General features: G+C 35.1%; 7 protein-coding genes and 1 long non-coding RNA gene across 25 annotated transcripts; 3 read left to right on the plus strand and 5 right to left on the minus strand.

Moving 5' to 3' along the window:
* Positions 1-5,740: 5,740 nt before the first annotated feature.
* LOC130591017 (uncharacterized) lies at positions 5,741-6,623 on the minus strand. The gene is made up of 2 exons (XR_008968891.1): positions 6,358-6,623; positions 5,741-6,278 (listed from the first exon to the last, which is right to left on the minus strand). It is a non-coding gene; the product is annotated as an uncharacterized LOC130591017 (long non-coding RNA).
* Positions 6,624-7,716: 1,093 nt separating this feature from the next.
* On the minus strand, positions 7,717-15,068 carry LOC104900903 (LRR receptor-like serine/threonine-protein kinase RGI5). Of its 14 annotated transcripts, none has more exons than XR_008969186.1 (8): positions 13,574-15,065; positions 13,066-13,142; positions 12,843-12,913; positions 11,848-11,976; positions 10,821-10,925; positions 9,437-9,498; positions 9,125-9,226; positions 7,717-7,979 (listed from the first exon to the last, which is right to left on the minus strand). XR_008969186.1 is itself a non-coding variant. In XM_057394514.1 (7 exons), the coding sequence occupies exons 1-6, from the start codon at positions 13,648-13,650 to the stop codon at positions 9,158-9,160; spliced, it is 528 nt and encodes a 175-aa protein (XP_057250497.1). In that variant the 5' UTR covers positions 13,651-15,068; the 3' UTR covers positions 7,717-7,979; positions 9,125-9,157. The 14 variants fall into 14 exon arrangements, 6 of the variants coding, with proteins under 6 accessions (XP_057250497.1, XP_057250496.1, XP_057250495.1 ...); XR_008969185.1 differs by having other exon boundaries at positions 7,717-7,995; XR_008969184.1 differs by having other exon boundaries at positions 7,717-8,002.
* A 4,383-nt stretch (positions 15,069-19,451) lies between these two features.
* LOC104890125 (G2/mitotic-specific cyclin S13-7) lies at positions 19,452-22,267 on the plus strand. Its single transcript, XM_010675500.4, has 8 exons — positions 19,452-19,859; positions 20,193-20,283; positions 20,390-20,447; positions 20,545-20,760; positions 20,877-21,251; positions 21,338-21,499; positions 21,590-21,771; positions 21,867-22,267. Exons 1-8 carry the CDS (start codon positions 19,811-19,813, stop codon positions 22,009-22,011), a joined length of 1,278 nt encoding a protein of 425 aa, XP_010673802.2. The 5' UTR covers positions 19,452-19,810; the 3' UTR covers positions 22,012-22,267.
* A 203-nt stretch (positions 22,268-22,470) lies between these two features.
* On the minus strand, positions 22,471-24,682 carry LOC104890124 (molybdopterin synthase catalytic subunit). 2 transcript variants are annotated; one of them, XM_010675498.4, is made up of 2 exons: positions 24,560-24,682; positions 22,471-23,352 (listed from the first exon to the last, which is right to left on the minus strand). In XM_010675498.4, exon 2 carries the CDS (start codon positions 23,229-23,231, stop codon positions 22,626-22,628), a length of 606 nt encoding a protein of 201 aa, XP_010673800.2. In that variant the 5' UTR covers positions 23,232-23,352; positions 24,560-24,682; the 3' UTR covers positions 22,471-22,625. The 2 variants fall into 2 exon arrangements, with proteins under 2 accessions (XP_010673800.2, XP_010673801.2); XM_010675499.4 differs by having other exon boundaries at positions 22,471-23,260; positions 24,560-24,680.
* Positions 24,683-26,210: 1,528 nt separating this feature from the next.
* On the minus strand, positions 26,211-34,817 carry LOC104890123 (hypothetical protein). 3 transcript variants are annotated; one of them, XM_048643670.2, is made up of 14 exons: positions 34,728-34,754; positions 34,535-34,592; positions 33,616-33,914; positions 33,215-33,343; positions 32,049-32,141; positions 31,483-31,623; positions 31,109-31,177; positions 30,097-30,180; positions 29,346-29,526; positions 28,618-28,734; positions 28,442-28,500; positions 28,006-28,140; positions 27,012-27,161; positions 26,211-26,694 (listed from the first exon to the last, which is right to left on the minus strand). In XM_048643670.2, exons 3-14 carry the CDS (start codon positions 33,892-33,894, stop codon positions 26,650-26,652), a joined length of 1,482 nt encoding a protein of 493 aa, XP_048499627.1. In that variant the 5' UTR covers positions 33,895-33,914; positions 34,535-34,592; positions 34,728-34,754; the 3' UTR covers positions 26,211-26,649. The 3 variants fall into 3 exon arrangements, with proteins under 3 accessions (XP_048499627.1, XP_010673799.2, XP_010673798.2); XM_010675497.3 differs by lacking the exon at positions 34,535-34,592 and having other exon boundaries at positions 34,724-34,817; XM_010675496.4 differs by lacking the exon at positions 34,728-34,754 and having other exon boundaries at positions 34,535-34,713.
* A 2,294-nt stretch (positions 34,818-37,111) lies between these two features.
* LOC104890122 (hypothetical protein) lies at positions 37,112-42,043 on the plus strand. 2 transcript variants are annotated; one of them, XM_010675494.4, is made up of 3 exons: positions 37,112-37,841; positions 40,474-40,637; positions 40,753-42,043. In XM_010675494.4, the coding sequence occupies exons 1-3, from the start codon at positions 37,238-37,240 to the stop codon at positions 41,836-41,838; spliced, it is 1,854 nt and encodes a 617-aa protein (XP_010673796.1). In that variant the 5' UTR covers positions 37,112-37,237; the 3' UTR covers positions 41,839-42,043. The 2 variants fall into 2 exon arrangements, with proteins under 2 accessions (XP_010673796.1, XP_010673797.1); XM_010675495.3 differs by having other exon boundaries at positions 37,660-37,830.
* Positions 42,044-42,898: 855 nt separating this feature from the next.
* On the minus strand, positions 42,899-46,387 carry LOC104890121 (pentatricopeptide repeat-containing protein At3g16610). Its single transcript, XM_010675492.3, has 2 exons — positions 43,713-46,387; positions 42,899-43,580 (listed from the first exon to the last, which is right to left on the minus strand). Exon 1 carries the CDS (start codon positions 46,225-46,227, stop codon positions 43,789-43,791), a length of 2,439 nt encoding a protein of 812 aa, XP_010673794.1. The 5' UTR covers positions 46,228-46,387; the 3' UTR covers positions 42,899-43,580; positions 43,713-43,788.
* A 9,557-nt stretch (positions 46,388-55,944) lies between these two features.
* On the plus strand, positions 55,945-59,591 carry LOC104890120 (tubulin beta-4 chain). Its single transcript, XM_010675491.4, has 4 exons — positions 55,945-56,088; positions 57,056-57,456; positions 57,566-57,835; positions 58,521-59,591. The coding sequence occupies exons 2-4, from the start codon at positions 57,063-57,065 to the stop codon at positions 59,195-59,197; spliced, it is 1,341 nt and encodes a 446-aa protein (XP_010673793.1). The 5' UTR covers positions 55,945-56,088; positions 57,056-57,062; the 3' UTR covers positions 59,198-59,591.
* The last annotated feature ends 3,763 nt before the right edge of the window (positions 59,592-63,354 follow it).

The raw sequence follows: 63,354 nt of genomic DNA on the forward strand, positions 1-63,354 counted from the left end.
TGTCAATTAGAGTCGAGTGCTCGATGATGAGGTGAAATTTGTACCTGAGAGCTGTAGTTGTTCTTTCTCTTGTCTTCCACCTTTGCCCTATGGTTGTTAGCGACTTTTTTTGCCAACATTTAACTTTACACACTTGTTTTTGCCCTTAGTGTCACAATGCATCTCTCATTTCTGTTGCTGCCTTAATTGAACATGATACATACTTGGTTGTATTGATGATGCTTGTGTCTCTTTGCTGGCTTTCTTGTCGTGTTAAGTTGTGTTGTCAATTAGAGTCGAGTGCTCGATGATGAGGTGAAATTTGTACCTGAGAGCTATTTTTTTATACCAAATGTTTTAGATATTTTATTCTTTTTTGCTGCCTTATTTCTCTCAAAAATCTGTCTTTGGTATTTATTTTTAATATTTTCTTTTATTTAGAAATTTTTGAGTTTATAATTTCAGGTACATCAAGTGCAAAATTGGACAAAGGTAAGGGTAAGGTGATTTATGAGAGGGGGGGTTGTAGGAGATCTCTAAGACAGAAATGTAGACGACTTAGTGAGGAAGGAAAAAAAGACCCTAAAGAAAATGTGTTTACAAAAGTGATAGTATGTGGTTTAGAGGCTGTCGTGGTGGGGTACATGCTGGTGGTGTTGGGGTGCAGGCTGGTGGTGGTGGTTTGGAGGCTGGTGGTGGTGGGGTACATGCTGGTGGTGGTGTCTTGGAGGCTGGTGGTGGTGTCTTGGAGGCTGGTGGTGGTGTTAGCAAGGATGATTTGGAGATTTATGTAGAGGGTGAAGATGGAGAATTCACCCGATACCAAGTTTTTGAAACATGGGAACAACTCTCATTGATGAAGGTCATGAGATACCAACTTTTTATACTAACTTTTTGAAATTTTTTGGAATTGAAGGGGAGTATTAGTGGCTGCCTTGGTAGGATATTGGAATTTTTTGTACAAACTTTTTGCTGCTTTGTTGGGCCATGTAAATGATGATCATTATGTAATTTTTTTGCTTATTAGTAATGGTAATCTAACTTGTTGGATGTAATGGATGTTTCCCCTTTTATATTAGGGTTGCTGATTTTGTAATGAGTTGGAAGCTTGGAATGATTAATGGCAGTTTTTGTTCAATTTTAATTTCATATATTTTTTTTATTTAATACTTTAAGTCTGATTTTATTTATTTTATTTCTAATATTTATTAAATACTAAGTAAAACAAATGTTTGATCGTTAGAGAGAGACGTCTTCACTATTTCTTTATTAGACATTAAAACATTAAGTAACAAGGACCGAACACGTTTAAACATTAAGTAAGTCTTATGGATAATATAAATGGGCTGAAAATGGCTAAAATATACATAATGCACGTTCAAACTTGTTCAAACACGTTCAAACACGTTCCAAATATAAATGGGCTGAAAATGTACATAATGATTAATTCAATTCAACTATTTACATAAATTAAAAAAGTTGGAGGTTAAGAATTAAGATACCTTATGGATTATGCCCTATGGTGTACGGAAGTCATGGCTTAAATGCATGTCTAACAACAGAAACTATGTGTTTCATCTCCGCCTAATCGAGAACTACTCCAAATATTAATGTACTTGTCGAAAAATCAAAAAATGTGTTCCATCGATTTTTGAAAAAATAAAGAAAGATAAAACTTGAAATAAATGGTAATCTTATACGTCTTCGGTCTTGCACCCCAAAAAAAATAAATGGTGTTGGGTCGGAATGGCATTGAGTCGGTTTAGTTGGGTCGGGTGCTAACAGGGTTGGGTCGAAACTGGGTCGGTGATAGCTGGGTTGGGTCACAACTGGGTCGGTGATAGCTGGGTTGGGTCACAACTGGGTCGGTGATAGCTGGGTTGGGTCAGAACTGGGTCGGTGATAGCTGGGTTGGGTCACAACTGGGTTGGGTGGTAACTGGGTTGGGTGATAACTGGGTTGGGTGATAACTGGGTGGGTTTAACTGGGTCATTGGCGGGTGAAGTTGGGTGCGGGTATTTTGGGTCGGAAACAGGTTGGGTCTGGGTCGTTATTCACGGGTGCAACTGGGTACGTGGTACAACTGGGTCGGCCCAACTCAGGTTGGGTTACTAATTCCACGGGTTAAACTGGGCACGGGTGAACACTGGGTCGGAATGGGTCGGCTTTCCAACCGACCACTCTCGGCTCGGAACAGGTTGGGTCTGGGTCGCATGCGGGTTCACCCATGGGTCGGCCCAGTTTTTGACACCTCTACCCCCCCCCCACACCTAGGCTCCGTTTGGTAGGGCGTAAAACGTTTTCCCGGAAAACTGTTTTCCTCTATTTTCAGTTTTACATTGTTTGGTTGGCAAAAGAGTGTAAAACCATTTTCCCTTGGGGTAAAATTACTCTCCCAAGGATGGAAAACCATTTTCCTTTCAAAATGAAGGGAAAACTATTTTCCTTCTCTCTCTTGTACACTCCTCTCACTACCTCTTTACTTTCCCTTTCATTTCATTATTTTTTTTACATCGAACCAAACAATGGAAAACTAATTTTGGAATTGTGTTTTCCAATGTAAATTGTTTTCCATGAAAATCATTTTACACTGAAAATATTTTACGCCCTACCAAACGGAGCCCTAGAGGCTACAATTGCAGTTGTATTGACCCCAAAAAGACACATGGTGTGGATCGAGGGACAAGCTTATATGTAGTTGTAGCTATAAGATTGGGAAAACATAGACAACCAAAATGTGTCGATGATCATATGATGGGATAAAAAAATGATGCTTTAACGTGGGTTTTGTTTTTGAGGATTTTATAGGCAAAGATTTGAGAAGATATGTAGGGGTTTCTAAAGCATAAACCAAATAAGGCGAACATTATTTATTGTGCTAATCATGTGTTTAGTTTTGCCATTTTGTAAGGATGTATGAGGATATGAGAATCGAAAAACTATACTATTTTGGACGTAAAATAATTTTAACGGATCTTTATCAAATTCACAACGATGATCACTTTTAAAGGTACTAGTTGTTGTACCGTGCGCTACGCGCACGCTACCCCAAAATATCGTAATGGCAAGGGTTAAATTGTTTTCCCAAAATCAAACACAAAAAAACATAGTTTTCCAAAATGGTTAAATTGTTAAACACAAAAACATAAATTTTAAGTAATACAAGTCAAACCTCGCTCTAGATAATATCGCCTTTTTTTTATAACGTAGTTCTACCTTTTTCGTAAGTGTATGTGTCTTCCTTATCTCCAGCTATTTGAAATTGGAAATTTGAGCGTCGACTCTTGAGAAATCGAAGGTTTAGGTTAATATTTATAATTCTACGATAAAAGGAAAAAGGTATTCTTTTCTCTTTCCCTTTCTCTATTACTCATCTTTATGATTTTTCAATTTTTTAAAAGTCAACTCCTACTCGTCCGCCTTCTTACTCCCTCCCCTCTTATCCTTTCTCCATCTTTCACTTTTTTTTTCTTGAAAACTTAAAAAAGATCTTTGAATTATTCTTGAACAACAATCGTCCTTGGCCGATGAAACTCGAAGAATCCACAAACTAAAAATACATCACGAAGTATATCACCTTCGTTCTATAATACTGGAACTTATGAATATGGCGCAAAAATCATTGGGAGAGCGTGAACTACACCCATATAATTATAATAGAATAAGGTCTTCTTTAGATAAACCTCGCCTAAAAAAAAATCGCACATATATTGTGAAACGTCCAAAAATATGTTACAATTGTTAAAAAATGAAGGCTGATATGATCAACACTATATGCATTACTAATTTTTCCTATAGAAATCCAACTGTTTGTTTTGTTAACATAAAAATGGAAAGTAGATGTTAACAAAGTAGAATTACCTAAAGTTCAATTAGAAATTTATAGACATGTGTGCACTTTTGGGAAATATTATATTTCTCACAAAATGGAGAAAGTTTATTTCATTTGGACTTCGCATGAATAATCATTCTTTATTCAACCAAATGAGGAAGAGCATAGGATTTGACATTAAAAGGAAAAATAGCAAATCATTGATAATATGCTCTCAAAATATCACTTAGTCACACAAGATATGTGTTTGCAGGTGTTTTTGTTCATGACCAAAACAGAGCAAACCACAGGCTCCCTTCCTCCCCACTCGACCAATTTAGACTCTGCACCAATCGACAACCCACTTGTAATCTTAAACCTTGTATTTGTTCTGAAATCATATATACTTGTGTTAGATAACATAATAAACTAACAATAGAGGCCATTTTTCAACCCAAAAGAAGCATAATAGTGAAGGGCGTTGATGCAAGAGTGCGAAGATATATTTGATGGTAGGATTTTATTTCGAAAATTGATCCAAAATTCAAATAGTTGCGCTCTAAATCTCATGATTCAAGTTAGCCATAGAGGAACTAATAGTCTAATAGATTGGCCTACGCAATCAAGGCATCAAGACTCACTTTTCTTTTTAGCAAGGATCGACCACTTCATGCAGCTTGCATATACTTTAGGCTTCAAGTAGTGTCTCCCTAGTGTTGCTGCAGTGACAAATCCAGTTATTATCAGCCGAATATTAAGAGTATAGATATATGACATTTGCGTTGACCTGTATTTCGTGTTGATGTTGTGTCGTACGACACTAATATTTGACAAAATTTGCCAAGACCTAGGAACAGAGTCCTTATTTACCAAAATCCCCAAATTTGATATAGAGTTAAAGTGATGTCCAATTCCTCTCACTAATAGCAGTTGCTTGCAATTTGAATTCCGATACAAATTATTGTCAGAAAAACAATCATTTGCATCTCAACTTATATGGCGTAAAAGCGATACTCAAATTAGTAGATATAATTAACATATTGAATATGAAGCTATTGTTCTTAGATTTTTTATACTTGCACGTGTAATTTTAATTTAATGTAGAAAAACACTTGATTACGTAGAATACCAAAGATATAGAATAAACAAAATACTTTTTATAAAAAACACCAAACAAAGAAAATTGATACCAAATAAGAATTTTCATTTAGTGAACCAAATTACATAGAAGCTCTATTGATTTAGAAGCATAAACTAAGCAAGACAAATTAGTAGGAAAAGCTACCACAACTTCGTATTTTTTCCCGAAAAAAAAGGGAAAGGCGATTACAATTTTTCACAACTTATTAGCTTCAATTATACGAAAATGAAGCATTTTTCTAAAACAGGAGTAAGTTTAATAGAATCCCTAATATCACATGACTGATTTGCTTGAACTATTGGAAAACGAAGCATTTTTCCAATTCAAAAGGATCAAAACTGATCATATTAAACTCTTGGAAAACAAAGCATTTTTCTATTACAAAAGAATCAAGCTTCACAAAGTACATGCTTTATCCCTAACAACAGTAACAACCACTTGCATATACTAACCATTTTTTGGCGCTTTAATCCACTATTAAGTGGAACACAGATAAAAGTGAAATTGTAGAACTTGATCCAATAACAAATGCACCCATCATATATAATCTATACTTGTGCTTTTAAAAGGGAGAGGGGTAGAAATCATGAAGGGTAATGGATATAGAGTACCACAAGATATTAAGGGGTCTGACATCTTCTCGAGGCTGGATTTTTTCTATAACTCGGGAAACACATACCCCATTGTCAAGCACCTACCTCAAAGTAGCATAGTTTCCGAACTTGTATATCGTGTCATTAAGTTCAAATTTGGGGAGACGCTAATGCATAAAAGGTTAATCACACACAAAAATGCAAGCACAAATGTGATTAAGGCCGTTTCAACATCGAAACAATTACGATTTCAGGTAACCTAAACCAGGAGGTTCCCTCATGTCTGTATATATACATGAAAATTTTACAGTAGCTTTTTTCAAAAAAACACCAATATGTTCCCTAGCTAGACACACTAATGACTTGTATCAGTTCCTTGCTTCCCCAGGAGCGTGCTTGTTTAATCTGGAAAGTTTCTTTGACTGTCCGGAAATTATTTCGGTAATGTTAGGTTCCTCCCCTAGCACTATCTCATATCCATCTCGGAAATTGTCCATTCCGTTGGCTAATAGCGGCTAGAACAACCCATCAGTTGTAGGCCCCCCTTCGCAAGCTGATGTATAGATAGATGGAAGAGTAGGTGATATTATAGAGTTGATTTCTATCAGATGAGGTGTAGCTTGCAACTTTATATAATTTACCAAACTCTGCAAATACGACTGGCTTCTTAAGGATGTTTAGTGAGTCCAAAATATGTTGATGCACCCACTACTGATGGAAGGAGAGTTGTGCTTCGCCAGTTGAATCAAATAGCCTGTAGGAAAAGGTTAGTGAAAAGCGTAGTTTTCGGGATTTTGATTGTTTTATTAAGATTTTGAAGAGAAGAAACTTACCATTGATCTGGGTAACAGTGGACAGTAGCAAAATCTATGGAAGGAACTTGATTATTAGTAATAAAGTTAGTTCCTGCTTGGATGTTGTTTGGATTGTATTGCTTCCTATCATCTCCATAGAAGCCTTCTAATTCGATTTCGAGAAGGTGATTTGCATCTATTAATTTTAAGTAGGGGGCCATTTCAGTGATTTGCATCTATTGATTTTAAGTAGGGGGGCATTTAAAATGACGTTTGTGTATCTAGCAGAGAGCAAATATCCTATTGTTAAAATATAATCTAGTAAACTGAGAGGTATATTGAATGAAATTATACTATCTACATCACAATTTGACAATAATTTTTAATTCGTGATCACGGGAGCTAGTCATATAAATGACTTAGTAAATTAATAGGTAAATTTATTTTTTTATAAAATTACACACATCTCAAAAAACAATATATAATTCAGCAATGAGAGATTCCAAAATGACCAAACACGAGACCAATGAAACAGGAGCAATATGTGCGGTCTTCCAGGTTAGTAAATCTAGTATAGTATTACTTCAAATTATTCGACGTCATGATGAGCTAGCGATTTACGTTTCATGAGAACTTTCGACAACAATTTTCAAGGTTTATTTTCATTAGATATGAGTGCTAAAGATTTTGATCGACTTCAATTTTATGAGAAAGATATTCAAACTCAAAATCATAGAAAATCATAGTTTTCTCAAATAGTTAAATTGTTAAATATGAAATAGAAAATTGGAGTGATACAAACCAAGGTCGATATAGAAAATACCGTCCTTTTCATAAAAGTAATTGTAGCTCTACCTTTTTTGTAATTGTACGTATCTTCCTAATCTTTTGTTTTTTGAAGTAGGAAATTTGGATAAAGACTCTTGAACAATCCAGAATTTAGGTTAAATAATGATTCTACAAATAAAAACGATTTAAACATAAACATTATTATTATCATTTAGCTTAAGTCATGATAAGTTTTATTATGCACTTATAAAGTTGTAATTATAAAGGAAAAAGTTTTTATGTCATAACTTTTGTATTTGTAGATAAAAACATATAGCTGATGACTTCATATTGCTTGCAATGAACATATTTTATCTTGAGGTCGTTATTCGTTTGATTATTGTTAGTTTGTAGAACTAAATATATCGGCATTTCATGTTGTTGGTAGTGCAAATCGTAATTTATTAAGCACAAATTTGTGAAATACTGATATGTATCAATCGTAGCTTTGAGAAATATTAGAGCTGGAACTTTGATTTCGCTACAACAGATTCTCCTATCCTCATACCCTTTATAATTTCATGTCTAACGTAACAGAGTAAAGAATAAGATTTTAACTTCACAAACCTCTTACTTGAAAAAATTGGACATTACATGAAATATAATATTGTTAGGCAAATACATCCTAATGTTATAAGGCATAATAAAAGGACATAATATAAGTTCTTAACACACTAAGACGATTACACGACCGTGAACACTACTACTAATATAAACTTTTTGATAAAAAAAAAAGAAGAAGCCTAAACCATTAAAAAAATCTCAGAAGCAGATTGTTTTAGATGATAAATTAGTGAGCTCAAATCCCCAAACTCCCTCTCAAATTTCTGCACCTGTAGAATAAAGGTTCTAAGAGCTGAAAAATAGTTAGAGAACAAAAGATCAAAAGTAGATTGTTTTAGATCATATCAGCATTCAGCAACACACAAAACACACAAGCAAAACCCTACAAAAATTAAGATCTAACCAAAGGAATGAAAATGAAGAAAATTTATTACTCTGAAACTATCTAAATTGGAGCTGCAAATTGAAACAGAAGGAATAAAAGTTTAGTTTGCGGGTGACAATAACAAATAAGCAACGCAAAATAAAAGGGAAAAAGAAAATGATATATTAAAGGAAAGAAAAAGACAAATGCTGATGAACAATAGAAACTGACCCAAATCATTACATAGTTCAAACATGATTATACCCAGAAAAATAACCACGAAACTTAAAAAGGAATCAAGACAAAAATTCAGTGCAATTAGGGAGGGGGGCGGGGATGCTTCATGTTATTTACCAATGCAATTGTTCCTCCAACCTTGCTTTCAGATAAATCATAAGGATACATTTCATCATTAAATAATTTGTTATATTAAAGACTGGTGTGGCAAATGTGATGACTATTCTAAACCTACGTATCCCAATCATCAACAAATGTACTTCCATTGTTATAGAGTTTCTTGTTATGTTAATCATTAAAACATGGCCTTTATCAATAAGTCAGTGTTAAATTGTAGTTAAATCTTGTAGCTTCTGAGATTCAATGTGCATGCTAAGGCCACAATACGAGAATTCATATATTGAAATGATAACCCATCAATGTCCTCTTAAGCTACCTACAAACCATAACACTCTACGTACCAAAAAGGTTTATTAGGTTTAAGATTATATCACTTTTCATCTCTTACATTGAAAAAGTGGCACCAGAAGAAAATTCCAAGTGCAAGAAGCCCATTTAAACACGTGTAGATATCCATATATCACAATATCATATCTAAGAAACTCGATTGTCTGTGAGGCTGTTCAAAATAAAGTAACAACAAATAGTACACATATAGGTGCTACTATAATGATAATAAGAGAAACTGACATTCCAATATCTGAATATTGTCATCCAAGTTGTATACATTTATACTTGCTTATAAAGTTATAATGTATTGAAATTTTAAAAAAGATCTTATGAAATATTCTACCAAGAAAGAAGGTTCAATACCTCATCCTCCCTGAATCTACCGACATCACATATTCATTCAAAGAGCTCTCCGTCAACAGCGTATTCCATGACCATTGCAAGATGAATAAGAGTCAGCCAAACCTGCAAGAGAAGTTCAGACCATGGTGTTACATGGGGAAAAAGAGTTTCTATTACAAATTAAAGGATACAAAAAAGGAAAATGAGTATCCATGTCCATCCTTGAGATAAGAGGTAGAAGAAAGCTAACAACTTTCAGAGTTACAAAGCTGTTTAAGTTGTACAAAGAAATTATAGTAAGAGATATAGGAAAATATACATGTTTTGTTTCACCTTCAGTCCCGTACAACTTCACATCTAGTCGTCACTTTCACATCTAGTAGTATAAGGTTTACCTAAGTACCAACACAACCAGTAGATCCAACAATACGTAAATTGAAGACAAAGAAATGAGAAAAACTATGAAAGACCAGATTTCTATGCGTAATATGTGCTTGATGAAAAAACAATATTATGTTATCTATTTCACTTTACATTCTTAACTATTGCATAATTCAAACACCCAAAACGTCCAATAAAAATTAGACGGTAAAACATCACAAACAAAACAAAACGAAGTAAAAGTCTGATGTACTAATGGGACGAAAAAACCTGAAAGAAAGATGTGGATACAGAAGAAAAGGGCTTGTGCGAAAGACAATTAAGGTTTTTGTAAAGAGTTCAAGAATAAGGAACTGAGGGAGGCTGCTTTTTCCTTAAATTCTTCGACATAATTTGCCAGAAATTATCAAAGATTTTTTATTCTTTTTATGTTTTTGTGTGTTCCTATTAGATCTGATCTTCTGTTTTCTCTGAATTTTACCTATTTTCTGTTTTTTCAGGTGTTGGAAATCGCATGAGTTGGGATCTTCGAGATTTTAATTTTGGTTTGCTGAAGTTAAGGTTTTAGATTTGTAGTCTTAACAGTTCCCTCTAAGTTCTGTTAGATGGAATCATGGAATATGAGGTGGTATTATTTACGCATGGTAATGTCATGCACTCATGCAGAGTATTGTGATAAAAAGGGAGAAGGTAAAAACTCCTTCAGAAATTGATGTTCACTTTGCTTATTGGGGACTGGGGAGTGACCCAATCACTGGAATGCTTAGAAAACTGTAACGGAACTCGTAAAATCACTTCGGTTAGTGGGGAGTGATTAAATGCTTCATAAATTGTAAAGAAACTTTCAGTCATAAAATCTCCGACTCTCTCTTTCTCTCTCTCCCTCCCTCCCTCGCACTCTCTCTTTCTCTCCCTCCCTCCCTCCCTCCCTCCCTCCCTCCCTGGTCAGTTTATAGCAACAGAGCAACATGATATCTACATACAACAATTGAGCTCACATAAATTTAGACTGGTGTATTATTCCACGACACAAAAAGGCCTCATTATATTAGCGTAACATTTGCTTTGGGTGAGCAAAAATTTCACAAACTTCAACTGCATTAATGTATTGACTGCATTGATGTATCGACTGCAATAATATCATATTACAGGATTTTTTTTAAAAGTTTTGTTTACTGTACAATTTCAAAATATAACTTTCCATAATTTTTACAAAAACATTAATGATATTAAGGTCAAAAGCATGCATCAATTGATGAAAACAGTACTGCACTTATTTGGAAAGAGAATAACAATAAGCTTTGAAGTGTCATTTGAAAGTACACTTATGATATACCTCCAAAACAGCAATTCCAAGAAGAGCCCACTTGGCAATGGACCAGTGCTCCTCTAGAAAATCACTAATCATATCAAAGTTTCCAGTTTTGTCAGTGGGGATTTCCTGAAAAGATAAAGACATTAGTTAGTTTAGATGGTAAAAATAGGATGCAACAGAAAAGTAATAAATTCATATGAGCACTTACATCGTTCCAGTTTTTGTCAAATGATACAAAGGCGGCACATCCAAGCTCCGACAAGATCAACAAAATTATGAATACAGCATACTCCGAATGGTTAAGGAAGACCATGTTTGTAATGCAAATTAGATGTGAGGGCAGTAAATTATATTTTCCCCTATAAATATGCATGCTGTTCTGCATAACCATTCGAGCTCATAATCACAGAGACCGCGTGAATTCAGCTGTATGTTAATTTCTACCCCCACAAAAGGGGGGAAAAAAGGAATCTTGAGCTAAGAAGTCTATAAAACATTAACACTTTAGCTACACATCTCCTGAAATGGACTTCATGTTCACTTATCAAGTTCCAATCACTGAAATCAGCTTAGAGTGAATCATTGATCAAGTTCATTTGTAAATGAAGTATGCACTTAAAGTTAAGATAGGATCGGTAATTAGCTTGACTGAAATGCACTTGAGATCTATAATTGCACCTACCTGTCTATATAATTCTATAGTACTTCCTCTGCCCATATATGAGTGTCCTAGTTGACTGCACAAGAGCTAAGAAGTCCTAAAGAGATCCAAGAAGAGGTTCCATGAAAGAGATGGAAGAAGTCGGAGTAGAGAAAAACTTAGACAACACAGAGATGATAACCATAGAGAGCATTGCAATAACTTCACAGATTATAGGACTTGTGAACTTCTAATATTAACTTATTGACAGAGCAGAGAGGTAGGACAATTGTCAAATGAAGACAGTAGATTCTCGAGCAAATCCCAAATCAGGACATTCCACGAATTTCCACCTCTCATTGGTACATCTAAGTTCCGACCATGAACATCATAATTTGGAAAGATTACCTGAATATCAAACATTGCATCCGGGTTGGCTGTGTAACCTGTTCTGTCTTTGATAAGGGAAACGACCTTTACTTTGTTGTTCCTTTTTACTGCCATCCATTCACTATGAAGATCTTTGTTATCTGCAAACTGCAATTAAGGGCCCAATATGTTAATGACGTAGAGTCAGTAACTTGGTATAAAATGCAGGTGTTTGCAACAGAAGAAAGCGAATGAAAGCAAAGGGCAAAACACTAATAGATACAAAAGCATAGTGTAAATATCTTCAGCTAGGTGAAGAGAGCTGACTAACTGACTATTACAGAGTTTGTCAGTTTTAGATTACAACGTATAGTTGTAATCCTTATGCAAGAGTGTCAATCTCTTGTTTAGAGTGAAGTAATAGACCAATTTAATAGATCGGAGGAAATAGAAAGACAAATGCATATGAATTGATTATAAATGATACCTTATTTCCACACTATTGTTTATGATACTCTATAAATAAATAAATTGATTAAAATGTTTCAATATCTTTTTCCCAAGGATCACTTCACAAATCCAGAGGATCGCCAATTGCTAGGACATGTCTGTGACCCTGCATGTAGATTTATATTAGGTAGATTCTTCAAATTTTCTATCAATTTCTTAGATTGAGATTGCAATAAACCAAACATCAGAACCCTAGGATTTTCTAACAAAGAGAAGCCCAAAATATACCAAAACGAATCAGGAAAAAACTTGTTAAAGGAAGTACAGGTAGCAGATCCCAACAAAATCCATCAACTCAGCAAAAAAAACTTTGAAAATGAACATGAAACAATTGAAATCTTACTGCTGAAGAGTTTCGGTCAATTCCTCATCTTCCGTGAAATCATAAACGCTCATATCTCTTGGTTTCATATTTAATCAAGAATTTTGGGAGAAGAATACAACTGGGTTTATTATGTGCAATACTTTTGGATGAAAGTGGTAGCTTATTATGAATTTTCGATATGTAGATTGAAGAATATTACCATGGCCTCATAATTTTCATCCAACAAAATATTGGAAGCTTTGATGTCACGATGGATAATTCTGGGGTGACCTGCAAGTAAATATAACATTCATAATATGCAATAAAGGTTGTTCCCAGTAGGAAATGAACTTTAGAATAAGCTTACAAATAATTAGAAAAATTTATTGCCGCGTAACAAAAAACAATATATAGGGAGATATAGAATGTTTATAAGAACGTACAATCTTCATGGAGATAACCAAGCCCTTTAGCTGATCCAAGTGCGATGCGAAGCCTAGTGGGAAAATCTAATTCACCTCTATTTCCACCACAAACAAAACATACAATCAAAAAATAACCACCAGGCAGCAGAAAGAAACTACACAGCAACCAATTACACAGAGCATCTAACTTTGACAGAAAATCATCACAAAATACAATCTTGCAACACAAACAATCCTTTAAAAGTAATACACAAAGTTTCTATGAGGTTAATTGATTGGAATTGAAAATGTAAACCTCAAAATCATGCACAAATGTCATATGGGTTTTCAAGATTGACAAAAGAAAGTTACTGAGAACAATTTAGAATCCAATTTAAAGCAAAAATCAAAGATATTATTCACAATTAAGATTTAAAAGGGGAAGAAAAAGGGGAAAATTTAGGAGCTTGAAAATAGGCAAGATCCAATTCCAAACTCGCCAATTTCACACTGAAAAAAACACTAAGCAGTAAAATTCAATCAATACCTCAAACGAAGATGAAGAAACCAAGAGGATCGGACGGCCAATCTTTGTTCATCAACCTGATTGTATTCTTTGAACATCCTATTGTAGAAACTGAGAAGAATCCATAGCAAAAATAGCTATTGCCAGATTTTCAGAACATCTTATTGTAACAAAGAAGTCAGCGATTGTAGAAACCGTAAAAACAAACAAATTTGATGTCGAATTGAGCATTAAAAAGGTGAAATAAGAATAATTTCGGTGACCTAGATCAAAACACAAACCATACAGTAAAATAAGAAAAGAGGAAGAGAGAGAAGATGAATAATTACCTTGTCGCCATCCATGGAAGCTGATGGAAGAACAGGAGATTGAGCATTAAAAAGGTAAAATAAGAATAATTTCGGTGACCTAGATCTAAACACAAACCATACAGTAATTTCGGTGACCTAGATCTAAAAAATCTGAAACCCTAATTGCACATCAACAGTAAAAGTACTCAATTTCAGATTGGTCGCCCCAAAATTTTCACTCAAAATTCAATCACAATTCACTCAAAAGGGTGAAATTCAATCAATACCTGCTTTGATGATCCAAGTTTTCACATAATTTTCCACTCGATTTCAGGAAAACATACAATAGATCTAAAAGATTCATAAATTTGATGAACCCAAAATCAAATCAAGAAGTGAACAAAAAATAATTGCAAAACGCACATCAAACTTAAACAAACCAGCTAGATAAGAGATCCATTTTTAGGTCATGAAACAATTGAAATCTTACTGCTGAAACAATTGAAAGAAACTGAAGAAGAAGCTGACATGAAATTGAAAGAAACTCAAGAAAAAAAACTTTCAAAATGAACATGAAACAATTGAAATCTTACTGCTGAAGAGTTTTGGTCAATTCGTCATCTTCCGTGAAATCATAAACGCTAATTCCAGACTCGCCAATTTGAGAGCGGAAAAAAATAAGCAGTGAAAATTAAATCGTTACCTCAACATTGCAGATGAAGAAATCAAGAGTAGCAGATGGTCGATCTTTGTTCATCTCCAAAATTACACAGTTATCTGCAAAGAATCAACAACGAAACCCTAAGTTCACAGGGCAACCATAAAATTACTCAATTTCAGATCAACTAAACCAAAAAAAACATCAAAGAAATCAATATAACATTAACAAAAGAATTAGCAATGAAAATTTGGGAGAAAAATTGATGCAGATCAAGAGAATCGTGAAGAAGATGAGAGAGGAGAGAGACGAAGTGAAGAAGAGGGAGATGAGATAAGGCGGTGCATCACGTGCCTGATGCGTGCCATGCAACTTAGACAGGTCATGTGAGCAGCACGTGACACCAAAAGGAATAGTGAATTTCACCATTTTGTGACTCAGAACACTATTCATTTGAATAGTGTTTGAACTCCAACTTTTAAAAGGTCTAAGATTTATAGGGCGTTCAAATTGAGTCATAACATAGTGTTGGAAATTAACAAGCGCTTGGTAAGTTTCAAGTTTGAATTTGAGAGGAATAGTCCACACATAATGCAAAGCATGGATGGTGGACTAGAGACCACCATGCTCTATGTGAACCTCTTCTGAAACGACTGCAGGTAACAAGTTAAACACACAAATGAAACCACCTTAAAACAAGGAAACAAACAAAAAGAACATGCACAAAGGAAAAAAAAAAAGAAAAGAAGAAGAGGAGAGAGAAGGAGAGTAGGAAGAATACAATATGGATTTTGAGAGCTTGACATGGGTTGATGACTTGATGTAAGTCGTTTGTTTGAGAATTACTACTATTCAAAAAATACAAATCTGATTTTCATTTTCACCTTTGAAAATTAGCAAGCTGAACGGAATTTAGTCCAGCCTTTTTGTTTTATTAAAGGGTTTCTCGTGTTTTGATAGGAAAAGTTTCAAAGTTTAGGATATAAAATAATATCATATGATAATATAATTATAAGATATTAAAAATGACATAATGTAATCATATAGCAATGTTATTTGCCCAACAAAAACAATGTCTGCAATATACAGAAACGATAATTGTAACCATATGTTTATGTTCTTTTATAATCAGTATAGTGTTCCATATGTGATATGTTGATGTTCTTTTCATGTTTATTTTTATTTTTGTGATTCTTAATTGTTAATTTTTTTTAGCAAGGCTTAGTACTTTACATAATTTTATGCACATGTTCTTTTATAATTAGTATAGTGTTCTTTGTTCGAAACCTTCATGTTCTTTTCATGTTTATTTTATTTTTGTGATTTTTAGTAATTATTTGTTTCTCAAGTCTTATATGTGCATGTTGTTTTAAAATTAGTATATTGCTCTTTGTTTTATATCTTTATGTTCTTATCATGTTTATTTTTTATTATTGTAATTTTTTTCAAGTTTTTTGTTTCTCAAGTCATATATACACGTTCATTTATAAGCAGTATGGGATTTTCAACGTAAAAAGGATAAGTGTAACTAATATTTGGGAACGGAGTTAGTAAAATTTAACATTCATATACTTTCTAAGTAAAAAAAAAACATATAATTCAAAATCAAATAACATGTATGATCTCTAAATGTAAAGAATATTGCTCATAAAAAAAATACATAATTGAAATTGAATATATGTCTAATCTCTATATATTCATAAAAGAACATCGGTAGTAATAAAAAATTCATTTCTTTCTAAAAAGAAAAGAACATGCTCTCTATATAAAATCAAACATGTATTTAAAAAAAAAAACGTAGTAGTGTAAAAATTTTCTCAAAAACAATAGATATTTTTATTTCCCTTCGTAAAAAAAAAAAAAAAGAAAAGATAATAAGTAGTATCTTTTTTAAAGGTTGAATGCAATCCACGTAAGGTAAATTAAAGGTGTTAAGAGATTGGCTAGCAACTTAACTGCCGCAATTCGTGGAAGCTTATGGAAACATGTTTTTTTTTTTTTTTAGGGGTGAACGCACGAAATTAATCAAACGACGTCGTGGTTGAACGGGTGCACAGAGAGCTACATGCTCTCTGGTGCACCTACAAATTTGCGCACATAATGAGTAAAATCATCAAAGAGAATTAAATAGTGTTTATATCCATCTCAACTCCTATTAGGAGAAGTCCACAAATCGGCATGAATAGTGTCAAAAACACAATATGTAGTACTATGAGAAGTGGCAAAAAGGAAGTATAACATGTTTCCTAATAGGGCCAAAATTACAAAATTTGGAGTCTCGCTCATTATATTCTATGCAATTGCTACTCCTAAGAAAGTTAAAAGGTTGATTTCCGGAATGACCAAGACGGTTGTGCCATGTGGTTTGAGGCAACATTTAACGACGATTGCAATGCAGTCGGGTGGTGGGCTATCGGTGATAGAATAAAGATCTCCCACACTATTGCATCTCATTACAATGTTCTCCGTTTTGAGACCATTCACTAAAAAAACAAAAGGATCAAATTCGAGAGACAATAAATTATCAGTGCTGAATTTTCGGACATAAATTAGGTTTTTAATTATTTGTGGAGCTAGAAGAACATCATGTAAGGCAAAGTTTGTTGAAATTTTGGATAAAAGCTCGAATATATTGTTCCCCTGCCAGTAGGTTTGATAATTAAATATACCGGCGGGGTTATCTCTTAAATTTAAAGATTTTTTTTTGGTTAAGGAGAGATCGATGGGTGGCGTTAGATTCTTGTTCTAGATGCTCTTCCCTTATCTTACATATATTGACACCTGTTTGTTCGTTTTATTCAAGCGTTGCCTACTCCTTGTCCGCAACGTGTGGTTTTTTCTTGGAACTCTTCCGCAAACCAACGAATTGCCTATACTAACAATAAATGGACCAATTATCCACTAATTCACCAATTTTGATCTTCCGCTGGTTGTTAATTTCCTCCTAGCCCATCACTTATTTTCTCTAGAACAAAAATTTAAAACTTATTTTATATTTCCACCAACACACCATTATTATTTTATACCAATGTTGGCTAGACTAGCCCCACCCACCTTCATTGTTGGATAGTCATTCAACCCATAATAATAGTAGAAGTCACCGCAAGGTATTTCTCGTGGGTGCAACAATGAGGTTTTCTATTATGTGTTCTACTATTCGAAGTTCTTTTAACGTGTTGTTCCTCCATCTTTACACAAATTTTATTTCCAGCGCCTTTTATTAAATAGTTCTTTCACATTTCCCAAAAACCAAATATTCTTTGATTATATTTCTTCTATCTTTTGCTGATTTTCCTTCGTTGTCTCCCCCCAAAAGAAGTATAACAATTAATTGAGAGGAAAGCTGGGAGAGGGAGATTATAATAAATCAAGAGCCGCTAAAGTGCAAACACTTTGCGGGAAAGAATGTAACCACACATGTTCAGAATTACATGGAACCTCCCAACGAGCTAACAGATGGGCTACAGTATTGCCCGCTCGTTTAACATGCGAAATAGAAAAACTATTAAACTCCCTAGCCATCCTGACAATATCATTAATAATACGGAAATGTGGACATAAACCATCCTCCTGCTTGTTCACGGCATTAATAACCATCAAAGCATCACCTTCTAACCAAAGCTGGCCATAGCCAAGCCTCCTTGCCACCTCCATTGCATAACGAGTTGCTGCGCTTTCGGCCAAAACCGCACTCCAAGCTGCCGCCACTCTCTTCACACCAGCCGCCACTATACCACCCTCGTGGTTTCGAAACACCACTCCCAAACCTATCTCACCATCCGGACCCAGATGAGCATCGAAGTTAACCTTAATACACCCAGCCACCGGAGAACTCCACCCCAACACCACAGCCCCAGCCAAACCACGCGGCATCAGCACCCCATTCACGTATGTGTCATAATCCAGCACCTGCTGCACAAACCTACTCGCTACCATCGGAGCGTTAACCCACTCTTCTTCGAGCACCCTCTTATTCCTACAAAACCACGCAGCCCACATGAGTGAGCACATGATGCGGACCTCCTCCTTCGACAGTTTACTCACTATCCATTCAAAGCGCTCAGTGAAAGAAGACGACGGAGCATCAATGAGGACCGACGTAAACTGGCTCACATCCCAAATTTCCTTCGCCTGGCTGCACTCAAACAATGAAGAGAGTATTTTCTATAAATAATATGAACTTTACTCTTAATTGTGTAAAATATTACGTGGAAAAATGTTGACTGAATCTATAATAAACAAAGTCTATTACTAGATTTGATTTGGCTTAAATGATATATATTAGGTAGGCTTAGATGATTTTATGAGGTGGTAGTAGCAAGATTTGAGTAGAAGAGATTTTAGGTGATCCCATTCAGGTAGAAGAGATTTTAGGTAATATGCAATCCGTAGATGTTGCACATGTCCGTATGACGAGGAAGGTGCGTACATGTAAATGGCTAACAAGTCAAATGTGCAAGAATAACAAGTCAAATGAACTTATGTACATCGCTAACAAGTCAAAAGAACACATGTACATGGCTAACAAGCCAAATGAATATATGTACATCTCTGTTAGTATATATTCATAGGCATTAGTTTTTATGTTCATAACTTAGTACTTAATGTTAATCGTGTGCACCTTCCTCACTATACAGACGTCTAATTATGACTTTAAACAATAAGTAAAGTTGTTAAGCTGAGAGCACCTAAAAATGTACTAATGAGATTTTTTACCACTGATTTGGAACATTAGGGTTTTTTTTTTTACTTTGCCCAAACCCCAAAAATCTATCCAAATATCTCAATATAGAAATAAATCTTCATTCCATAAAAGAAACACAAAAAACAAATAAATTTTGAAACGTAAATTTGAAAACAAAAAGTAGTAAATCACAAACGGTAACTTTTCTCTTCCTTCTCCTATAATCTTCAACTTTCCATCCATTAGATTCATCATCATATACATATTCATCACACAAACACATCCTACGGTGCTCATTCAAAACAAACAAAGTTGACCGTTAGGGAGCGTTTTCCCCCTTCCCCACAAAAAGCAGAACAACAACACCACCACCTTTTAATTTTCTGATCAATTCATCACTTCTCACAAAAAAACTCAAAATCTTTTCTCATCTTTTCAGCAAAATTAAAACCCAGAAAAACCCAGAAAATTTCAGTCAAAATTAATACACAGAAATTTACAGAAGAAAGAATTTAGCGGTGGCTTGGGAAAAGGAAGAAGAAGAAGAGACAGGCAATAGCCGTCTCCAAACGTTTTTTTCGACGCTTTTTTCAAGCATTGGAGGCGTTTTTAGTCAACCTCAAGAAATGGATTCTAGAGTTGTTCTTCCTCCACATGTACCCATCAAAGCTCCTGGTAATTTCTTCTTTTTTTTTTCTGATTGATTGTTTTTTTTATGAAATTCACTGAATAATCTTATCTGGGTATATGATGATTTCATGAAATGGTTAAGTTTTATGGTATAATTTCATCTTAGAACTTTTGGGTACCATTTTGTTTTTCTGTTTGTGCTTGATTAAAGATCCGATTTTTCCAGAAAATTCATCTTCTTGATGGGTTTATTTAATTCTAGAGACTTTGTTGTTTTAATTTTCTAATTTTGAAAAATAATTAATAAGTTTAGTAGTTGAAAGATTGAATCTTTTTTCATCACTTATGTGAAATTCGAAATTTTTGGTGAATTTTCAGAAGAACAGAAGCAGAAGAAAGAAGGGGGAAATCGTCGACCTCTGCAAGAGATTGGCAATATGGTTAATTTCAATAATGTCCCAATTATCAAGTAATTTCCCACATTTTTTTTACTGTATTTAGCTTTTTAGATTCAACTTTTCAATATTGCTTAAAATTATGATAATCTCAATCTTTTCAATATTCTATTGTTTTAGGAGCCTAGGAGCCTTGTCACTGGTAACTGATGGAGCAGCTGAGAAGAAAAAAGAAAAGGTGTTCTTTCTTTATACATTATGTATGTGTGTATTGAAAAAAGTATAAATGGTGTATTTTCTGAAATTGGGGTCATTTTCTGTATGATATTCTGCAGAATGAAGAAGAAGAACTGGTAAGGGAGCGCGTGGCGCGAGCTCAGAAGAAGGTTACATGTAACCCAAACCCTGAAACAGTGATCATAATAAGCTCAGATGAGGAAGAAAAAGCTGATGTTGAAAAGTACAACAAGAAGAAAAGGATTCTCAGTGGTAAAAGGAGTTCAAGAAAGAAGAAATACAGCCTCACTTTTGTCCTTACTGCTAGAAGCAAGGTGAGATCATCTGAAACAAAATAATTTTAGCAAAAGAGTCTTTGTTTTAATCAATCAATTGTTGAAATTTAGTGTTTTCAGTCAGTTTTTGTACTGAAATTAGTGCAATGTTATAGGCAGCTTGTGGGGTTGCAACTAGGCCTAGAGATGAGGTGGTGAATATTGATGCTGCAGATGGTGAAAATGAGTTAGCAGTGGCTGAATATGTGGAAGAAATCTACAAGTTTTACAAAATCGCAGAAGACGAGTATCGATTGTGTGATTATATGCCGTGGCAATCCCACATCAATGAGAAGATGAGGATGATTCTCATCGATTGGCTGGTCGAAGTTCATAACAAGTTTGAATTGCTGCCTGAAACACTTTACCTGACTATCGATCTTGTCGATAGGTATCTTTCGACTAAGGTTGTTTCGAGAAAGGAACTTCAGCTCATAGGCATTAGCTCAATGCTGCTAGCCTGCAAATATGAAGAGATTTGGGCACCTGAGGTAACATCTTTCGGCCCGTCTGCTTTTGGGTTATTTAACCTGTTATAGTGTAATATGGTTGTTGTTAATGATGAATTTGGTTGCAGGTGCAAGATTTCATGTCTATATCAGACAGTGCATATACCAATGAACAAATACTTGGCATGGAGAAAGAGATCTTGGGGAAGTTGGAGTGGAATCTTACAGTTGCTACTCCATATGTCTTCCTTGTTAGGTTCATCAAAGCTACTGTTCCTTCTGATAAAGAGGTAACTACGCAACTTTCACTGTTATATATGGATATTTTGCACCAAACACGGCCTTTTACTGAAGATTTGTGTCATTTTCTCTGGCTGCAGTTGGAAAACATGGCCTTTTACTTGGCAGAAAATGGTCTGATGCAGTATCAGATTGTGAAGTCATTTTGCCCATCGCTCATCGCCGCTGCTGCGGTGTATGCAGCTCTTTATAATATGGGCAGAACTCCTTTTTGGACGGAAACACTCCAACACTACACAGGCTACTCAGAAGAACAACTGAAGTAACTCTTTTTTAACTATCTTGAGTTTTCTCTTACAGTTTACATGTTTAGTGCCCTTATTTGACAATAAAGGTCCTGCTATTGCTTTCCTGTAGGGATTGTGCAAAGATGTTAATCAGATTCCAAATGTCCGTTAAAGAAACTAAACTCAAAGGAGTTCATCGCAAGTTCTCGAGTATCGACAGGGGTGCCGTTGCTCTGCTTCCACCTGCTATACATCTGAAAGGCCCATCAGATTGAGTATTCCAAGTATAAGAGCGTTCTAAAATAGTTTGTGGCGTATAAAACTCCTTTCGAGCTTTGGTGTTCTATTGTCGGATAGCTAGTTTATGTGGCGTATAAAAGATCATCGCACATCATGATCTGTAGCGTAGGGTTTGCAAATTAGTGGGGATTGCATCTAGATTCTGAATTTTTTTTGTCAATGTATCTAGATCATGAATGGTTTTAGACTATGTAAGACCTAATGCAGCTATAAAATGTGGTTTCTTTTGTATCTCTCGGACCTTTTTGCAATTTGCATCTATCGTGTTGGATCAATCCTCTGCTATAGAGAGATAAGCTACAAATAAGTTCAGATAGTCAAATTTAGGTGAAGAGAAATCTAGGCAAAACCATAACTTAATATCACTCATTCTGGGATATTAGTGATACAAATAAGTTTAGATAGTTAAATGAGGTGAAGAGAACAAATCAAAGTAACCAAAACCAAACTTATTGATTCCAAGAAATTTATTGATCAGATGAATAGTAGTACATGTTTACATCTAAATTTGCGTACCTTGGAGCATTAGCACCAGTAGCAAAACTTAGTGTTGATTTGGTTCAAGAAACAATTTCCAAGTAAAACGATTCTAGCGATGTACTTGTGTATTGTCATTGTTTGTCTTGTTTTCTCTTTCTTCATCCATCCTAACCTCGTTGCGTTCCTCCTCTCCATGCTCATTTACCACCTTCACTTTCCTTTGGCAACAACTTCTCTTCTCACCATTCTCCTTCCCGAGCTCGGACCTCCTCTCCAAGAACTCGGAATTCTCCTTCCAAACCTCTCCATTGGCATAAACCTCCTTCTTCCAAATCGGCACTGATGCTTTTAATTCGTCGATCAAGTACTTGCAAGCATCCAATGCATCAATCCGATGAACCGATGAGATGGCAATAAATATACTTGTTTCACCAACTGAAACAGGGCCCAAGCAGTGAGCCACAGCAATTAAATTGAGATTCCATATTTTTCGAGCTGAAGTACATATAGATCTAATGGAACGGATTGCCATAGGAACGTATGCTTCATATCTGAGCTCCACGACAGTTTTTCCATCAAAACTATCTCGTGTTGTGCCAGAAAAAGTAGCAATGGCACCACATTCTGGTGCACGAACAAAGTTGATGTACTTCACTATGTCAATCGGGTTATTCTCCTCTAGAATTTCAACAAGAGTCTTCTCCTCCTCAGCCATGTTAAAAGCTTGGCCTTCGTGCTTCTAACCTATGAAGAAATCAAAGCTCAATTTGTATCTCTAACAACAATCTAGGTTCTCGTAAAGTTTTCCATCTCCAACGGGTTCTTGAAAGATGATCCTAAAGATTTAGAAACAACGGGATTAGGGGTTGCAATTAAATTCCATGTAACAATAAAGGATTTCGTTCCATCATAATCTCCAGAACGACATGTAGCTGATTGCACATTAAAACTTCCAAATTTGCTCAAACAGATTTCTTTTACCAGAATTTCTTACAAATATACTTCCTCAGTTTTTAGTGATTACAATTACAATTACAACCATATAACCTCCATGCTCTTCAACATACAATTTCGACATTAATATCTCAAATTACTCATTAGTAAAAATTATTAAAATACGATATATGACCAATACACATCAAGAAAAATCTGACAGCACCTACACCAATAAGTAATAACATTTGTTTAATATACTATCAAAACTAGCCTATGAATGGTGTAAAATTCAAAGTGTTGCAACTAAAAAGAAACCACGAAAGTATATAATTTTTTTGTCCGGAATAAGTTGTCATATCATCCCAACTTCTATTGCGATTAACGATATGACATGATACTTTAGAAGGGACCTCTTTTTGAGTTTATCTTATAAGAGACCGCCTACTTTTAAATTAAAATGATACAATGGTAAGCTCAATATTAAAAAGAGAAATAGCCCAATAGTGACTAGTTTAATTTCTTTCGATGACTAGTTTAATCTATTTAGTAACTAGGTCTACTTTTATATTAAAATTAGACCGTCTCTTTTAATCATTTTTGTTTCTTTTTATCTCCTAGCTCGAAATATCAGTTATAAACCGAACCTATTTTAGGAAAGGTGACAACTTTTTCCGAACATCCTAGTAAATGGGAGAAGAACCAAAGGCATGATTGCTCTCACCTATAATCTCCTAATAAAAAATTGGACTCATAAACGAATATAACTTCTTAGTTTTATCGCCTAAGTAATCAAATTAAATCACATAAAAGAAGAGAAAAAAAAACATCTCATTTAATAAGACACTAATTAAACAAAGCAAGAATCTTATATAAATCAATAAGAATCTAATTCAATATAAAACATATAGAGTCAAACGAGTACGATAAATTGGATTAAAAAGATGATTAATTTCTAGAGGAAAACAAGATAATTAGAAGGATTAAAAGATTAATAAAGTTATCATATTCAATACTTAAGAATCAACTTATAAAATGGAACAAATTAGAGAAGAGAGAGAAAGTGAAAGATGAAAGTATGGAGAAAGAGATGAGGAGAGAGAAAGAGACCTGAATATGAGCTTGCTGTGTAGCTTGTGCACAAAACCTGTTGAAGAAAAGAAGAGGGAAGAAGATGCCAAACTAAATAAATAGATAAACACTTCATAAAAGATTCCTCCTTAAATACCCATAAAAAAAACACAAATAAACATCCTATAAAAAAAACACAAATAAACATAGTGGCTCATATGTATATATTTTTTTGACATGAATATTAAAAATAAAAATCCAAATATGTGAAATTAAAGATAGTATTTTTTTTTTAGATATCAATAATTTTGTATATGAAATTATTAAATTGTATTTAAAAAACTAACAATTATGTGGATGTCTAGCTTAAAAGTCTTGTGGGATGGTACTTGAGACTTGATAACGAATCTCGTCTAGATCATTGTGTCTAGTCACTTATTTACACCAAAAAAAAAATGATAATTATGTTAAGTTGGGGTCTGCTTTTTTCGACACAAAACAGCTGAATTGAAATGAACTGAACTGAATTGAAGTGAAATGAATTAAATTATAACTAAAGTTAGAGTTGAACTGAACTGATGGCAACTGAACTGAACTGAATTGAACTAAATTGAAAATAAGGTAGGGAGAACAAGCCCTTGATCGGTTTTTTATAAATCAATGCTTATACTTGGACTATATTTTGTTCAATGATATATATATTTTATGAAATGTATTTTTGAAAAGATATCACAACTATAAATTAATTTTTCTTTATATAGTTCTGTTTAATAAAAGTTAGGGAAAAAGGAAATAATATAAATATTTTTTCTTTCTCGTAAGAATATATAATTGGAAGAATTTTTTTTGTAAAGAAAAATGTTTTTCATCATTAAAAGAACATTTTTACACATCTGTAAAACGTTTATCACTTTTTTTTAATAACCCACATTCTGCAATCCAATCAATGTAAATAAGATAAGGAAAATTTTTCGTAAACAACCTTTTAAATACAAGTTTTTGCGAGAAACAACCTTTCGATTTTTTTGGCATTGTTCGACGTTGACCAAGCATTTTTCAATGTTGACTCGTTAAAACCAAACATATAGAGGACACGTAAACTGCATCTCTTATGTTTCAACTATGTTTTTCTCCATTTTTCGACATCGATCAAATATTTTTCGACATTTAATTCATCAGTATATGAAGGGAAATGGGGTTAAAACATAAGCAATGTTGATTACATGCCTTGCATAGTTTGGTTTTAGTGAATCGAAGGGGTAAAATACTTGGTCAATGCCCAAAAAATGGCTCAAAGTTGTTCCTCGCAAAAAAAATTATTTTTAAGATCTTATTTTGCCAGATCTTTTATAAAAGGTTGTTTCTCGCAAAAACTCGTATTTAAATAATTGTTTTTGACTAATTTTTGATAAGATGATGAATTTTCCAGACAGATGACTTCCTTTCCACCAAACTCTCTTAATTCTTAATTTTACCAAATTTTAATTAACTTAATGACAACAAATTGAATTTTGCATTACTAGTTTTATAGCCAATCAAACCCATTTTAAGAATGCAATGATATTTCAAAAAGTTGTTGCTTACATTCACAATAGTGATCCACAAACTTGACAAAAGAACACATCTTTTTGCTATTGAGTCAGAAATCACTCAATAGAAACTCCCAATTGTCCAAAAATTGCACAAAAAATGACCAAATATAGTAGATGAACTTTTTTTTTTTCTTTTTCTATAAGCAAATCAACAAAACCATTCCCAAATGACCAAATAAATCAATAATCAATAAGAGGCTATCGCCTTGCCTTAATGATTTTACAGGGGAGAACTAGTGTCACAAATACAAAGAACATAAAAAAGACATGCTAGTAAAAATACAACTCATGGGATGGTGGGATGCCCATAATATGAGCCAGAAAAAAAAAAGAGGCAACCAAAAAAAAGAGGATGCCATTGTGGTTAGGGAGAAAAAGTGAAGGATAGGTGGACGATTGCACACTAGATAATCGTCCGTCACACGACATTGTCGAAGCGAAGCCTCTGCTAAAACCCTCCTATTAGTACAAGCTTAATATACAAGATACATTCCTGAGCTTTGATAATTACATGTAGCCGAAAGGTGAGGCCGAAGTTTATGACGCTAGGGGTGTTCTGTCACCAGGACCAGCAAGCATAATCTGCCAATGAAGGAGAAATGTTTTAGAATTTGTCGGGTGTAAAATCACTAGCATACCTTTACAACTTACTTTGCAGGCTTCGATAAATGGTTTTAATGGCAATGAAATGGTTATTTTCATCTCAATGTTCTCGATAATGCTTGTTCATCCTCAAAAACCTCTTTTAACTTCATATATTTCCATTACATGTGCATTAGCATGAAAATTACTTTACAAACTTAAATAAAATTTCACCATTACCACCATTTATTAACAGCTCCCAAACGGGTTGTTAGTTTTATAGCAGAATGCATCAAATTTTGGAAGCTTGAACTTACATTACAGTCGAACGCGAACCTCCTCGCCAACATGATAGCTGCATTTCTATCCCTTTCTGACTCAAATGCTATAACGAAGCTCAAGTCCGGCCTTACTTGCCAGAATAAAGCTTGCACTGCAGCATTTCCACCACCTCTAACCCCACAAAGCTGAAGATAAATAATTGAAAAACACAATTAACCTTGTGGAAGTGTTTTTTTCTGATAGGAAAAAGGACATAAAAGCTTGTTTCTTCTGCATTTAGAAACCAAGAGGACTACTGCACCAGCTCATTAAAAATATAGCATTACATGATCCCTTACAACACTAGATGTCTCTGACAGCCACCATCTCCAATCCAATTACTCTCTCTGTTTCATTAACGACAGAAACTTGACTTCACATTTATGGTTGTCCCAATTACTTTTTATCCGGTCCTTGACAAGTTCCTTACGATTCTCTCTCCCCCTCTCTAATGCCATACTCGTGCTTTCTCTCTTTAACCACCATTCTTAATCTCCATGTCAAACCCGATTACACAATTTAAAGACAGGACAGAGAGACTATAACTTTAAATTGTCTCTCGATAATGCACATTTCATCTGGGATTTGTATAAGCTAAACAATTTGTTGCAGTGTAGATGCACGAATCTCTTCTGGTAAGAGATTAATCATTAAGTATCACACACAGGAATCAACAACATTAACCCAATGCCACTAGAGAAGCAATTGCTCCTTGGGGAGAAGAAAGGGTGGAGGGCTAAATATGTGCAGCCTTACAACTATAACAGAGAAGCTGCTTCAAAGTTTCTTTGATCTAAGATTTAAATATGCAATAGCTGAAGCTAATAATTGGACACGTACCCGTGTCATGCTAATCCAAGTAACATTGTAAAGATGGGTAAACAATTTGATAAACTACGATAAAGGTAGGTAGTCCATAATAATGGAAAAGTCCATCAAAGAACATCTAAGGTACATTTAATACATAAGTTGACAGTTTGTAAAGTGCACCTGCATTGCTGAAGAATAATACTCTTTGGCAACTGTTGTTTTCCCCTTACAAAGCTTCATCCTCATCTTTCCAACATGGAGAGCATGAATAGATTGCGATGGTTGATCGGCACCATTTATCTGAGTAATGACTACCTGTGAAGTCAACAACATAATATTTAAATCAAATGGCAAACTCAAAACCCAGCCCATTGGCAAGTCACAGAAAGTACTTGCTTGTCCTTGAACTTTATAAGTCTACAGCTCTATGCTGGTGGATATGAATGCAAATTGCAAAGGCATATTTTAGTCAATATTCAGCCTATACAATTTTTCTTAGACCAGATTGATATATTTATATTTCACAGGAACATTGAAATATAAAGAACAAATGAGGCCAAAAATTAAGTTAGACGCAACTCAATATATCAATTTTGTGCTCATGGAAGTCACTTACGTTGAATTCAGTATCATGTCTACGCACAAGAGCCTCAACATAGCTTCCCAAACCTGGTGCTGATTAGCAGAAATGCATTCACTTTTAGAATAGAACTTGATTAAGAAAACAAAACATTGACATGCATCAGCAAGTCACCAAAACAACTACGCCAAAGTTTTAGAACATGAACAAACCAGGATCAATAGGACCAGTGGTGGACACTGTAACTTTTCCACCATCAAAGGTGATTTCTGCCTGCAATAGTCGCCCAACATCAAACGGCTCTGGAGCATAAACTTGTTTATTTGCCCCTGAGATAGCATTTAACAATAAAAGCAGCATTTAAGGAAGGAAAGATGTGAACAATCTTCTCCAAATATCACTTCTTGATTTCTTAATCACCCATCAATTCTTGTGAGTTGAAAACACACCCAGTCCCCAAAAAGCCTCAAGAAATATTTCAAAAGGAAAACATACACACATGGTAAAAATATAAAAGAGGGTCAGGGGAACGGAGATCAAATGATTGCCAGCATCTCAGATAGGGTCGACATAACTTCCAAAATCATATAGTTATATATGCACCCACACATTCCACAGCATAATAAATGGAGAATGGAGTCAATCGAAGGAATCATATAAAAGAAGAGTGTTATCATTGAGCAAGTATTTTCTAAAATGAGAAACAAGTTATCTCTAAGATATGCAAAAGGGTCCAATCTCATGATAAAATATTAAATACTTCTTTATTAAGAAACTAGAAAAAAAAAAAGGAAATGAATAAAAATAAAAGTTTGAAAAAGCTGCATAGTTTCTAGTATTTCAACAAATTATAAAAGCATAAAAGAAGACTGAACCCACTTCACAGTATTCCCAAGAATAATCTATCATTGCTCCTGTAGAATATGTTAACAATTGATACCTGAAATAGGCTCCCTTTTGTCACTGTCAGATGTTACCCGATACCACTGAATTAGGCACTCCGAGAGCTCTGCAGCCTTATCAGAACGTTTTTGGGCCCGCAAAAAAGCACCTAATAGCTCTTGCCCGTCCAATTCATACAAATGCAACATTTCCTCCTCGATCTTTTTCTTCATTATCAGCTACAAGGTATAGAAATTTTGAAATATTATAAGTCGATAATGAAGAAACAAACGCGGCAACCCAACATAAACTAGGCAAATCCCGAGAAATTCAATTGCGGCACAGCAGGTTGAAAATAAAAATAGACAGTCTGGAGAAGAGGCAGATAGATTTGTCTTAGGGACAATTCAAGCATTGTGAATTCTGTTTTATACTTTTCTTCCCAACCTGAATATTTCCATTCAGAGGTATTCCCTATATCGCCTATGATTAAAGATTCCAAATTATAGAAACTTAAACAAGTTGTGACCCCTCTAATAATAAGATCAGCAACAATATAAATCAAAGGGTGATAGCTATACACAAGAAACTTTCATGAGAAAAGTCAAAGCCATAAGCTCTAGCATGTCTTGTGTGAATTCAGCCAGCAGCTCAATGCCTCAATCTATTTAGCATTATAAGAGTAATCTACACTTCTACAGCAGCTGGCTTGACAGCATCAGAATAACAATTGTCTCTTACATGCACACAACATGTTGAAAAGGACAGAAGGAAAACAAGAGAATAAAAAGTTAAGAACACTATAATACCTCCTTCTGAAGTTGAATAGAATGCTTAGACTTCTCCACGAGCTGAGTCCTTAATGCTCGAAGTTCATATTCCATGTCCATTACCTGAAATGGTGATGATTGACAGAGTTAAAACAGAAGGATACAACAGGATTCATCAGAAATCAAAAGCATCCTTCACCGCCAGAGACATATAGCCAAGTGTTCAACCCATGGACAGTTATGCATGGAGGCCCTGAAATTAAAGAAATGTACAGAATCCTGCTATCCCCTTCCAAGAACCACACTTCTTTCAAGGACTTATTGATCATTACTCACGGAATACAAACGGAAGGAAAGGGAATGGGATGCCATATGGTGACCCATGATTGGTACAATAGCTATGAGAAGGGTAAAGTGCCATGCGGCAACTAGTCACGGTCTAATAAGCTGTCACATGTTATAAAAAAATTATCAAAACACTATACAATACAAGGTGATAAAAAGAAAGTTTAACATCATTAACGATGCACTGTCTACAACTTGATAAAATTACCCATATCTATTACTTCCTCCATTCCACTTTATAAGTACAAAATCAACAATGAATGCAAATTAAAACAAGGCCCAACAAACATACTAGTCAAGAATGCCTTTTTGGTGAGAAAAGGGATCCTCAATACATGGGGGGAGGGATCATTAGACTTTGAGCTGGTATCTTGTTCAACTTATTTTGACTTAAGTTCATATGAATTCGAACAAGTTCAACTCACAACTATACTAAGTTAAACTAGGTCCAATTCAATTGAATAACGCACCCTTTAAAGGAGTATAGTACAATATCATGCATCAACTTGGCTTGTGGATGTAGGTTGTAACCCATAACTTTGTTGCATTATTTTAAACGTCAATAGATATATGATGATAACTGAGGGGGATTTTATTCCCCCTTAAATAACAAAAAAACATATATGGACGTAAATCTCCTAATAAGAAGGCCAATGAGACTGGATATAAACACACACAAAAATTAGAAGTACTCCAGGATGCTTACCTTGCTAGGCTGATGCAGCATTTTGATGCGTCTAGCCTCTTGAACTTCCTTCATTAATTCATCATAATCCTGTTCATACATGTGGTAAATTTAGAGAGGAGAAAGAAATTCCTATAGCAGCATAAAGAAACACTACTGTAACCCACAATGTCACACACACAATGAATTATGTCAAACTAACACTGATGCTTGACAGATTAAGCTCAATTATCAGATATTCCCTAAAGAACTAAAGTAAATGAATTGGAGACTAACAAGTGCAAATGCTCAAAGCTAAGTTGCCACCTACCTAAGGAAAGTGTAAATGCATAATAGAAGATGAGGTGCAAAGAAACAATTAAACACTACTATAAATCAACAGAGCATTGACGGACCTGCTTTCCTGAAGCTCGGGACATTTGCTCGTGCTCCTGAATGGCTTCTTCAACACGCTGAACAGCTGCTCTGGCATTTTCAATTTCAGCACGAGCAATAGATCTTTCCTCCTCAACAAGTCGTTTGGCTTGTTCAGATGCCTGAGGATGAGCAACAAAGAGAAAGACTGATGAACTATCCACATGGACATAACATTGCTTCTATTTGTGAAGGCGAATATGAAAAATATACACGTTTACTAAGAAGGAGGATAATGGTTACTAGAATGATCTCATCGTGTCAAAATGTAAATGTAACTACATGCTAGAAGCATAGAACACAATATATAGCAACTTTTAAAAAGTTAACTAGCTATTTATATTCAGGATACCGAATTTTGTTAGATGACAACATTAACAAATGACCTTAGAAAAACTTCATTCTCGACAATTTATTACCAAGAAAGATATAGAAAAAGGACATTGAAAAAGATAATCATCAGGCCTAATCAAGCTTCTTGAATGTAAATAGTCCTTGATAATTAATACGACACCTGATAACTGAAAACCATTATTTCTCACAATACCTGCTTCAAGAATTGTGCTAGCCTTTTCACCTCCTCCTTTTCATGAAGCAATTCTCCTTCCCTTTTGGCTAACTGGACAGCTAAAGCCTCAACCTGAGTTGAAATAAAGGTTCAGTTAACTCAAGATGTGCTATTATGTGCAATCATTTTTTATACTTCAAAAGTAGGTAAAAACTAATGACGAAAAAATCCATTCAAGCATAAGGAACAGATATACTACTACAGAGTTGCTAGATATGCACACTACCATTTACACACACTATTTCTACCTTAATTCCTAGTTCCCACTCGACAAACACTCAACAAGTCAAAGTATCACCAAAGAGCTCTTAGCTCAACAGCATTACCAGAACTTTGCAAATAACAGATCTGCAGTTTGGTACTCGGATTTCTTGTATATTTTTCGTGGTGGGGAAATGCTATGAAGGCTAGTTAGGTGGGTTTATATCCCAACTAGGTTACAGAGATGGGGAGTTTGGGGGGCCAAACACGCAAGCAAATTGTGCAGCCCTGCCTGAGAGGCTGAGATGGCTTGTGTCCAACAGTGTCATGCACTCATGCCTACCCTCCAAAGAAAAAACTTGAATACTCTGGATATTCAAAATGCATTGAAGTATAATGATCACTGATCAGTGCTCACTGCATCATCATCCACCTTATGTGTCGTCATTCTTGTAAATACATATGAAGCATAACTAAATTTCGGAAACTTTCAACATAAATAATTTTCTCCATATTCATCGAAAAATCAACACTTCCAATTCATTACAGATACTGTACATCAGGTATTCAGGCATGTAGAGGAAATCAACTCATTGCACTGACAACTATTTCATGACATCCGGAGAAATCTCTGTAAAAGTCTTCTTCATTTCAGAATAAAACAATTTAATCTTCACTCAACAATAACTATTTGGGTGCTATCCATTTCTTCTTCCACCCTCATCAAAATGACATGATTACACGGAATCAGAATTCCAAATTGACTGCATTAGTGAAGAAAGTCCCTGAACCATATCCAATTGATTATTTTGGCAAAAGATTTCAGGAGCCAAACAAATTACCAGGTACCAAAATCATATTGCAGCCAAACAAATTCATGACGCTTTTGTCGACTTAGAAAATTATTCTAGAAAAAAGTGCCAGTCAAATCAGGTCATACGTACCATGGAAATCGCTTCGTCTACATCACCCTTGTTTTTACCAGTCACACGGCCTCTTAAGGACTCCAAGGCATCTCTTAGTTTCCTCAAAAGAACATGTTTCTCCAAAGAAGCAGCTTCCTTCAGTTTGTCCTGTATTTCAATATCACGTTTAGGTCCATAGTGAAGATATAGAATATCAACTAGAAGACCTTAACAGTCTCTCTGAATTGATTTTTCTCTAGATATTGAATAATGAATTTGTCAAGCTATTAGCAGAAGTTATACTCTCTATACTACTATCAAACAACATGGAGGGGGGGAAGGATACAATTAAATAGCAACTGATACGACCAAACACTAAGGTTACAGAGAACTGGAAAAAACAAGAATATAAGAGTGAGGCTATATAAGCAATGATAAACCTCTTCTGACAACTTAGCAGCAGCTGCCAATCCCTTCTCAAATTTGTAGGCAAGATCACGAACTGACAAGCGTTTCTGCTGTTCCAGCAACATTGCAGTCTCTCGTGCAACAATCTCCTTCATCGAGAACATCTTTCGTTCATCCTTGACCTCCAAAACCTGATTATCAGCCCCTATCCTGTAATTCGGAAACCGACTTGACAGGAATGTCACATCAGCCGAAACAGCTGGGACATTTTCCTTTTGCATTGTTGCAAATTCACGAGTCAACCTCGTCATGATGCCGGAATCTAACAACTCTGTTGTTCATCAAGTACAAACAAGTATATACATATTACTACAATGAAAAAAAGTCTCAACAAACCTATTACTAGGAGTATGCAGGCAACAAACCAAATCTATTATTACAAAGACTTTTCAACCTAGTGCTCTTAAAATGTGGGTCAGTCTTTACCAAACACAAACCCTAAAGTAAATGACAATCAGCCAAACATCACTCAATTACCCTCACCCCCCTTCTTTCCACTTCTTCTCTCAAATTTAAGAGGCAAAACCAATTCAATGGAGCTCCAAAAAACATGAATCATGAACTAATTTACTAACAATCAAATTTATAACATATAATCACAATGAAGTGGGTAAAAAGATCTCAGCTTGAGGGTATATACTTACTGAATTAAACCCATATGAAACAATTTAGACAGATTGCATAAAAAATCCAAATTTCAAACATTAGAATTACTAACAAAATACTGTAAGAAACCCTACGTAAGCCCTAAAATACCCACTTTTTCATAGAATAAAAATATCATAAAGTAAACAAAAGAACACCCCTCACCCAAAAAAGAAAAAGCTACATTAAACAAAAGATTATGTTCAAAAACATAAATAATTAAAAAAAATGGAATTTTGGACTTACAGATCATGAGAATGCAGAAGAAAATATGGGTTTTTCTGGGTTTTTGAGATTCTTCCACAAGATGAAATTCAAGAGATAATGAGATACAAAGAGATGAAGAATGTTTGAAGAGAGAGAAAGATAGTGAGAAGAAAAAAGATGTTTGCTTTATGAAAAAGTGACAAAAAAAAAAAGCAAAAGGCTGTTTACCCTTCTTCTTCTTCTTCTTTACCTTCTCTCTACAACTTTAGTTATCTGAAAATCTGTCTGAAAATAAAATGTGTTTTGAACTTGATTGTATATTCACAGACAAAAAAGTCTAGTATTTTGCTTGAAACTTCAAAAATTCCATGAATGGTGGGTCCCACATGACTTCTTGTTAATCTTACAGTTTACATTAATTAACTGGTTTAATAATTACACTTTTGTTAGTGATTTGATATAAATAAGCTTGATTTAGGTGCTGATTAGGTGCAATTTTAAGACAAAAATGCCCTTGTTTCAACAGTTGACTAGCTGTTAGTATTCAGGTGTTCAATAGTAGAATGTTTTTGAAATGTGAAATGAAGAAGTTTACTTGTTTGTCTGTTTCTAAAAAATTTTGGCATATATTTGGTTTTCTGGTGTAAAATACTACAGTGATTAGATATCATATTCAAGACAGTTGTTTGTTGGGAAATTCAATATGATTGTTAATTTGCTATACATCACTTCATGTCCAATTCACAACTGTTATTTTCTTGATTTCTTTTAGTTTTTTACTGGATTCGTAGATTTTAATGGTATTGGATTGTCCTTTTCAGTGGAATGGTATCAGATTGGAGCTGTTGTACCAAGCAATTTGATTTTTGAACATGTGATCTGATAGTGAGGTTTAGAGGTGGCTATTTCTGAAGTTTTATGGTTAACAATTTTGATTTTCAGAGGTGTCCTTTCAAGTTTGTTTCGGACTGTTTTTTTAGTTGTATCATTTGCTTTTTAACACTATTGATCAATCAAATTTATCAATTATCTCGCATTATTATGTAAGAAAAAACATAATCAAGTAGAGTATTGTTAGATTCATCTCAATGAAAGGATTGGAGGATTCTGAATATCAATTTTTTTTGTAATTTTTACTTATACGCATTTAGAGATATTAATTAATGCCTAAAAAATCGTCTCGACAAACATAAAAAGTTAATGGTGTAAATTAAAAAAATACATAGAGTATTATAAATGGAAGGGATCACTACTTAATTCTCGCAAAATTTACTTTCATTCCTACCAATTTATGCCTCATCCACGTTACCCACCCAATAGCCATAACTTTAGAAAAAGTGAAGATACTCAATGGAATAATCTTAAAGAGATAGAGAAAGTAGTTATTTACTTTTTGCGGGACAATATTGTAAATTTAGCTTAATAAAATTTTTCATTTTCAAACTTTCTGATCTGTTAATATTTCTTTCTCTTGTGTTAATATTTGTTTCCAATTTGATACTCCTATATAAAAAAAAAGAGTATTAGGATTAAGAAAAATAAACAAGATAAACATATAAATGAACTTGTTTTCCCTTTTGTTTGCCGAGCAACTAAGTCTATATTTTCCACAAATTAATCTTTGTTATTCACCCAAGTATCTCAACTATATTTTTCTTACGATGTATACGACTCAAACACTAAAAAGTTTGGCATAATTACAAAAGCACAAGGGAGACAACACGGCATTAAGCGCGTTGGGGCATGTTTGAGGTACATTTTCGGGTGTGCAAATACACAAGATTATCCTAAATAATCATGGTGATATGTGAGTAATAACATATCACAGGGTTATTTTGGAAAAAAAAGCATGGATATCTTAGGGACTTTTTAAGAAGACAGGGGGTGTTTTGGATAGTAATATTCTTTTTTTTTAAAAAAAAATTACAAAGTTGTCTTAGAGATATGCACTATTAACATATCACCGTGAATATTTGTTACTTTCTCTCATTGGTGAGAATCCACGAATTTCAGCACAATAAATATAGCGATTTAAAAATCTATACATGGAGGCACCCTACGACTAGGCATGACATGGAGTGTGCCATAACTAAGCCCTACTTCTAAAGTCTGGTTGGTCTAGTTCGGCATCGGGCAAGGCCACAAACCATCATGCTGCGATTGGTTGCAAACCTAGCTAAACCCCCAGATCTGATAGGCCCAACACGACCTCGAGTCATCCTTACTACTCTTTCACCACGATAGGCACCAACCAAACCCACCTCATTCCTTCTTCACAAAATCACAACCCTTTGACCACCAATCATCTATGCAATAGTTGTTGTCTTGTCAACTGTTACGTGCTAACAACAAGTCATTATATCTCAACGAAGGGGCCTAATGGATCTGGTTGGTGACGATAGTGGTGGCGAACACTCCGAGGCTCAAGACCCACCTATGGCCCTCACATACAAACTCACCTCGTTCCTTCTTCACACTCCTTTAACCACCAATTATCTATGCAATAGTTGTCGTCATGTCGACTACTAACAACGAGTTGATATATCTCAATGAAGGGGCCTAATGGATTTGGCTGATGACGATAGTGGTGCTCAAGACCCCCCTATAGCCCTCACACAGTCAAACCAACAGAAAACCCAACACAACATATGAACATATCTCTCACTCCAATTTGTTCACTCCATTTTCTCTCTCCTCTTTTTCTATGATCCCATCTCACTCAAACTCACACTCTCCTCTTCCATGGCACCTCCCAAAAAACACTACCTTTCACTTCTCCTCCTCCTCTCTCTCTTCATTCTCTTCATCTTCACTCACTTCTCTCTATCTCCTCCCACTTCTCTCTCTAACCCACCAATCACCCACTTTCTCTCTCCTCAAAAACCCTCGAATCCCTTCACTTTCACCATCAAAGTTCTTGCCTTTGATCGCCTCTCTTCAATCTCTCGTTGCCTAAATTCTCTCTCCTCTGCCCGCTATTTTGGGGACACCATTGACCTTCACATCTTCATTGACCACTTTCACAACTCATCATCTTCATCTGATTTGGGCCCAAAGCTTGAGAATTCCCACAAAATCTTGGACTTTGTTGATGGGTTTAAGTGGGCTTTTGGGAAAAAGTTGGTCCATTATAGGACTCTTAATGTGGGCTTGCAGGCCCAGTGGTTAGAATCTTGGTGGCCCTCTTCAGATGATGAGTTTGTGTTTGTTGTGGAAGATGATTTGGAGGTTTCTCCTCTTTATTATCAGTTTCTTAAAGGTTTAATCTTGAATTATTATTATAATTACTCCAATTTTAGTCCTTGGATTTATGGTGCTTCACTTCAACGACCAAGGTTTGTCCCAGGTACTTCATACTTTGTTTTAATTATTAATTTGTTGAAGATTTTTATGGTGTTTTATTATTTGTAAAGTTTTGTTATTTGATTAGAGTAGAATATTTGAATTTTTTTTTGATGTTGTCATAAGAAATCATGAGAATTTGTGATTAGAATGAATGGAATTGGAGTGATTTTTTTTGTGTGGGAAATTTGTATTATAGAATGATGTAGGATTGTTCATTGAAATGAATTAGAAGAGAGCTTTATTGTGTTGTTTTCTATGTTGCACATAGACGGATACGGGTACGGGGACGGGGCGGATTTGAGTAGGGGGGCAGAAAAAGGCAAGATTTTGAAATTTTAGGAATGGGTACGCGTACCCATACAGGATACGAGTACAGGTACGAGTACGTGACCTAGAAGAAGTACCCATGCTACATAGATTGTTTTATATGTGGAATGATGTGGGTTTAATGGGTTGGAGTTGAGATTAGCTACTTTTTGGCTTGTTTATTCTGTGTTGTGTGTTTGCTAAGAAGTTGAAGCTACTAATGTGGAAGTGCCTAATTTTTTGGCATTGGGTAGTAAGAACTACAAAGTGTGTATCGCTGTGTAGATCCGAGCTTCCTTAGAACTAGTTCGGAATTTGTGGTTGTAGTCTGAATTAGGAGTGCCAACTTTAGAGCGAGAGGCTTGTAGTAAAGCTTAATGGTTGCCAACTTTAGAGCCTTAAAGTTCTATTATGTCTGAATGGCACTAGTGTAGTTGATTAAGATTTAGGTGTAGGACTATCACAGCCCCAACCTTGTTTTTACTGAAAGCAATTGGTTGGACTAGGGAGGTCTTTCGGGTTATTCAAATGCAAGGAACTCAAGTGAGTCGATATGGATACGTGAAGCGTTTTCTCATTTAGTGGAGCCTCACTTGTTGTCTTCTGAATTCGCTGGAGCATCAATATTAGTAAATTTATAGGTCTTGCTCCAGGTCATTGGAAGCTTATATGTAATGATGTCAGTTTGTTAAGCTGCTCCATTAGGATCTGTCAATGAGTGAAAGTAACAGTGTTTGGATGAGGGAAAAGGAAAGGGAGATGGATCTATTTTCGCTTATTTGGATATGAAATGCAGATAGCTGGATATGGAAAGGAAAATTATTGGAGGGATCGTATTCCTTTCCATCATAGACGAAATCTTCCTACATTCAAAGATTTAGAAGAAAGTGGAAGCATGCTCTTTCCCTCTTCTCATCCCCCTTTCCCTCCGCTCCTCTTCTCTCCACAAATGTTAACAAAACACACTCTAAGCATCTTTAGGTGGCTGAGAATAATTGTTTTGTTTTTTTAGTTCCTGCATTGAACTAGTAGGAGCTTCTTTCTAGGAGTTTTTGTGTAAGCTGTAAACATATTGACTTCCCTAGTCTCCAGTGGAATAGCCAAGGATGAGTTGTGGTGATGGTCATTGTTGGACTTGGCGAGAACCAAATCTCTTTTCTTTTTTTTTTCAAAGCAAGATGAAACTGAAATTTGAAACTTCACAGATTACTTAATGAGAGCCTCAGAGATGAACAATTACAATGAACTACTCCTAGTAGATAAGGGGGGAGTATTAGTGTATTACTGTGAGCAGATCTTCTGCATGTTATAAAGCCTTATGTGATGTTTTATTTAAGGTAGGCGGGAGTGTCCCTGTTGGCAAATGATCATTGCTGGACTTTGTTTCAGGGTTATTGATGATTTGTGTTTAGGATCCCATTAGCACTAAAACTTGAACAAGAGTCCAAATAGTTTCTTAGTAGCTGTCAATAATTTCATTTTTCCATTGCTTGACATACCATTGAAGTTGTCAGCTTAAAATTGAAATATTTGCAACCATGCATTTTCCATTTTCATATTTTTACTGTTAGCCTTGAGTCATTGCTGCTTCTGTGCTGTTGACTGTCGTCATGCTTGAAATTTAAAAACATCTCACATCATCCTTATCACCCCCGTGCACTTGTATACATGGTTCTAGCTTTGCAACAGTAACATGATTTTTAGTAACAATTTCAATGACATTCATAAAGAAACTGATGCTTTATACACCCCCTGCTCCATGTGAACTTGGTTGTAAAGCAATCTGTATATGTCTTCTTGTTTACATGGAGGCTCCATTTGGTTGGACAGAAAACATTTTCAATGGATACTAAATTTGAAAACATTTTCTAAGGAAAAAAGAAGGACAATTGCAGTTTGTTTGGTTGCCGTTTATATAAACTTAGAAAGAAAAAAGGAAAATGAAGTTGGTGGGGTGAGGATGAATGGGAGAAGAGAAAGCAGAAGGTAAGGAACGGGGAAGAAAATGTGGGATTTTTTTGTTAAAAAACGAAAATGTTTTTTATTCCACTCCAAAAACTTTTCCACCCCTTACAATCCAAACAAAGGAAAATGGGAAAACTACTAAGTATTTTGTCTTTTGGAAAATGTGTTTCTCCCAACCAAACAGTCTCTAATACCTCTCTTAGAGTGAAACAGGATCATGGAAATCAAACATACATTTCTTTAGACAAGGGTCTATGGTAACAACTTACAAGATTAATTATGAGCCTCTATAACTAATTCAGCACCATCAATTATCTATAGTTTCTGATTCATTACTTTGTGTGTTGCTTATCGAACATCAGGCAAACATGGGAACAAGATGAACTTGGATAGTGGAACCAGACTCTTTCTCTACCAGTTGGTTGGAACTTGGGGTCAGCTTCTCTTTCCAAGACCCTGGAAGGAGTTCCGTCTTTGGTATGATGATCATAAGGCCAAGGGCATTAAGCCAGTTCTCGAAGGAATGGTAAATTATTCTGCTTTTTTTTTCCCTCTCACTGTTCTTTATCCTTGAACCATCAAATTCTCTGCAATTGTAACATAAATCTGATTTTCAACTGAATGTGTTAATATGAATGAAGGTGACAAATGGATGGTACAAAAGAATGGGAGAGAGGATATGGACTCCATGGTTCATTAAATTTGTTCATTCTCGCGGTTATTATAACATCTACACGAATTTCCTTCATGAAAGGGCTCTTAGTATCTCTCACAGAGATGCTGGTGTTAACTATGGGAAAACAGCCGGTCCTGATTCACAGTTGCTGGAAGGAAAATCCTTTGATATCAACCCACTGGAAATGCCATCTTTGAGTAATCTAGAATGGTATGATTTCTGCTTCAAAAGAATACTTCCTGGAAGAGTTGCAAAGAAACTTGATGAAATTGGTCCAATTCTTCATACCATGGGGAAACAAAAACCTGTCTTGTTGGTCAGCTTATTGAATTCTCGAGAGGCGATTATAAGGAATTTAATATGCCATTTTGAGAGGCTTAATATTCAAAACTACATTTTTATGGTCCCTAATTCTAAATCAGATTTGCTGCACGATCTGCCTAGGAGAGGGCACCCTGTGATTGTTACAGAGGAAGTCTTTGACAGCATCACAAGAAGTAAGAAAACAAGTTCAGAATTAGTCAAAGAGACAGTGGTGAAAGCTTATGTAATTAAGAAAATCCTGGATTCCGGATTTGACAGTTGGGTGATTACTTCCGACATGCTTCCACTGAGCAGTAACCCGGAACTCGATTCCACTATTTCCATAAAGAACAACTTCTATGTAGGTAAAAACTCTAGGATTTTCGTTGTCAGGAGCTCGTCATCTTCTCAGGCAGTTTGGGATGTAAGATTTGTTGAGAAATTTGCTTCTTCTGTTGAGTCACTAGTTACCCAAGATTCATCACAGAAAGAGAAGGGAAATTTTGCTGATATCGTAGAAAGATTTGCAGAAAATCATGCACTTAGATTGAAGAGTGTTGATGATATAGGCTTTAGTTTGAAACTTGAGGAAGTCAATGGAAATCAATCGCTACCAACAGATACTAAGATGATTACATGGTCAGCTGCGATGGACAGGGATTCAGTGCGTAAACATCTTGAAGAACTTGGAATGTGGATTATTGACAGTGACTCTTCTTGCAAAGCTGTGATCTGTCACCAATCATGATAAGCCGGTGAATATACATCTCTTTCTTCCTTTTCTCTTACCTCGCGGCCTTATTTTTGTTAGCATAGCATAGGTAAATTGTGCTCTGTATGTAATCGTGTACGGTGATCACTTATTCTTTTTGGTTTCTTTGCCTGTATATGAATCAACGGATCAGAAAATAGAATGACTCGAAATCGGAATGAAAATAGGCATTTCCTTGAAAGCTCCATTTGTTTGGATGTTTGTGGGTGTTTCTAAAAGGTAAACAAGTTGAAGTATTGCCATCTTTCCATGTAGATTTTATCATATACCTGCATCATGCGATGGTTATCTCTCTTGTGAAGTTCTTTGTCAAGGGTAATATGATGAAAGTCCAAATTCAAACTCACCAAAATTTATAAGGCCTATTACTTTGGAGTAAGAAACACTTCATATCTAACTGTTATATGTCTAACAAGGGGGTAAAGTCTTTCTTGCCCTAACCGAGACCTTGAAAAATCCTCGGCTCCTTGCCCTTGTAAGCTGTTTCGGAACCACTTTCTCCTGTCTCTCGATCTCCCTCAAGCTTCGTTGTCTCAGACATCCATTGTCGGACAAAAACTAAAAAGCAGAAGGGTGAATGTGATGGAGCCATGGAGGTAGGGTAGGCGATTTTGAAGGACTCAAAGCAGAGACACAGAATGGTGAGGTAAGGGCAAAAATGTAGTTGCCTCTTTGTTAGTGATGTAATAGCTAGAAAAATAGTCTTAACTCAAATACTGAATCCAACTGGTCTATAATAAAACGGAGCCTCTTACTTCATCCGTTCTGAATTAAGTGCAACAAATTCACTTTTACGCATATCGAGACATTATATTGACCACAAATATCTATAATTACATAAAAGTAAAAATTATAAAAATTACATTTTATGAAAAAGTATGGCACGAGACGAATCTAATAAGATTACACTTTACTATGTTTTTCATTATGTACAAGTCATAAACCTTAGTCAAAGTGAAAAGTGTGAATAGTGAAAAAACGGAATTATTGCATTTAATTTAGAACGGAGGAAGTACATAGAGGATGAGAAAGTATGTCGATTGTGCACAAAATGTTTATTAGCAATTTCAGTCATCATGTTAATTGTTGATATCATATCTTTTACAATTTCCATCCAACCTCAAAAATTGATTTCTTACAGTATTCAGGGTTTAAGAGAATAGAACATAAAAAACATACATGTAAGTTCTTGTGTCCAGATCATTCAACTAATAAGATCCTGGACACTTTGCTATCAGCATGAAGAAGAGGTGCACTGCCAACTCTGGCAACGTTCTCAAGCCTTCGCTTGGAATACACTTTCATGAGCCGACCTGCCTCCCTTTGAACTCAAATGAAAGTTAAAATCGGTCCAACGTCCGTCATTATTGAACCGCAGCAAGTCAGAAGGGCATAACTAACAGAGACCTCACTGTCAAGAATACATACAGTGCAGGCAAACTGTATAACCCCACCAGAATCATATTGGAAGCCAACTAAATCAGTCAAAGTCGCAACTAGCCTTGGATGATACAAGCATCAGACGTCATATGGACGATATACTTGTCCGAATTCTGATGCCTTCATAAATGAATTGCCATGACGTACTGATATATTTTAGGAATTTTCATTACCATCCTAAGCTGGTATGAAACATTCATCTACAAAGAGGCAATCACATGGAGGCTGGAGCCCGATTTGGACTATCTTACGTGTTATGTGAAGCATGCACAATGTACCTGCATAGTGCATACATACATTAGAAGATAGAACTACATATTTCAGAAGGTAGCAGTGTTGCAGAGTATACAGTCTAGAAGGTGTTATTACTATAGCAACTTGCTGTAAATGAGATCCCTTTGCAGCACTACCTCAAACATAATCTGAATCTTGTCAGACTTGTAAAACCAGTTTGGAGACACCAGAGTTCATATGTCAGTGCGTAACCTAGCTCCAATTCTCTGCAGATTCCCCCACCAGAAAAGCACGAACCTGATCACGACTCTGAACCCAGCTATATGCAGGATTTTTTATGACCCCCCTTGTCTTCATAAGTTCCCTCACCGTTGTTGCTTCATCCCACCTACCTGCTTCTGCAAGCATATTTGAGAGCAGAATATAGTATCCAGAATGCTCAGGTCTTAGCTCAAAAAGATGCTCAGCAGCCCATTTTGCCAATTCTATATTCCCATGGATTCGGCTAGCACCTAGTAAAGCTCCCCAAATATTGGAATCTGGTTCAAATGGAAGTTCTCTAATAAACTCCACGACCTCTTCCATCAGTCCTGCTCGACCAAGAAGGTCAACCATGCAAGTGTAGTGCATATTTTTCGGCATAATGCCTTTAGCCTTCATCTCTTCGAAGTACTTCTTTCCCTTCTCAACAAGTCCCCCGTGACTGCAAGCTGATAGAACGGCTATATATGAGATAGAATCATGATCCACAGTATCTTCCCTCATCGCTTCGAAGAGAGAGACTGCTGTGTCAAATCCACCAAGCATTCCATACCCTAGAATCATTGTATTCCATGAGGCTACATCTTTTTTGTGAACCCTCTCAAAGATATTTTGAGCTAAACCAATCTTTCCACACTTCATATAAAGATCCAAAAGTGAATTGGAAATAAAAGAATGTGTATGAAACAACCGTCTTATGATATATGCATGAATCTCCTTCCCTGACTTTAGTGCTGCAGCATTTGCACAAGCTGCAACAGCACCTACAATGGAAACTGTATCCCGCTCCATACCAATGAACCCCATCTCTTTAAACAAACTAAGAGACTTCAAGCAATGAATGGATTGTGAATAGCCTACTATCATTGTGTTGTATGATATTTGATCTCTAATGGAGAGATCAAATACATTTTGCGCAAGGTCAACAACAACACACTTGGCATACATGTCTATCAAGGCATTTGAAAGAAATATATCATGGACAGCTGCCTTCCGAATGCATCTCGCGTGTATTTCTTTGCCTGAGAGAAGTGCTCCTATTCGACCACAAGCTGGTAAAACATTCGTGAAAGTTACAGCATTCGGAGTTTCACCAAAAACTTGCATTTGTTTCACAAGTCCTATTGCAGCTAGCTCGAGCTTATTTTGTGCAAGATTAGCAACCATGGCATTCCACGTGACAACATTTTTCACACTCATCTTCTGAAACATGCTAGAAGCCTTACCGGAATCCCCTGCTTTTGCATACATGTCAATTAATGAATTTGATATGAAGATATCAGAATCCAGACCCATTCTAATACTAAGTCCATGAACCTCTTTCCCTGCATCAAAATAATCTAATTCCACAAGAACTGGTAACAAACTTGAAAAGGTGATATCATTAGGCTTCTGGTTCGCGTCAATCATCAGCATAAACAAATGTAAAGCATCACTATAACACCTCGCATGAGCAAAGCTTGTAATAATGGCATTCCAAGACACGACATTCGTCTCAACCATTTCATCAAAAACTTGCCAAGAACTATCCAACTTTCTACACTTTCCATACACATCAACCAGTGCATTACCAATCCTCACCTGGCAAATCAACCCAACCTTAACCACATAACCATGAATCATCATCGCCATCACCTCGTCCTTAAGCTCAGCACAAGCTGGCAAGACACTCACAACACTAACCACATTCGGCAACAACCCAGACCATATCTTCATCTCTAAAAACACTTCAACCGCTTCCTTAGACCACCCATTATCAGAAAACACCCCAATCATGGTATTCCATGACACAACATCTCTCTCAGGCATTTCCTCAAACACATTACGTGCACCCACAAAATCAGAACATCTACTATAAAACACCAAAAGGGTATTTCCCACATACACATGCTTATCCAAACCAAGCTTAATTGAACTCCCATGAATCTCCCTACCCTTCTGAGCCAAGCAATGATCAGAACAAGCCTTAATTACACAAGGAAAAGTGTGATCATCCGGCCTAACATCGAATCGAATCATATGATTATAAACATAAAAAACATCATAAACCCCAGAAATCGTAAAACCTCGCAAAAGGGTATTCCACAAGAAAGATGTTTTACAGTAAAACACAGATTGATTAAAGAGAAATTCACAAATAAGGGGGTGCCCAAATTTAGCATAGTTAAGAATGAGAGAAGCACAAAGAGATACGCTTGACGGAAGAAGGCCGTAAAGGAGAGCGAGAGCGTGGGATTGTTTGGTTTGTTGAAGAGATTGCAGAGAAGAGAGTAGAGGGAGTAAATCAATGGAGTTTGGAGAGAGAAAATGGTGTTGTGGTGATGATGGTGGAAGAGCTTTAATGGGTGTTGTTGAGAAGAAGGAGAAGAGTTTGGGAGTGATGAAGATGGGAGAAATTAGAGGGAGAAAACGAGCATGATTGAAGAACATAGAAGAAGAGATTGTTGAATGTTGAGGTAAGATTGGATTTGATGGTTTTGGAGGGAAACAGAGGAGTTTAATCGAAATTCTAATTGTAGAAGACTAGAGATAGTCTGATAGTGATATGAGAGGAATTAAGTCACTCTCTTTAATAATCACTCTATTTTTGTTCTTGGGTTTTCAAAATCTTTGTATGACGACTTCATCAAATATTGTCCAACCTTATATTCTTATTTTCCAAGGATTGATTTTTCCGTAAGTATAAATTATCAGACTAGACGGTTTAATTTTAACATAAAATTAGATAAAATCATAATTGAATTTTTTTAACAAGTTCATTCCATTTCACTCTAATCTAACACTATACTAGTTATCCCTTCTCTTCTTCTTCCTTTATTTTCTTGATTCTCGAACTATAACGAACCATTTCAAAAAATAACTCGGTATTCTTACCGAACAGGTTAACCTAGTTACTAAATGGAATAAACTAGTCACTTAATGAGTAAAAGAATGTCATTACTGAGTAGCTTAAATTGATCCCTAAATAGATTCAATTGGTCACTATATTAAACAAAATGGCATGTTCTCTTCTTAATTATGGGCTTGGGTCGTGCCTAATTTTAAATTAAAAGTAGATGGTCTCTTACAAGACCAATTGCTCCGTAAGTTGTATAATATGCAGTACATGTACGAGTATATATACATACAAGATACAACACGCTTTAATTTAGATTGGAACACGTGAATACGTGATACAAGAATTGAAGCTTATGTTACATATCCGTGATTTAACTTTATATTTGAGGTATTTTATCTTAGAAAGAACAGGAGAGAGGATAAATATTTAGGAGTAATATTTTTATTTTCATTCTCAAGGACAATAACGACCGGGAATCTATTGATATTTTTTTTATCCTTTTCTTTTTATTCAATGATGTCAAGTGAAATTATTTACGCTCATAGAAATTAAACAAAAGAGGTTGAATGTGTGTATTAGTTAAGTGATTATCTTTGCAAGATTAATTATATACTATAACCTCAACATATAAGAAGTAACTAGAATAGTGACAAAATATCAAAGTTGAATGGTTGTAACCCTATATGTGCTAGGGTTCAATAAGTTGAATGGTTTCTCCTTACTTTTTTAAAAAAAAAATATATATAGTGGCAAGAAAATATATATGCTAAATGTTTGACACGAAGTAAAGTAGTAAAAGTCACATAAGATTCACTTCAACTAGCTTAGTATATAAACTCCCATCAAAAACCTCAAAAAAGAACTAATATATAAACTAAGAGAATTGCTAACAAAAAGTAATATGTTGTTCACTTAATATAGTTTGCACCAAAAACAAAATTCAATAAAGTAATTAAAAGAATAGTGAGATTTGAGAATACATTAATATCTACATTCCAATACTATTTTTAAAAATATCGTTTTTATAAAGGTCATCATGTTTTGTCTTCTTTTCAAAATCGACTAATTTAACTGTCATTACTTCATCAATACCGTAAATACAAGCAATGCAGTCACCAACTTGAAATACCATACCGATACATGATTGTATTACTATTAAATAAGCTATTTTCAAGCGATTTTAACTTCAAACCATGATGCAAATATGTTGGATTTTAAATTTATTTGACTGAGAAATCTTAATTGTATACTTTAATTTCAATAGTCAATATTTCAAGGTATAAGAAAAAAAAAAAGGGACCTTAAGCCAATGAATTGTTTATACCATCCACCCACTCACAAGTCGATCACATGCATGATGCATACATCAAATCTAATCCATGCGAGAATTTTGACTAACAAATAGAAGCTGAAGACTAACCAGTACCCACAACACCACATGCAATCTTAAGCTAGTAAAATGATGACTTCCAACTGTATTCATGTGATTACTTGTACGTACGTTTAGTTGAGTTCTGAAAAATGGAATATAATCTAGCTAGCAACGACACTCACTACATACTCACATTATACTATGATACTATCCACCTGGTCACATGCATAAACATGCATACTACATCTACATCCATCTTTATAAGTGAAGACTGAAGTGCTAAGTGAAAACTGATAAGCAATTAGGCCGACAATCTGGGAGAGGGGTTGGGACTTATTGGACCTATGATTTATGGATGAGTGATTCTGTGCGAGGGCAGCGTCGAAAAAATTTATCTTACCTCGTGATTCATGAAAAAGGAACCCCCCAGAAAAAACAAATTATGCAGACGTTTCTTGTGAACTACTTCATAATATATGGGGAAAATCGATCACATAAAACTTTATCCTACTTTATGGATGGAGGATGAACTTGCAATTTGCTATAATTCTTGTTTCATGTCTTTTTTTAGTTTGCCGTTTTATTTAATAAAAATTGTAATGATCTTATATGATTTTTTTTTTTTTGAAAATTCTCATACCAAAATCAATAATAATAATTTCATCTCCAAATATGTGTATTTCTTCATCTCATACAAATTGTCATCTATTACCACTTAACATATATACCATCTTTAAAGTGATAATGAAAATTTATGAAAATAAATGGCGTATCATGAACATAGGAATTAGATTTTCTTCACAAATCTATGAATATATTTATTATTAATGCCACTAATTATTACAGCTTGACCAAATGAGTTGTGACCTTGTTGCTATTAGTGAGACTGTGAGAGCCTGAGAGGTTTATAATTGATGTATTTATTTTTGCCTAGTGCTTAATTATTGGCCTAGACTAGGGAAAACAGTTGACATTTAACAATATTGGCTAGTAATCTTTTATCAGAAATTCTGGCATATAATTGGTGATGAGGTGTTTAATTTTGTTAGCAGCATTTTACATAACTATTCTTGCCCAGGAAATGTCAATTGTACTAATATTGCTCTTATTCCCAAAGTCAAATCCCCTACTATTGTCTCTGAATTTAGGCCTATAAGTTTATGCAATGTATTGTACAAAATAGCTTCTAAAGCTATTGTTTTGCGGCTTAAACAATTCCTTTCTTGTATTGTAACGGAGAATCAAAGTGCTTTTGTTCCTGGACGAATGATTTCGGATAATTCTCTTATTGCTCTGGAAATCTTTCATACTATGAAGAAGAGGAATAATAGCAGGAAGGGTTGATGGCGATGAAACTTGACATGAGTAAAGCCTATGACAGAGTGGAGTGGGGTTTTCTCAGGAAGCTACTGTTGACAATGGGGTTTGATGGACGATGGGTAAATTTGGTATGAGTTGTGTTGCTACTGTTTCGTACTCTTTCATTTTAATGGACGAGTATGTGGTTCTGTGACTCCCTCCAGAGGATTACGCCAGGGTGATCCTTTATCCCGTTCCTGTTTATCTTGGTTGCTGATGGTTTTCTCAGATGGTAAAACAAAAGGCGATTTCAAAAGAAATTCATGGTGCGAAAGCAAGCCGAAATGGTCCAGAAATCTCTCACCTTCTTTTTGCAGATGACAGTCTTCTCTTTACCAGGGCTACCCGACAGGAGTGCTTGACAATAGTTGATATTCTCAACAAATATGAAGCAGCATCCGGGCAGAAAATTAATTATGAAAAGTCGGAAGTATCCTTTAGTAGAGGTGTAAGTGTGCGAAAAAAGAAGAATTGAAATTCTCTTCCCATATGAGGCAAGTTGATAGACACCAGAAGTATCTTGGTATTCCAGCTCTTGTGGGAGGTCTAAGAAAGTGCTTTTCGGGAACTCTTAGATAGAATGTGGAAGAAGTTAAGGGGGTGGAAAGAAAAGTTATTGTCGCGTGCTGGAAAAGAGGTTCTCATCAAAGCTGTCATCCAAGCCTTGCCTACATACCTAATGGGAGTTTATAAGCTTCCTGTTGCTGTTATACAAGAAATCCACTCTGCTATGGCTAGATTCTGGTGGGGAGGAAAAGGGGATGAACGGAAAATGCATTGGCTAAGTTGGGAGAAAATGTGCAAACCCAAGTGTATGGGGGGTATGGGATTTAAGGATCTTGCGGTCTTTCAATGATGCTTTATTGGGTAAACAAGTTTGGCGATTGTTACATAATAGAGAGTCCCTTTTGAGTAGGTAATGAGTGCCAAGTATTATCCACATGGTGATGTCTGTCAAGCACGGTTAGGACACTCTCATAGCTACTCGTGGCGGGTATTTGGGGTGCGAAGAGTTTGTTTGGAGGGTTGATTTGGAGGGTTGGAGATGGACTAAAATTGACATATGGAGTGCACCATGGGTAGGAGATGAAGAAGGTAGATTCATCAAGAGTGCTCGAGTGGAGGGTCTGAAGTGGTAGGAGATTTAATGGATGTTGAAAGGAAGGAGTGGAATGTGGATCTAATCGAGAGTCATTTCAATGAACGTGATCAACAGTGTATCTTGGCCATTCCTTTAAGCACAGATGTCTACAGGATGAGTTAACTTGGGCGTACTCTAAGAACGGCACTTATTCGGTGAAAACTGCTTATATGTTGGGAAAAGGGGGAACCTGGAGATTTTCATAGAGTGTGGAATATATTATGGAGCTTAAATGTGTCGCCTAAGGTACGTCATTTATGTGGCGTGCTTGCACAAGTTCACTCCCAGTAAGGAAAGTGCTTCAGAGACGCCACCTTATCGATGAAGCAGGGGCCCCTGTTTGATAGAGAGGATGAGACACAATCACATTATTCTATGCTGCCCGATGTCGATAAATTGTGGGAAGAGCTGGACAGTCACATATTATTGCCAGGGTGGAAGATGAAGCATGTGTGATACCCTAGTCAGATGGAGTCAGATGGATATAATGTGGTTCAAAAGGGTTGTTATATCCTATGGAACGTTTGGGTTGAAAGAAACAGGAAAGTTTTGAGCATACAAGTCACCCTGTCACTGTTGTGGGCCAGAGAATTATGAGACAAGTTGAAGATTTTAATAACTATGCTGTGAAGATTTATGGAGGAGTGCGTTCCCCTGCGGATCCGAGCCCAAGCCGATGGTATGCTCCCCCGATTGGTGCTATTAAATTGAATACGGATGCAAGTTTGTCCGAGGAAGGATGGGTGGGACTTGGAGTGATAGCCCGCGATTCGGAAGGTAAGGTGTGCTTTGCTGCAACTAGACGTGTGCGTGCCTACTGGCCTCCCGAGGTAGCTGAATGCAAGGCCATTTACATGGCAACCCGCTTGGCCAAAGCTCATGGGTATGGTGAGTGATTTTTGAATCCGACTCTCTGGTAGTAACGAAAGGTTAACGAAAGCAGCATTTTCTCTCAGATTTGGATGCAATACTTGGGGACATTCTTTCTATGTGTAATGCATTTTCTTCTGTTTCTTTTTCTCATGTTAAAAGGGATGGGAATACTGTTGCCCATAACCTTGCTAGAGTTGTGCCTTTTGGTGTTGAACAATGTTGGGAGCATCATTGTCCTAGTACTGTAACACCTTATGTACTTATGGACACTTTGTCCCTTTAATTAATGCACTTCTCTTTCCCCTCAAAAAAAAAAAAAGTAATTAGTTAGTTAGTAATTTATTTTTTTTTAAAGAAAAGGAATTTCATTAATATTTCGCCAAAAGGCACTTACAAGTCATTTCTGAAAAACATAAAATTCTAATAGAAATACATATCACCCTAGAAATGTAAACATCGCAGATTTGACTTAATTTTGCCTTAATAAAAATCTTCATCTGAAGCAATGCAATCTGTGAGTTCGCTCTGGTTCGGCATACGATCTGCAGATGCGGAAATTTTGGGATGAACGTACTCCAATAGTCTTCCATAATTTTACAGAAGTTGTGAAACCCTAATTCTTCATGTTGAGTCTCGAATTTCAACAAATGAGAATAATTTCTCATACCTACAAACAAAAGAACCATACTCACAACTCCCATAGGGGAGAAGGAGATTTCCAAAACAGAAACTAAAAACCCCATAAAAGGGTTTGAGAAAATCTCATAAAGAGATACTAATTTATTGAACAAAACAAGAAAATGAACTAAAAACTGAAAATAAAATGGAAAAAGGGGCATACCATGGATGAAAACATCCATGGCAGCCCCCTAATTGATGAAGAAGGGGTAAGGGATGCTAGGGTTTTAGAGAGAGAAAAGGAGAGGGGAGGCTAGGTTTTTTAGTTAGGGTACAAGTTAACTTTAAACTGATAGTTAGTTAGTAATTAGGAGAGTTAGTTAATGAAGAAATCATTATCCTTCTCACTAGACCTTTCTATATATGATTTTCGTTTAATTTGTCTGAAGTAATGTTGCTCTAGAATAAGAAAAAAGAAATCCATGTATTATTTGTCAAGCTTATTACAAAACATAAATAGGAACATATAAGGGCTCATTCATTATCATTTTTTATTTCCAGTTTTTAGTTTTATTTTGAAAACCAAAAACAAGAATGTGGAAACCAGAAAAAGTAGATTCAAGTTTTCAATTATCAGTTTTCAAAAATAATTTTAGTATAATTATGACTATTTTAAAATTTACTCTACTCCTTATATTATATGACTTTCATATAAACCAAAAACTAAAAACTGGCAATAATGTCAAACGGGTCCTTATTTTATTGGTTGTCTATAATAATACTATGTGGAGAGGTTCACTGGATATTGTTGGCCCTTGCCAAGTTCATTCTAATTAGGTTCCATTCTAATGTTAATTTGCAACGAAAACTAAGTACTACCAGTCTACTCCCTCTGTTTTTTTATCGTTCTCACTTAGAATCTTGACACTATTCATACTTAGGGAGAATCTTCTAAATTATTTTCAATCTATAAGAAAAAATATAGTCATGTGGGGTCTTGTTTGATTCGTCTCAATTAGTACATTATTAATATTCAATCGTTATAATTTTTACTAATATATAATAAAAGATATTTAAGTTAAAAAATGTGCATTGGAAGATGTGCACTAGAAAGTGAGAAAGATAAAAAAAAAACAAAGGGAGTACCACACAAGTAACTTATATCAATAACTTGTGAGAAATTCATGACATATGTCATAACTCATATACCTTCCATAAAGAGCAACAAATGGAACTAATAAATTGCTCTTTAAAGTTGGCTAGAAATTAAAGGTAATTGAGTGCTACTATTTTTTTGCCACTCATCATCTAGCTTATATAATTGAAATTTGTTTTACTAATTAAAATCAATTTCTAATAACTAAAATTGATTTTTACTGATTAAATCCACGTTCTCACGTGCAATTTGAAAACTAATGCTTACCGAATATTACTATTTTAAAGTAAAGTAAATATGACTGATAAAATATTAAATTATTCCTAGGACTTCAACCATCATTGATAGAGTATTAAACTATTTATGAGACTCCAACCATCAGCTTAAGCTTTTAATTGGAGTCCTACGAATAGTTTAATACTCTAGCAATGACCATAACATTATATAATATCTCACATTAGTAAAAAAAAAGTCAGATCTCAACCAATCTTAGAAATCACTCTTGCTAGCTAGCTTGTAATCCTTAGTGAAAACAATACTTGACCTAGAAGGTGAGCAAGCATGAGTGGTCCAGAGTGGACTTTAATCAAAGAAAAAAGATTCAGATTTGGAGAAATTGATTGAAGCACTTAGACTGAAGACTCATACTGATAATAAAAGATAAGTAAGCTGGCATGTCACATGGAATGACATAGCTACATCATGTGAGTTCTCTTTCTAACCTTTTTGTTCCCTTTCTCACTTCATAAGTTACATAATTGTGTAAATTTTTCCATGTATAAAGCAAACAAAAATCATAAAACTATCTCAAAGATAGGAGGATATGCGAATGCCACAATATTGCTACATAAACAAGCAAACTCCACAGAATCAATAGAGTTTCTTGTGGTGCCCTCCTAGGTAGCTTGAAAGAGGAGTATCATAGAAGTGGACCATAAGATAAAAGTAGGATTATGAGAGTAAGCCAAGACTAAGAGCATGTGTAGTTAAATAACACTTTTACAAGCCAAATTTTCAGTAAAATGTTGATTGGGAAAAGTAGTAAAGATGGTATTATATGCTTGAGGTGCATTAGTTTAAAATATAAATATCTAATTATTTTTGTTTAGATTTTGCATTTCAAATTTAACATAAAAGAGTTACACCTGTATTTTTTCCACGTCTTGTATGTTGTGTATCGTTTTATTATGTTTATTATCTTCACTTTATGTTTTATGTTTATTATTATCTTCTCTATGGGATTGTTTGGTAATTATTGGTTGTTGGCTGATTTAGTTGACTTGTTTGATTGATTAGAAGCATTTGTTGTATGTATTGGCTTTATGAGTTGGTTGTTTAAGCCATATGTTTGTAAAAGTGTTTGGTAAAATTAGTTGTGGTTGTTGGTTGTTTATTAGAAAGTTTGTGGCCAACAAGCCAAAAGCCAATCCAAAAAACAACTCTAGGAAACTTTTTCATTTTTGAAAAGTCAGCTTTTCAACCAACCAAAAAACCAAAAAAGTCAAAAGCCAACAAAAAAGCCATTTATCAAACATGGCCTTTTATGTTTTTTGGTACGTGAATAGACATTTAGCACATGTTCAACAACAATTTTTAAAGTAGTTTTTACCAAATCTAAACCCAAAAAAAAAACGAAAAGTGGTGTTTACTGCTATGGGGAAACTATCTTCTAAGTAGGATTTAAAGATTTGACCAAATCAAAATACTGAAAATAAAACACTAACGTTTGACATAACTTATAGCCATCGAGGTAGTATTTTGTGGTTTTGGGGGGGGGGACCTTATATGCGAAGGTAGATTTTAAATGTAAAACATTCTTCATTTTTGTTCGTCCAGTATTCTATTGAGAGCTAGTTTTTTCCAACGCTAATTGTTTAAAATATTACTAACATCTAACACTTATTAGTACAACTAACCGCTACCACAACTAAAACTTTTACCAAAATGTGCTATTTTTTCAATTAAAATTGGTAATTGAGATAATGTTTTGAGAAAGCTTGTGAATAAGGTAAAAGTTAAATTGTTACGAGTAAAAATAGACGAAAAAATTATCGTATATGCTATCTTCTCATTTTTAAGGTTATTCAAAACTATAGCTATATTTTTCACTAATATATGGAAAAATTCAATGATGTGACTTCCAATATTATTTTTATATGAAACTTAGTTATTATGTAAGTCCACAACTACTAATTTTTAAACTTTCAACTATTTTTCATCTTAAAATTCAACTTCTCAAATTCCATATAAAATTTTAATTAGTCTTTTCAAAACACCGACACTAATCTAAAAATCTAATTAAAAAAAAAATTATACTATATGCAACCCTTAAAATTATATATAAAATATAAATACATTGCTTAAATTAAAAATTAATTATAATTTTGTGACAAAATTTGTATTAATTTATGTAATAAATAATTACTTAATACTTTTTTTTTTAATTTGTAACTTCTCTTATATGCAATTTTTAGGACTGCATATAGTTTTTCCTCGAGAAAAACCACGAGAAATTCAAAATTACACGCTAACTAACAATACTGCACGATTATAGATTGCGATTAATAAGTAGGTCCCACAAAGTCCACATCAACGGGAAATTCATAAGCCCTTTTTAGTAATTTCCCCTACCAAATTTTAATTTTTGAACTGACATAGTACTAATACTGGGTCCCACCCTCCAAAATATAAAATCAAATCCTATAACATCAAATCTTAACCGTTAAACTCAAATCATCAACGGTGGTTTACGAAAAAAGGAGGGAAACATTTCAGACCGTCAGATCATTTTCTCTCTCCTCTCTCTCTCTTATTTAGCCATAAATCTAGGGTTCTTCCTCTTCTTCACTCCTCACTCTTTCTCTTTCTCTCTCTACATTTTTCTCTCTCTTCTTACGTTTTTCTCTCTCATCAGTCTTCCATCGACATTCTCTGTAAGTTTTTTTTCTCTCTCGATTTGTTTGTGCATTTGAATTTGAATTGTGTTGTTTTTATTTTTAATTTTTTTGCTTAAAAATGGTTTGAAATTTGAATATTATGCTAGAAATTTCATTTTTGTTTTTAGTTGCTACATTTGTAAGTTTGAACTTGTATAAGTTTGAGCATTAGATCGGTATTTAACTTTACTTTAAAATTTTGTTTTTAGTTGCTACATTTGTAAGTTTGAACTTATTTCTTAGATGATTTGTTTTTGTTTTTTTGAATCGCTTACTTTTGATCTAAGTTTCATCTAGATCAAATGAGTATAAGTTGGAGCATTAGATCGGTGTTTAACTTTACCGTAAAAGTTGAGTTCAATGTGTTTGGAGTAATTTGTGGTGAATCGGAAAATAGCGATGATTTTAGCGAGCTTCAGATCAAGTTGTAATTTGTTCAGATGAATCGTTTAAGTGAAGATTAGTATGAGAGAGAGAAAATTTGATTCTGCTTTATTAAGCTAAAGTTCTAGTTAGTTTGAGCTTAAGATCTAGCGCATTTTATGGATTTATTGGAAACTGATCCGAATATTTAACTTTGGCGTAAAAGTTTACCGAAATCGTTGATTTGATGAGCATATAGTTGATCTCAAGTTTGAAGGTAGATTGATTTGTTGTATATCATTTTTCACGATTTATGTGAGATATGTCGGAGCACGGATTTCTTGCTAAGCCTATTGATTAATGTAGGTTCTAATGAGAGAAATCAGAAGTTAGTTTTATTGTTTATTAGTGGATTTAGTAAGCTGTAAGTTTTGACCAGTTTAAAGTTTTTTTTACTGATTTGTATAGTTTAAGGAATATTTGCTGGATTTCTTCATACCTGATTCATTTTCTAACATATGGCTAACAAACAAGTTGTTGATTATGTAGTCTTTCTTGTTATATATATATGCTAAGATATGGTTTTACTTTTGTATTGCAGATTAAAGATGAGAGAAATCCTTCACATCCAGGGTGGACAGTGTGGAAACCAGATCGGATCGAAGTTTTGGGAGGTTGTTTGTGCCGAACATGGCATTGACCCAACTGGAAAATACAGTGGAAGCTCCGATCTCCAACTAGAAAGGGTCAATGTTTATTACAATGAGGCCTCGTGTGGCCGATTTGTTCCACGTGCTGTGCTTATGGATCTGGAGCCCGGTACGATGGACAGTGTGAGGACTGGGCCATATGGTCAGATTTTCCGCCCTGATAACTTTGTGTTCGGTCAGTCAGGTGCTGGAAACAACTGGGCCAAGGGTCACTACACCGAGGGAGCTGAGCTCATTGATTCTGTTCTTGATGTTGTGAGGAAAGAGGCCGAGAATTGTGACTGCCTTCAAGGTATAATAACTTTCATTTTACAAGCTTTGTGCTGGATATATTCTTCGGCTTTTGTTAATTGTAAATCATGTTTGAAAATGTGCCTCATTCTTTACTGGAATTTTTGTAGGTTTCCAAGTTTGCCACTCGCTTGGAGGTGGAACTGGTTCTGGGATGGGTACTTTGCTTATTTCTAAGATCAGGGAGGAGTACCCTGACAGAATGATGCTTACGTTCTCAGTGTTCCCATCACCTAAGGTTTCTGATACAGTTGTTGAGCCTTACAATGCTACTCTCTCTGTCCATCAGCTTGTTGAGAATGCTGATGAGTGTATGGTGCTTGATAACGAGGCTCTTTACGACATTTGCTTCAGGACTCTCAAGCTGACTACCCCTAGCTGTGAGTTTGCTTTCATCTGCTTTCTATTGATGATTTATAATCTCACTGCTGATTGGGTGTAATGCTATTAGTCGTATATTAGGAGATTTGGTAGGAGTCTGGCAAGAATATCTGAATGTAGGATCCTTTATAGATTCAGGCTTTTGAATCAGCTTTCTAGTCTTTTGAGTCTGGCAGAATATCAAAATGTAAGATCCTTTCTAGATTCAGGCTTTTGAATCAGCTTTTGAGTCATTTCTGGATACTTGCTCTTTTGTTAGAGCATTATATGTTTATGTCCTTTACTCCTTTTCAATGGTGGCAATATGCTGCTTGTCTCTTTATTGACCTTCAATTCCCTTGCCTCATGGGCAGAGTTCAGAGTTGCTCACCATTTTAGTGAAGAGTTGTTGTCTTTGTTTGCCATCATGTGCTTGCCATTAATATCAGTATCCTTAATGTGCAAAGGCTTGCGTTGAATGCCTTACCCCCATCTCGAAGTATTACAGTCTATTAGCATACATTGATTGCTATCTTGAATGATTCTTATGGTTCTTGTAGCAAATTGGCTTGCCTGATCTTAGTAACATTGTAAATATTCAAATGATATTCCAAATTGCTGATTGTAACTTGATTTCGTGCTGTCAAGTTGTTTTCCTTGTGTCTTGTGTAAGGCTGTGAAATTGACAAATTGTTTTGCTTGCAGTCGGTGATCTGAACCATTTGATCTCTGCTACCATGAGTGGTGTGACCTGCTGCCTGAGGTTCCCTGGTCAGCTGAACTCTGATCTTCGCAAACTGGCAGTTAACCTCATCCCCTTTCCTCGTCTTCACTTCTTCATGGTCGGGTTTGCTCCACTCACTTCTCGTGGGTCCCAGCAATACCGTGCTTTGACAGTTCCTGAGCTCACCCAGCAGATGTGGGATGCTAAGAACATGATGTGTGCCGCTGACCCCCGTCATGGCCGTTACCTAACTGCCTCAGCAATGTTCCGTGGTAAGATGAGCACAAAGGAAGTGGACGAGCAGATGATCAATGTCCAAAACAAGAACTCTTCTTACTTTGTTGAGTGGATCCCCAACAATGTGAAGTCGAGTGTTTGTGACATCCCACCTATTGGCCTCTCAATGGCTTCTACTTTCATTGGTAACTCCACTTCCATTCAAGAGATGTTTAGGCGTGTGAGCGAGCAATTTACTGCTATGTTTAGGAGGAAGGCTTTCTTGCATTGGTACACTGGGGAAGGTATGGATGAGATGGAATTCACCGAGGCTGAGAGCAATATGAATGATCTTGTATCAGAGTACCAGCAGTACCAGGATGCCACTGCTGACGAGGATCTTGAGTATGACGATGAGGAGGATGAGGAATACGATCAGTAGATAACGATCCCGAGGATTATTGCTTACTCGTGGATCTTGCAAAAGCTTGGCTTCCATGCTGGTATTGCAAGTCGGAAAAGTCCCCTATTTTCCCCCGTTCCTTTTAGTCATGATATTAGTAGTTTAACTAGTTGTAATTTGGAGATATACTCAAATCCACTATTCTATTGCCGATATTATACTTGGATTTGGAGCTGTTTGTTAGGTTCAGCTCAGTGCATTTTATATTGCATGGATATAGTTGTGTGATAAGTGAGTGATGTGCGTTTTCTATCATCAGTTTAGGCAGTTTGTTTTCTGGCCATTCAAGCTAAGTGCAGGCAATTTTTGTAGTCTGACCTTTTCTGCAGTGTCTGCTGCTGTTAAGAGAATATGAATGCGAGATTTGTCGAAACTCGAACGCAAGATCTGCAGAAGTGCTCCTACTTTGTCTACTACCAACATGTTTACATGATTTTTGGCTTTCAATTAGTTTTCTCGTCAAGGCACTCATGGTCCATGGGACCTGGCTTACAGTGTACTATCAGACAAGATTTTTGCTGTAACTATTACATCTTGAGGATAAATTGTGGTGATGATTGATGAAGAATTATTAGCCAACAGATATAATTAGATAAGATTAATTTTCTAGGCAAATTGTGAGCTTGAATATGGGCTTATTGGCCTGGTTTGTTACACTTACATTAGAGCTTGAGTTTTTTCAAGCTTAGATTTCAAAGTTTTACTTGGTTAAATAGCTGGCCAAGTAATAACGATGAAGAATTAGAAGTAAAATTTTCTACACGCTTAACATATTCCTTCAATATGTTGTAACACTTCTTCTCCCCTTAGATCTTTGTAGACTCGTCCATGACCCATCTATAGCTTATGCTTCTCTCTTGTTGACAAGAGTAGAAGATGAAGCATTCACTTAACTACTTCCTCCTATTTTTTTTAGAAAAGTATGTACTAATTTTTTAGTGCAAACTTATACAATATATATACACCTACTTAAACTTTTAAAATAAATTTTAGTACTAGTTAATTGGAGATATTATTAATCAAAATTATACTACGAATATAGACATGCGGTTACAATATTGAACAACCAACAAAAATTGCAAATACAAAACATCATTGACTTTATTACTCAAAAACTGGCCTTATTAAAAAAAAATAGACTACATCATACAGAAATTGACTACATACGCAAATTGGTTATACAAGAAAATTAGCATCAACTCCCTAAACTATAGCTTGGGTATATCCAACACCACCAACTATGACTATTAGCCTAAACACTACCAACTACAAAGTGGGGTGCAGTTTGTACCACCAACTATGGAGTGGGGTGCAGTATGTACCATAAACCCACTGTCTTCGGTAACATATTGGGCTCCCGGCCTCATTTATGGTGCGGAATGCACCCCACCCCATAATTGGTGGTGTTTAGACTACTGGTCGTAGTTGGTTGTGTTGGGTGCAACTGAGCTATAATTTAAGTTGTTGAGGCCAATTTTGCCTATATTAAAAGGTAATTAATATAAAAACTGATTATATCATATGATTTTCTGATACAAAATATGTTATCATAAACCCTTCTCATTCAAGTTCTTTTGTTCGAAATGTCTTTGTTAAGAAACTAGCTAAAGTATCCCGGAGGCAGCCGGCAGGAACACTGGGTCCCTGGGAGTTGGGACGGTGCACTGCAGTATGCAAGTATCCAAGTATTCCAAGTGGTCAAAGTAACTTAAACAAATGTTTCGATGAAATAAATTTTGTTTGATAAAAAGTGAAAGACTGTAAACAAAGATAAAACTTTAAAGGATGGGGCACTGCACGTGTATGGGGAGAGCAAAAGCAACAAGTGACCAGATGAGAATTGAGATGACAACCCACCGATTAATGGAGCATCAAATTATCATCTCACATAGTCACATACTCAAAATGAAAAAAAAAAATACCATGCTCCACTACTACTCACCGACGTTTTTCAGCTGTTCCTAGTCGAGTATAAAAAAAGGTTATGCTATATGTGGATATGTCGATATACGGTCTTTAGAAGGCAACATATAAGACATAAAAACACTATTTAAAATTAAAATAAATTGTAAATTTATGAAAAATTATGCATCAAGCGATGTAATAAATTATCAATTAATATATATTTTTTTTTCATTTTTTAAATTCTTATATGCAGCCTTAAGGGTTGTATATAGATTTTCTCATAAAAAAATAGCAAGTCTGGTACTCCATTTGTTTTGTTTTGATTATACAAAGAAATTCTCACGATGAGAGTTAGTTTTGCGTGGCTCTGGTCCATAATAATATTATTGTGGACCAAAGCTATTTATTTACCATAGTGACCCTTTTTCTTCCATATAATAACATTTTTAAAATCTTAAGTTATTATATAGTTAAAATCTACCATAGCGACTAGTTTTTCTTTAATATAGTCACTCTTTCTTACATTAATTTATCATGATGAAATTTTTATTTAGTGACGTAGTAATCTTTTTTTCCACATAGTCAAACTTCACAATCTATATCTACTCATTTTTTATATCTATTTTTTTAAATAGTGATATTTTTTTTTCCATAAATCACATGAATTAACATTAGATCCACACTAATTTAGTATGGACCAAGTCTATATAAATTTTTACAATCATTATTAGATGTTTATTGTGGTCTTTATTCCTGTTGTAATCCAATATTCTTTCCTAAGAAAAATTATAATCTTTATTAGGCAATATAATATTTAAAATTTTCTACAAGTCCCATGGCAACTAATAATTCAGTTGGTCCTGTAAGAGATCGTCTACTTTAAATTTAAAATTAGATACGGTCCAAGTCTAATATTAGAAAGAGAGCATGCCACCTTTTAAATATAGTGACCAGTTTAATCCATTTCGTGATCAATTTAATCTATTCAATAATGACATTCTTTAACTCATTCAGTGACTAGTTTAATCCATTTAACGACTAATTTAATCCATTCGGTAAGATTACCAAGTTATTTTTTTGTTGAAATTGTTCGTTGTAGTTCGAGAATCAACAATACAAAAAGAAGGAGAAGAGAAAAGATGACTAGAATAGTATTGGGTTATAGTGAAATGAAATGGACTTGCTAGAAAAACTCAATTTTAAATTCGTCTAATTTTGTGTTAAAATTAGATAGTCTATTCTAAACATTTGTCCTAATAATTTTTGTTGAGGCGTTCAGAAGGAAAATGTTTGAGTAACCCTTAGGGTTGCCAACCCTCTTAGACACATTAGAATAAAATATTAATATGTATGTAATAAATGAGGAGAGAGAAGAGATATAAAAATAATGTTTTAATGTATTCCTAACTAATGAAAATTTAATATTAAGAGGGTTGGCAACCCTTAAGATCACTCAATCAATGTCCGTGTTCAGAAATAGATTAGCAAACTAACAAGTACAAGAGACGAATATCTATGGGCTGTACACATGAGCCAAATGCTCACTCTTGAGCTTCAATGATTGGGTATTCTCAACCTGATCCCACCAATCACCATGGTCCATGTTCATCTCTCTTGCCAGCTTATCTTCTGATGTTAAGAATTAAGATGCATCATTATTGTTTCTCGAATCACTAATGCACTAGCTTATAACATAATTGTCCCACACAACTAGACAACTTATCACTGTTGTCAACGCCAAATACATAATCTGACATCCTATCAATGTCCATTTTAGTAATTTTCTTTTAAGAAAATATCTCTCTATTTTCTTACAAGAGTTTTATAGTTTCAACACTATTTAGTTACTATTCTATTTTGTCATTGTTTGTGATTTATGTATAAAAAATATCTAGTTGGTGCTAGATTTGTCACAATAATATTAATTAGAAAAAACAAGCTTTTCTATTTTATGCAAATACATAATTAAAAGACCTTAATGGCTGAAGTTCGTAAAAAATAGACTATAAATTCACTAAAGTGCGAGGAATATATGAGTTATCCTCGTGTTTTAAAATTTGAACCGTGGACCTTTAAAATTTGTAATAAATCAAAGATTTTAAATTTACTAACAAATGTAAAAAATGCAACACCCTGGTAATCTAGACTAGTAATATAGGCAAACCCTCTTCGCTACCATTTCCCTTTACACCGAGCTCAATAAATTTTGGCATTCAATTATTTGCTTTGAA

The sequence above is a fragment of the Beta vulgaris genome, chromosome 4, assembly GCF_026745355.1.
Source record: "Beta vulgaris subsp. vulgaris cultivar EL10 chromosome 4, EL10.2, whole genome shotgun sequence".
NCBI lineage: Eukaryota > Viridiplantae > Streptophyta > Magnoliopsida > Caryophyllales > Amaranthaceae > Beta > Beta vulgaris.

Excerpts from the sequence above, each read along its gene's own strand:
- LOC104900903 (XM_057394514.1), bottom strand. The coding sequence starts at position 13,650 with ATGTTCAAAGAATACAATCAGGTTGATGAACAAAGATTGGCCGTCCGA. Across the intron at positions 11,977-12,842 it reads ATGAAAATTATGAGGCCATG|TTTGCAGATAACAAAGATCT; the intron begins GTAATATTCTTC and ends CCTTAATTGCAG. Across the intron at positions 9,227-10,820 it reads TTGGAATTGCTGTTTTGGAG|GTTTGGCTGACTCTTATTCA; the intron begins GTATATCATAAG and ends CTTCTCTTGCAG.
- LOC104890125 (XM_010675500.4), top strand. The coding sequence starts at position 19,811 with ATGGATTCTAGAGTTGTTCTTCCTCCACATGTACCCATCAAAGCTCCT. Across the intron at positions 20,761-20,876 it reads TCCTTACTGCTAGAAGCAAG|GCAGCTTGTGGGGTTGCAAC; the intron begins GTGAGATCATCT and ends GCAATGTTATAG. Across the intron at positions 21,772-21,866 it reads TACTCAGAAGAACAACTGAA|GGATTGTGCAAAGATGTTAA; the intron begins GTAACTCTTTTT and ends GCTTTCCTGTAG.
- LOC104890124 (XM_010675498.4), bottom strand. The coding sequence starts at position 23,231 with ATGGCTGAGGAGGAGAAGACTCTTGTTGAAATTCTAGAGGAGAATAAC.
- LOC104890123 (XM_010675497.3), bottom strand. The coding sequence starts at position 33,894 with ATGACGAGGTTGACTCGTGAATTTGCAACAATGCAAAAGGAAAATGTC. Across the intron at positions 32,142-33,214 it reads TAGACGAAGCGATTTCCATG|GTTGAGGCTTTAGCTGTCCA; the intron begins GTACGTATGACC and ends ATTTCAACTCAG. Across the intron at positions 31,624-32,048 it reads TAGCACAATTCTTGAAGCAG|GCATCTGAACAAGCCAAACG; the intron begins GTATTGTGAGAA and ends GCTCATCCTCAG.
- LOC104890122 (XM_010675494.4), top strand. The coding sequence starts at position 37,238 with ATGGCACCTCCCAAAAAACACTACCTTTCACTTCTCCTCCTCCTCTCT. Across the intron at positions 37,842-40,473 it reads ACGACCAAGGTTTGTCCCAG|GCAAACATGGGAACAAGATG; the intron begins GTACTTCATACT and ends ATCGAACATCAG. Across the intron at positions 40,638-40,752 it reads AGCCAGTTCTCGAAGGAATG|GTGACAAATGGATGGTACAA; the intron begins GTAAATTATTCT and ends ATATGAATGAAG.
- LOC104890121 (XM_010675492.3), bottom strand. The coding sequence starts at position 46,227 with ATGTTCTTCAATCATGCTCGTTTTCTCCCTCTAATTTCTCCCATCTTC.
- LOC104890120 (XM_010675491.4), top strand. The coding sequence starts at position 57,063 with ATGAGAGAAATCCTTCACATCCAGGGTGGACAGTGTGGAAACCAGATC. Across the intron at positions 57,457-57,565 it reads GAATTGTGACTGCCTTCAAG|GTTTCCAAGTTTGCCACTCG; the intron begins GTATAATAACTT and ends GAATTTTTGTAG. Across the intron at positions 57,836-58,520 it reads CAAGCTGACTACCCCTAGCT|TCGGTGATCTGAACCATTTG; the intron begins GTGAGTTTGCTT and ends TTTTGCTTGCAG.